Raw genomic sequence first — 71535 nt, forward strand, 5'->3', positions numbered from 1 at the left:
CAGAGCTATCCAAACCCGAGAAGAAATCTGACCTTGCAGGCAGGTTAAGTCACAAGGCAAAAGCCATTTCGCCAAACGGAGCCAGTGACAAGAAGGCCGCCGCGGTAATAGGTCGGCGACAGCGGTGGCAAGGCGCCGCAGGAGCAGGGGTGGGTTCGTCCCGACAAGCACGCGCTGCCAGTCCCGGCTGTTACATGTTGTTACCGTTTCTCACGTTTCCTCACGCCTTAAACGGCATTGGTGGGGGTAAATATCAGCACTATATCAGAGGCACATCAGAGCCCCAAATGGTTACGGTCGTCGGCGTTGCGTTGCCCTTCGGGTGTCCACGCTCTGCACCCGTACGTCAGCCGCGCAGCCTCCTCTCACGGCTCGCACAGCCTGCAGTGCTGCCCCTGGCGGTCGGCGACGGAAGCTGGCCGTCAGCGAATCGATTTGCGCGTGCGACTCGGCGCCTCGGAGGACGGGAAGGCGGGCGTGAGATCGGGGCGGGCGGCGGCGGGGAGCCCGAGCCGGAGTCGGACGTGCAGCGCCCGAGGCGGAGCCGGCGCGCGCCCGTGACGGCCGGGAGCCGGGAGCGGTCTCACTCGGGCGGACAGGGCGGGGCGGACCGACCGTGCCGGACGTCCGGGAGCAGTCTGTGCAGGGGTCCGCTTGGGAGCTGGTCCTGCAATCGCCCCGCGATCGTTCGACCAAGGCTCGGAGCGATACTAAGCCAGGCTGCTGCAGATCGGAGCCTCTTAAAGCTGCCTCGGGAACAAGTGAGTTTGGCTGCGCTCGTGACGTGTGCATGATTTTGCTGTCGCTTTTCGGTAAGCGTGTTGCCGTTTTCAGCAGCTCATGCTTCGGAATCACGTCTAAGTCTCGTCCCATTTCGCTTTGTTTGTGGAGTTGAACGCGATTACTTGGCCCGATCGCCGCGACTGCAAACGCTGCTGGTGTGGGTTGACGTGTGGGCTCACCTGTGTGTTGACGTGTGGATACACCTGTTTGTTTACATGTGGGTTCACCTGTTAGCGCCGTGGCTGCGGCACAGTGCAGCTAAGACGTCTTCGGCGCCGCAGATACAGGCGCAGATAATGTGATGCGGGATGTGGCACTGGCGACACCAGCTGCAAAGTTGGGGTGGCACTGCGGCCAGCAATCTCAGTCTCATCTATCTCATCAATCTCACCTCATCATCAGCAAGTCTAATCTCAACCGGTATATCCCAACCTTTTCTTAACTTCGCCGGGCGGGGAATGCCGGGGCTAGGAGAGCCACGCCAAGTTTTGGGTTAAGGAATGCAGATTTAAACTAACGATCTGGGAACCGGGAGACGTGGCAGAGCGCGATGCTTTACCGTGACCGAAGGCTTTTCCACCGGGCATCCATCCGTGAGCTAACACGCACCACGAGTAGTGAGACGTCATGACGTCACGTCATTCTCCCATCAGACGTCACGTCATTCTCCCCAGCAAAGCGCGCTCCTGTGATACTAGTACGTGGGATAGAAACCATTCTGTGTACGAATTCATAAAAATGTTTTGAAAGAAGGTCATTCAAATAGTCTCATAGTCGAAGCCGCAGAACGCACAGGGGGCTTTCTTCATCCCGACCGGCAAGGATCTGGTCAGCTGACGGTACACCTCGATCACCCAAAATACCTCCCGTTTTTCGGGTCTCTGTCTCTTCTGTTTTCTTCTGATCTAACTCTCCTGTGTTGTAGTCCTGCGTCCAAATCTCACGAAAGCTTCAGGGTTCCTGAGTCGTGACGAAATCCAGGTTCACCGCTCTGCCTTATGTCCTGAGAAGTCAAAACATTCCAAAAATGATGTCAGGTTACTTAAAATTCACCTCTTGCCGTGCCCGCTAGGGAAGTAATGTTCATCACGCATGAGATATCGATAGTGTTCGACCGATGGTCCCCTGGTCAGACACTTGTCCGGGCCTCCCCTGCACGCCGATCGGTCCCCGACTTTCCTGGAGGCCCACGACCAATGCCGGCACTCTTGGCTGCATCTTGCCCCTTTCACAACGTCGATGCCCCCAGGCGTCTCGAGATCTTCAAAGTTTTTTTGACCACCGAGGAGCTCTGCCAATTTGGAGACTCCTGAAAGACGTCTCCAAATGTTTCCTGCCCACTTGACCATACCTCTGCCCTACTGACCGGCTTAGATCCCGCTACCGTGTCGATGATGCCGATTCTCCCAACGCCTTTGGTAAAGAGCACGCGCTCTGCCTTTTCAGCACCTAGATGTAAAGGAGTCAACTGGCTGCTTAAACACGCGCCCGGGTGGCTGGATGAATACCCCTTGCTCGGATGAGGGTGGGGTTCAATTTGACCCCGCTGAGATCTCAGAAATTTAGAAAGCTAGAGACACCAAATTCGCAGGGTGTGTTGATCTGTATGCGTACTCACTCGTGTCACAATTTGAGGTTTCTAGGTCATGATCTTCGGGTTTAAAAGGTCAAACAAAGTTAACCCTTAGGCTCCTGTCCAAAGTGGTCTTAGAACTTAAGTACCTATTCTAAGCAAAGGGCCGTTGGTGCTTATTTAAGGTAAGTGACCTTGTTTGACCCTTTGCAGGTCACGGCAACCAAAATCATACGAGCTGCTTTGATTTTTGCATTTTAATAGAGGTCAAGGATTTCGCTAGGCAGCATGTTTCTAGACACAAAATGTTGAGCAAGGTCATTTTCTGTCAGTGACCTACGGTGGCCTTTAAGGCGTCAATGATGGATGTATGATGTGGTTCCTGTTATCAATAAACTCGAAATGAGCGCCACGAACTATCCCGTACTGGAAGTTCTGTAGTTAAAAACGGGTTGGTTTTCGCCTTTATTCCTGACCTCAGGCCAATGGAATTTGTAAATTTAATTGTTGCGTTATCTAAGAGACTACCTCAGAAACGTATGCTTCGTCTAACACTACGTTGCTGCATCAGATTGAACGATTCCCCCAAAAATGTATTTGCCGAACCCATGGCCTAAATTAGACCTGTCGTAGGTCTACCTTGCTTTTTTGTTTGTTGATTTTTGCATACTTTGCCAGCTGCATCTAAACTTTTTATACCAAAGATCCGCTATTACAATGTCTACAGTTATGCAAGAACTGGCACGGCTACACCACGTCGTTCCGAAACCATGTCGGGGAAGCCTTCGGGGAGGCGGTCAATTGGCCCCCGCCCACCCGGGCGCGAGATAAGAGTAGGGGACCAGGGCCCCTTGAAGATTCACGTGACAAGCGAAAACTAGTCAGGTGACACCTGGAGAAGAGTAGCATGACACCTGGAGAAGAGTCAGATGACACCTGTGGAAGAGTAAGATGGCACCTGGAGAAGAGTCAGATGACACCTGTGGAAGAGTAACATGACACCTGGAGAAGAGTCAGATGACACCTGTAGAAGAGTAAGATGGCACCTGGAGAAGAGTCAGATGACACCTGTAGAAGCGTAGGATGACATCTGGTTACCAGGCGGGTTTGTCCGCGGGGTCCAGTCAGTCAGCTGGAATTTCGGCGCAGCAGCAGGCTTGGCACAACGAACTATACTGGGGTGTAGGGTGTGGGTCTCAACTTCAGTGTTGGGTTGTTTACTGTGATGCAGGCAAGCCACTACGATCAGATTGCGTCAACATACAAAGATTTGACTGATGAAGGGCTGCATGGGGATATGTACTTAACATGGAAATAAGTCGGCATTAGCAGTGGATTACAGCTGCCTACTGGCACGAGCCTGGTGCTGAGGGCATCTCACGTTGACCCTGCTTGGCAGCCAGTTCCTGGTGGACAGCCAATGGTTGGCTTCAGCAAATTAGGACGAGCATTTGGGGGACAGCTCTTCTTTATAGCCGGAGATTCTGTTTACCCTGGGCTAACGACAACAAACAATACTTCTAGCAGCCACACCTTCGATAGGCGCACTCTGGCGCGATTTCCAGACGTGGAACTGAATGAGCGATGACGATTTCGATGCCTCCATAGACCTTTGATAACTTGACACCCTTTTTTAAGGACGCACCTCAGGATAGCAGCCTTTATAACTCCATCATGAGATTATTATTCACATGGCAAGTTCACCAGTGCTCTAGGGCTTCCAAACTGAGATTAACAGCTTGTGGCTGGAGACAGGCGGTTGGTGGTCCCTGTCGTGTTTCTTAGAGCAATGATAACGCAAATAAGCAACCAGACGCGACCTAGTCTTGGGGGATGCACAGGATATTGTGAAGCGTTGCAGCTTTTAGCAATGCACTCCCCGCTATTCGCGATGTGAGCGCATTTGAATTTACATTGCATTTCAGACTCACATTTGACCGTAGCTCACCAGGCCAGCCGCACTTAAGAGTATGTTGTAGTGTATGTTGTAGTGTATGTTGCAGTGTATGTTGTGTATGTGTGCAGTGTATGTTGGCGCCCGGGTGGCCAGTTGAATGTCATTCGCTCGGATTATAGATGCATAACATCCTCTAAAACTCCGCTGTTGCATCTGACTGAGTGACTAATTAGAAATTGTCTTTTCTGAGTCCATGGCCTGACTTTGATCTGTCGTAGGTCAGCGACCTTGAAAGTTACATCTAAATTCGTGATACCAAAATATTTGCTGTTTAATTGTCTACAACTATGCAGAATTTGGCGTGAATGCGCGGCACCGTTCGGAAATAAGTCCGTAAAAACCTTCAAGGTAGTGGGGCGGGGGTCAAGTTGACCCGCCACCCGTGCGCGTGTCAAGGCACTTTGGACACTGCCCCTGTACTTTGCCAGGTTTGAGAGCCCACTTCAGTACCTTTTTAAAACTATTCGATTACCTGAGATCAAGATGTGATTTCGCTTATTACGATACGTTCCGAAAGATTTCTTATCATCACCTTATGCAAATCGGATTCACCACATAAAAAACGTTAAAATTGGCTCTAAATTTGTTTTATGATAACATATGTACCCAGCTACTGACTAACTACGCACCGGTAACTTGGGCACAAAAGCCCAGCCAAGGCCAAGGCTTTTGTCTCTCAATATTAACTTGGCCCAAGGTGCCGCCAACGTTTTAGCCAAATATCTATGTATATATATATATATATATATATATATATATATATATATATATGTGTGTGTGTATAAACATGTGTATACATATAAATATAACATTTTAGGCATTTATTGAATATCACTATATGCATGTCAGATTTCCGAATGCCAATGCTTGTGGCGTCGATGTTAGTGGGCGGGATACGCAAAGAACAATTCTGAACGCCAAATGATAGTCTGAGCAGCCCGCCGGCAGGCCTCACCTGGTATGACCGCACAAGAGCCACTCAACACCGCTGTTACGTAAGCAGGAGAACCTTGGCTGACTTCCAGCCGCAACGGGCGTGATTGTCACGCTTGGTGCTCGCGCGGAGCCTCTGCAGATAAACGTCCCGCGGATGACAGTGCATTCGTCGACGATCTAAGTAGTCTGCTACCACCGGCGTGCTCTTGGTGTCGGCTTTTAAGTCAGCTCAGCGTGTGAGCAAAGGCAAATAGCGGTATGAGCGATGCGCCGCATCATCCATTAACCAAGCGGGGGAGCTTCGTCAGATAGCTGGTGACTTAAGACTATCTTGCTGGCGAACACTCGACGGGATCGATATGGCTTCTTCAACGGCGCCGCCCACTATACACCGTGCACTGTGCATGCACTCTGCATGCACTGTACATCTTATGAGTCGGTCGGGTTATGTCCAAGCGAAGTCCCACATGCTGAGCTCGATATCGATATTGTTTCTAGTCGCCGTCACCGCGGAGCCGTATCTCCCCCTTTACACTCTGGGGTAGCGGCGGGCACCGGATGGTGGCTTCGCCAGGACATTGTCATGCGAAGATACTCCTCTGCGTAATTATCAGCGATACGGCAGCAGTGTTTGTATGCGATTTCTCAAATTGAAATGAACTGCCAAATTGCATTAATATGTACGCAACTTCCTTGAAATGCCATATCTGTACGATGCTATTTCACATCGATGGCGTGCTTGTTTGTTTATGAAATATTTTGGGCGGTGCTTTTCGTACATAAGCATTGCATTGCTCTCAGTTACGAGGCTCAGATCCAAAGCAGCTTTTTTGAAGTTTTTTTCGCAGCTACATGATCGCTTAACATTCACAAAATGGGCTGAGATGTTGACTGCCATCACACATTATCCGTTTGTGGCTCAGGGGGGCGGTTGGTCGGCACGAGATATATTCCGGCGCTTGTATGTATCCTTTTATTGCATGGTCCATTCTCAGCAACGCATCTACCGCAGACCAGTCCACTCTCAGCAACGCATCTACCGCAGATCAGGCCCACTCTTAACAACGCATCTACCGCGGGCCAGACCCACTTTTAGCAGCGCATCTACCACAGACCAGCCAACTCTCAGCAACGCATCCACCGCAGACCAGCCCACTTTCAGCAACGCATCTACTGCAGACCAGGCCCACTCTCAGCAACACATCTACCGCAGACCAGCCCACTCTCAGCAACGCATCTACCGTGTGCCAAGCCCACTTTTAGCAGCGCATCTACCACATACCAAGCCATGTGAGGGGGCGTAATAGCCCAGTGGTAGCGCTCTGCCCCTACGTTCGGTTGGGGCCGGTTTCGTCCGGTCCGGGTTCGAATCCCGGTTGCGCCATGGCGCCAGAGCGTCATTTCAGTCGCTGGTGCTCCCCAAAAGCGTACGGGACGACTCACATCACGCTCTCTGAAAAGGACCAAACAATGCCTAAGAAAATGAAATACTATGCGAGTCTGCGGGACGTTATATCAAACTCATCGCGCCCTGCGTTTTAAAATTATCGTTAAAACTCACTTTATGAAAAGTCAATGTGGGGCTTAACGGCAATAGCGGTCTTGCTCTCAGCTGCCATTTCTCAAAGTGTAGCGTCGTTAGGGTGTCGGGGCAAGCCTACGGCGGGCCGCGTCGCTCGCGTCACTCTCGAGTACCACGTCCAATTAACAACCTTCCGTCTAACAATTAGCAACCTTCCAACTAACAACCTTCCAACTAACAACCTTCCAACTAACAACCTTCCGTCTAACAACCTTCCAACTAACAACCTTCCGTCCGCCCGTTCCTGCGAAACATGTGGGGGGGGGGGGAGGGGGGGGGGGCAACAGAGCTGCACTTCATTCAGGTGTGTGTGCACCTGAAGTGAGTGGGGCGAACCTACCGCAGCCACCGCTCCCGAGCCCAGCGTGTCATGCAGGGGCGCAGCCAGGGTCTTGTTAAGGGGGGGGGGGCTGTCACCAGCGGGCGGCCCTTTGCGCACTGTTGGCAAAGGGCCGCCTCCTGGTGAAAGGCCAAATTAAAAGTGAACGAATCACGTTAGAAATTATAGGATATGGCCCTCTTGGCTTTAAGGGGTACGATTTTCTTTCCTTTGCTTTTCGTTTTTGCCTTTTTTAAGCCAGAAGCCACCGGAAGATGCAATTCTGTTTGCATTTAGGAGTCAATAATCTGAAGGAGCCGGGCACTAAGTGAGTGCCTACAATATATAAACCGCTGCTGCTATTCATTTCACAAACGGTTATGAACTTCCTCTAACCAGGCAGCACTCGAGAGCTTTGCTGGAATTTTTCTGGTTTCTGCAGACATATTGAGTGCGTCATGAACGTTTGTTGTAGGCCAAAATTGTGCCAAAATTTTGCATCAGTATGGCCAACCCATGTTCATATGTTGATGTTCAACCTTCCCTCGGAGCTGAGTATCAAACATATGATATGAGACAGTGCATGTAAAAATGTAATATTTCAACCAGCTTGTTGGTACTGAATGGGAGCTTTTAGAATAATCATCCTCCCATTATCTACAAAAAGGACAGGGAACAACAGGGAACAATAGGGATATTCTGACATCTCACGTTTGATGCAAACAATTCGGTTGAAATATTATCCTTTTCACATTTACTCTGCCTGGGTCAAAAATGTTTTCAAAACTTTATGAGATAGGTGTGGTTGGCTACATGCGCGTTCACTAGTTTTCAGAACAAAACCCGACGTCAGGCGTTGCAGTCTCCGTCGGCGGCGGGTGGTCGGTCCTACGACTAACACCAGGCGGCGGCCAACGGGCGGATGAAAAAAGTCATTTCCGTTCACCCTATTGAACTCTAAACAGACCTCTTAGCTTTTCCAGGCAAGAGGTCACTTGGGTTAGGCAAGAGGTCACAGGAGGTCACTAGAGGGCGCATTATCGCTCCCGGCCAGAAGCTGAAGGACCATTCTATCCCAGCTCGCGGGCTGTGTACCGGCTACCATTCTGGTGACGCGGGAGCAGCGACCTGCTCATCCGGGGGCCCTCAGGGGGTGCATCGTACATTGGTCCCCTGTATGACGCGGGAGACTCTCTGACCCGGGAAGCTGGTCACGGATCGGCGCAGGGCTCCTCATTAACGCAGAATGATTCCTTACCACCGCCGGGCTTCCAATCATTGCCAAACAGACGCCACTTCGGCTCAAGGGGTCTCTGGCCGAAATTGGGTGGAGGACCGCCGCTTGCTGCTGGTATCCCTGACAAACACAACGCCCCTTCGTTCTCTCATTGTGGGCCATCATCGGAAGTTCTTGGATATTCTTTCACTGTCAGTGGATCCCGACCAATGTGAGAGGCCGCCCTCTGACATTCAGGGCCCCGTCCCTGTTCCTGTTGAGCAAATGCTCCGCAGGCAGACTTGGGCCCCCTTGCTGACACAGGACCCCTGTCAGGCAATGTGGGACCCTGGATGTCAAAGCGACCCCTCATTACTTCAAGGGCCCCGACTATTGCTAATCTTTGGCCCCGGCCTCATCCCTGCTTGGGAAATGGCACCCAGCGCTCTGATTGACACAGATCCAACTGTCCGTACTGGTGCCTGACCAATATAGGGGCCCATCGACTCAGGCTCCCCAACTGGTGCCAAGGGCCGTAGGACGGGCCATTTAGGGCTTGGTCCCGCGGGCCGGACTGCTTGATACGACCTCCGGCGCCCTTTGGGCCCTCAAATCGGGCCCCTTACTATCGGGCCTGGGGGCCTTTTCGAACTCCTCTTCGGGACCCCTAAAACGCTACCTTTGGCCGACTCGAGGCACGTTGCTAACACAGGACCCTGTTAGGCGCCCTGGGCCCCTGGCTAACGCAGGGGGGCCATCACTGACTCACGGCCCCGGCCAGCGTAACTTGCGGGCCCGGCCCTGAATGGGCAATGGGCCCTCAGGCCTGGACTGTTACGGAGCTGACTGGTTGGTACTAATGGTGTCTAAACGAAACAGGGGTCCTCATCGACTCGGGGGGCCCCCGATCAGCGCAAAGGGTCCTCTGAAAGGCATTTGAGGGCCCGATCCTGCGGGCCGGGGGCCCTTTATACGACCTCGGGCCCTCAAATCGTGACCTAAGGGGGAGGGGGGGAGAGAGACGTGTCGCCTTTCCCTCCCTCTGCCTATGCCACTAGCATCATGCGGTGAGCAGAGTTGTTTCCCAGAACTGCATACATCAATCTCGCGACACTGAGCTGTTGACCGCTTGCTTGCATTATCGGAGGCGGGTTTGGCACAACACGACTGGGCGGATGACGCACCCACAGCCCCCATTCAACATTCTCATCAATCCTCTGTCGCCGTCGTTAGGCGTCCGCGTGGGTCTGTTAGTGATGTCTTCCCTTGCGTTGGCATTCGCGGTGATCAGATGTTGAGGGGCCCAGCAATCATGGCTGCTGCTCTACGTCAACATATGTACGGTTTATTTTTGTTTATGTGAAACTCTGCTTCTGATGCGCCATTGTATCTTCCCGGATGGAGTAAACCATGGGTGCGGTGAGCATTGCTGTAGTGCAACCAAAGCCCGGAGAGCCGGCAAAAATACGTGACCGAGCCATATGTCGGATGGAATGCGCCTATCATCTACTTGTGTCCGCGTGGCGCCTATCATGTACTTGTGTCCGCGTGGCGCCTATCATGTACTTGTGTCCGCGTGAGGCCGCCGGAACCGCCCACTCCGTGCAAGGCGACCACTGGATGCTGTTGTCGTCACGATGTTTTACTCCGTGGCGGCGGCGCTGAGGTGGTGAGCGCCGTGCCGTTTTGTGTCCATCTCGATGCTGGCAAAGGAGCCCCTAATGCGTATGTGCTAAACCACAGGCGGTAGTCACAGGGGCACTGCTAAAGCCCGCCCCCTCGCCAAGTCGGCGGCCCTGGCAACGGCAGAACCCTGCCTTCGCACCGTCGGCCTTGTCTGAGCCGCGCACTTCATCGCATCACAGCGTACAAATGCCACTGTGGAAGTGGACTGAATGTGAATGCGAGGGAACAGATGTGTGTGCAGTGGAAGTCGGCGTTTTCCAGGCGCGTTCCAGGATTATTCCGCCGCGGCGCAGGCGGCTGCTGGTTTCCATGCCGCGCCTCTCGCTTTATTTCGCGCCGCGTACAGGGCCCGCCTGCCATACCTCTCGCGGAACTATTTCTGTGAGCGGTCCCTGAGGACTGTGAGACGATTTCTGTGAGGACGCGGGACGGCGTCCGGTCGAGCGGAGATGCTGAGGCGGCTTGCCGTCGAATGCGAGGTCAAAGACTGGTCAGGGAGATCAAAGATCGGTGTCCTCTGTGTTGTGCGTAGCGGACCAGGCATTTGCTGTGTATCTTGAGCATATCATCACGCGATGAGCGTTCTCTGAAGTCTATGGGAAGGACGATAGACCCGTCAGATCTGGAGATCTCACGGACCGGTGGTGACAAACCAAGTCTCAAATAGACTCGGAACGGAGTCCTTAGTTGGATTAGAAACTGAGAAACGCGTGCAGTAGTGCAGTCAGGGGAATACTAAGAGGAGCAATGGTACATGTCTTCCTTCTCTGGTATAAAATCTCATGTATCACTTTAAAAAATAATTATGAGAGGATAATGATCATAAAGGTGCGCCTGCAATCTGCGGCTGCATCAGTGGCAGACGTGTGGTCTCGAAAAGAAAGTAAATAGGAACGTTTGATGCCGATCAAGGCGTTAGACTGTATACAATGCGCACGAATGTACCAGAAATGCCTGTTTTGTACTTGAAACTGCCATTGTCACATCTGAAAGAAAGGCGTTCAATAAATGACAAACATATTCATGGATGCCAAACGGCATAGAAAGGGCATCTTAATGCTGAACCAGCTGATCCAACCAGAACCACAACAAAGGAGACATTCTCCATCAGAATTCGCGAACATTGCAATACCTGGCTCATCTTGGCGACTGCTCGTAGCCCGCCCCGGACGGTGTCAGCCACTCCGCAGATGCCAACACGACTGCGAGGGGGAGGGGAGATTCGGGGGGGGGGGGGGGCGGTGCAGGACGGAGGCTTCGGCAGCACGTGCCAATCGTTGGCACGTGCACGCGGGGACTGACGTGCCGTTCGAGCCCGCAACCTTCCGGTCTGCTGCTTCCTTGGCACGCATCCAAATGCTATTATAAGTCCTCTTTTTCTGTTTGATAACGAGCAAGGTCGCTGACTGGGCCCGTCTTAACGTCAAGTAGTCGGAAATGTGGCTTCGGCAGCCGGGCCCGGCCCAGCGTGTCACGCTCTCTGCTGAAGAGCTTTTATCTTTGAAGCTGCTAACGGTTTGACACCAGAGCCAGATCCTGGCGATCCGCGGTCACACAGGCGCGGCACAAACACCGCTGGGCATGGGAGAGAGCCTGCCGAAGTGTGACAAAAGTGTGGGTCAACGTGCGTGAGTGGGCATGCATATTGAAAGACGTACGACAAATTCGCCGTTTCGGGAGGACTCTAAGGATTGGCGCCAGATTTAGCAGTGGGGGAAACTGCGGACGTGAAGGCATTTGAATGATGTATGTGAATGATATAAGATTTGTAATCACTTAGCGAGTCCACGAACCCAGAAACGCTTGGCGAGCTTGGCACTTTCAAATTTATAATAACCAGTAATCGACTGGGAAAAGTACAATGCCGCCTTTTTTAAAGATTGGTTTTAACGATTTGTCGACCGCAATAGATCAACTTTGCAGACCCGACAAACCGGCTCGATTCGATTGACAATTTTGTGTGATTTGCTTGTTTTTGTTTTTCACAAGCTGGTTCGAGTTGTTTGTTTGAAAACGGGCTCGATTTGGACGGGTTCAAATTGAGTCAGTTTTCAAACAACGTGATTCATGAACTGGTGCGAGCGGTTCATCAGTAGTCCTGCCTGCCTGCCAACCTTCCATGCTTTATAAACGTACCAATTCATTCATAAAACCGAAATACCTGGATCCCCAAACGTATTTGGTCCCATTTGCACAAGTTTCCATGTCATCTAGGTGTGAACACCATCCGTCTTCGTTTGATGGTGTGAGGGTAACACTGTCCGCCATCATTTCGCTCCTCACAAACCTTGTAAGGCATACGTTTTGTATCATGCGTCGCTTTTGTTTTAGTTCTAGTATGTTGCGCTTCCATTTTCTCTTTTGCTATTCATATAGGTACACCTCTTTGTCCTTCAACTCAATATCCTGCTGCGCAAAGCAGATGGAAGATTAATAGTACAAAATCAACGCCACTGACTTTATTTTCATTGGGACAGGCGATGCCTGTCCGTGTCAAACAAGTGTTTATGTCGAGCAGTAAATACGCATCCGCGATAAGTCGCGATTTTCCCAAATGGTTGGGCGAATCCAGTGGAGAGCCGTATCAGGTCTGATAAAATCTTGATTTGTCATGTAAGTTTGCAGGATCCCGCACCGTGCAGAAACGTAACTGACTGAATCGGGCTCCACCACGGCCAAACTCTTGCAAGAAAACGCTTCATCATTTCCATTTAAAAGTGATTTCCAACACATCCATTGCATGCCGAAGGCCCAAACGCTTGATTAAGGTCTCCCTGCCGCGCTGCGCGGGAATTAATAAGTGCACTGCGCTTGTCTCCCCGTCTCCGTCCCAACCCCGGCGTGCGGTGCCCGTCGCAGGGAATACATCCCAGCCATCGCCGGTCGGCTGCCGCTCAGCTCTGACAAAGACCGCGCCAGGACCGCCGCTCTGACAAAGCACGAGCTCCCTGTCTCTCCACTGATTGGACAGGTGCCGACACTTGACCCCGCCGGTGGGAGCCCGCCCAGATAGCAAGTCGGCTCGGTCGCACCTCCTGACCCGCGCACATCGCGGTGGTCCACCTCACCCGCTGACGACTCTGGGCTGGTAATTCCGTCAGGCATTGCTGATTGAAAAAGTGACCCCCGATAATCGAGCAGGCTCTGACGACGAGGTGCACTCGTCGGGAGTCGACGTTGTCTTCAGTTCACCGGCGTACTCACTTCTGCGCATAGTTATCAGTATGTTCCATGTAGGCACCGCCGCCCGAAGCAGATATTAATTCTTGTGCCGCAAATTGGAGATCACATTGTTCCATTTGTATGAGTAAATAGGCATAGATATATATATATATATATATATATATATATATATATATAAATACATATAGAAAACTCACATATGAAATATATAACTCATATATAAACTCATATATGAAACTCACCTATGGAAAAATGGCCAGAGAAGCGATTCGATATGTTTTGCATCGCAGCTTCTTCAGGACTGCAGAAACTGCAAAGCGAGATACATTGATTCGTTTTGTCCCTTGCTCTGCAATACGAGCATGGGGCATTCGTTCCAATTCACATTGAACTAACTCGCGTTATTCAGCTATGTCAGAAACACCATTAGTTACAGCTGTCCAACTCGGTACGCACGACACGATACGGTAAGTATCAAACGCATGCGAGCATACAGAACTGTCATTATTATATCTTTTATCGGTTTTAATTCAACCCAGTCCGCCCGGCGCTGGCTCACCATAACACAATCATAGGCCACTTCACAACACCTTTTACAGATCTCCGCACGAATATAGCCCAGTAATCGTATCTGAATCACGTCACAACAGTGGCTTCATTTATCATAAGCCCGGTAGCCTTGGGCAGCAGATACTGACGTGTTAAGTCAAGCGGACGATTAGAACAGGTTCAGGGATTATAACAGGGACTATGACAGGGATTACAACAGGGATTATAACAGTGATTATGACGGTGTGCCGTTTCGCTCATGAAAGACCATGATAACATTTTTCTCGCCATGACCTAGTACAGCTGCTAAAATATTTGGGAACTTGAGAAATGACCAGGTCGTGCTGCTCGGCGACACCGGTGTGAGGAAATCTAAACAAGTCGTGGTGGCCCGCCGGTTTGAACAGATTAGGTCACATAGAAAAGACAGTAGTATTCGTCTTATTGCTCGGAAAAAACAGGTGAATGGAGATGTAGTTAGGAGATATAGGAGGTTGATATTTCGGCAACATGCCTTTATCGAAACAATAGCAAAAGTCGAAGCCGATTTTTTCGATAAAGGCATGTCGCCGAATCATCAACCTAACTATACCTCCATTCTCCTGGTTTTTCCGAGGAATATAGTTAAGACTACTGCCTTATCGATGTAAATAATGTTCCTCGCTAATGCACCGAACAACTTACGTGGATAAGATCATGGTGAGGTAGCCATGCTTGTGGTTACAAACACCGAAAACCAGCAACCAGCCAAGGCTCCGTACATTGCAGACGCAGGAAAAAGTCGCCAATCAATATGTGGATCAGGCAAGCGACATGATCCACGTCACGCCGGGGCCACGCCCCCGGGCACTATCTCCGGGTGGAACGGTCCATAGCCGCGTGGGAGCTCGAGCTCGCCCTTCGCCCCGTAACTCGACCGACTCCCATCCGTTCACCCACTGAGCTGCGGCTGCCGCAGGCGCCTGAGCCGGCCGTGGACCGCGAGCGCCTTCGGCCCTCTCCGACGGTGCGGTGCGGTGACGCCGGTGTTCGGACGGCGGCTGACGCACGGCATTCGTTAGTCAGCTGCGCCGCTGGCACGTCGCCATGCTCCGGGCCGGCATGTTTACGTGCAGCTCCGTCGTCTCGCTCCGCCTGCATCGGAGCGCGAGGAAACGTCCCCGGCTCGCCAGCGAGGCGGCGGCTTGGGCGCCTTCGCGCGCGGCCTCCGCCTCTCGACGTATGGCGGAGGGACATCGCGACTCTGGCAGAAACCTCATAACGGGACGGTAGATATCGAGTCAGTCAGAAGCTCCAGTCGGAATGGTACCTCCCACGGTAGTCGACGAATTGTCGGTCATGACTGCCTGCCGGCCATGACCAGCTGTTGACCTAACCCCCACAGGTCACGAACCCCGGACCCCCGCCATCGCAGCGCACGGTCAGGTGGCTGCCCCGGCCGCGGCAGAGACCCGCTCCGGTTTCCAGACGGAAATCTCGGCTGACAGCACCGGAACTGACGCCCTGACGACAGCCAACACGACCGACTCTAGCCGCGCAGCGGCGACGGAGCGTCTCCAGGCACGCTCTTCTGACACCTCGGTTGGAATCACGACGGTCCCGTTCTCGAAAGTGCTGGATGCAGCCAAGGATTGCAGCCTCCGCTTAGCGCATTCATAAATAATTACTGGCCGGCTGGCAAGGTCGCAAGACGTCTCCAAGGGCGGAGCGGCAGCTTTTGATTGCATCAGCTTCTTTGAAAAGGAAGGCAATGTCCTGTTCAAACTCACCCGAGACAGGACATACACTCATTTGCTCTTCGCTGTCGCCTGGGGTGTCCGGTAAACAGCGCATTTGCAAACACATCCGCGCACCATATCCATCCAAGCAATGACCTGAGCCGACAGGAGCTGCGTGACACCAGAACGCCGCCGTCCAAGGCGCCTTTGAAGCGGGAGGAGGGAGTGTATTCCGTGCCACTCAACAGCCGTGTATAAAGCGGGTCGATGCGAAGGCGGCAGCTGGCACGCATCGGGGTGGGGCAGTGCTCTGCAGTCTTCGCTGGTAGGCACAGGCTCAGCCGCAATGCGTCTGAGGGTGCTGGCAGCGGCGGCGCTGGTGCTGGTGCTGGTGTTGTTCCTGGTGCTGACTGACGGCTGCGCGTCGAGACGGAAAAGGGAGTGGCAGATCATGCGACGGGCTGGTCTAGCGAAGAAGCCGCTGCCGGTGCCGCGGTTGCATCCCATGACGAAGCCGGCTTTGGGGCCAGAGTGGGGTGCAGGGTGGCGGCCGGTGGCATTCTCCGCGGCCGAGCCAGAGCTAGAGGCCGTGACTGAGCCAGAGCTAGAGGCCGTGACTGCGCCAGAGCTAGAGGTCGTGGCTGAGCCAGAGCTAGAGGCCGTGACTGCGCCAGAGCTAGAGGTCGTGGCTGAGCCAGAGCTAGAGGCCGTGGCTGAGCCAGAGCTAGAGGTCGTGGCTGAGCCAGAGCTAGAGGTCGTGACTGAGCCGGGGCTAGAGGCCGTGGCTGAGCCAGAGCTAGTGGCCGTGACTGGGCCAGAGTATGAGCCCGTGACAGAAACAGAACTAGAGGCCAGGCCAGAGCAAATATCTGTGGCTCAGCTAGAGTCAGAGTTGAAAGTAGAGCCAAAATCAGCACCGGAGAAAAGGTTTGCAGTTGAGCCAGTGTTTGTTTGGGGGCCAGAGCCAGAGCCAATAAACGGGGGAGAGATGCAGTTTGTGGGGAAACCCGAGCCGGAGCCAATGGACGGGAGAGAACTGAAGGTTGTGCTCGTGTCAGAGCTGGAGCCAGCGGAAGAGGCAGAGGTAGAATATGTGGCTGACCATGAGCTGGAGCCTGAGGCCGAGTCAGACGATGTAGATGACCAAGACCTGGAGTCTGAGGCAGAGTCGGAAGCACAGTGGGAGACAGCGCACGGGACGGAGTCGGAGTTTGTAGCTGTGTCTGAGCTCGAAGATGAGGCGGAGTCAGAGCCAGAGTCAGAGTGTGTGGCCGAACCAGAGTCAGAGTGTGTGGCCAAACCAGAGCCAAATTCGGCACCTGAGTTGAAACCGACATATCAGACGGAACCAGAGCCAGAGCCTGCGACCGAGTCGCTGCCAGGACAAGAGAGATCGACGACTCCTGGCGCAGGTTCAGGGCAGCTAGGTTTCACTGATCCGGAGCCGGAGCCAGGGGCTGGAAGGACGACTGTAGCACCAGGGCCGGGCGAGGGCAAACAGCCAGTTACGGAGCCCGAGCCAAGACCAGATGTGAGCCAGGTGGTCGGTACTGAGCTGGGAGCAGAAAAAGACATAGAGAAGGAGACCGTTGCTCAGAAGGAAACGACTCTTAATTTAAGTGCGAAGCATACCAGTCCATCACCGCACCTGGAGCCTGAGACGGAACCTGCTTACAGCTCAGAACCCCCACTGCAGCCAGGATCGGAATCGGGCTCAGAGTCACCACTACAACTGGGATCAGAATCGGAGCCCGGGTACACCTCAGGATCTCCATCACAGCCGGGGTCTGAATCGGGCTCAGAGTCTTCACTACCTGCAGGATCAGAAGCGGAAACGAAGTACACCTCAGACTCCTCATTACAGCCGGGGTCAGAATCGGCCTCAGAGTCATCACTATGGGCAGGATCGGAGATGGAGCCGAAGTACACCTCGGAGTCCTCATTACAGCCGGGATCAGAATCTGACTCAGGGTTTTCAGTATCGGAAGGATCGAAAGTGGAGTCGGAGTACACCTCAGACTCCTCATTACAGCCGGGGTCTGAATCTGACTCAGAGTCTTCACTATCGGCAGGATCGGAAGTGCAGCCGAAGTACACCTCAAAGTCCTCATTACAGCCGGGATCAGAATCTGACTCAGAATCTTCAGTATCGGAAGGATCGAAAGTGGACCCGAAATACACCTCAGAGTCCTCATTACAGCCGGAGTCTGAATCGGGCTCAGAGTCTTCAGTACAGGCAGAATCGGAAGTGGAGCCGAAGTGCACCTCAGAGTCCACATTACAATCGGGGTCAGAAGCGGAGATCAGGTACACCTCAGAGTCCACTTTGCGGCTGGGATTAGAAACGGAGACTGGGTACAGCTCCTCGTCCACGCTACAGCCGGGATCAGAATCGGGCTCAGAGTCCTCACTGAAGCCAGGATCGAAAGCAGAGCCCGGATGCACTTCAGAGTCCTCATTGCAACCAGAATCGAAAGCAGAGCCAGGGTACAGCTCAGCGTCCACACCACAGCCGGGATCAGCATCGGGTTCAGAGTCCTCACTACAGCCAACAGAGGATGCGAAGTCCAGGTTTACCTCAGAGTCCTCATTACAGCCATCGTCTGAATATGGCTCAGAGTCGTCACTGTCGGCAGGATCGGAAGTGGAGCCGAAGTACACCTCAGAGTCCACATCACAGCCGGGACCTGAATCAGGCTCAGAGTCCCCACTACCACTAAAATCAGAAGCGAGGCCCATATACACCAAAGCGTCCACACCACAGCCGGGATCAGAATCGGACTCAGAGTCCTCACTACAGCCGGGGTCCGAATTGGGCTCAGAGTCTTCACTGTCGGCAGGATCGGAGGTGGAGGTGACGTACACCTCAAAGTCCTCATTACAGCCGGGGTCTGATTTGGGCTCAGAATCTTCACTACCGGCAGGATCGAAAATGGAGCCGAAGTACACCTCAGAGTCCTCATTACAGCCAGGGTCTGACTCGGGCTCCGAGTCATCACTATCGGCAGGATCGGAAATGGATGAAGGTACACCTCAGACACCGAAGTACACCTCAGAGTCCTCATTACAGCCATCGCCTGAAACGGGCTCAGAGTCTCCACTACCTGCAGGATCGGAAGTGGACCCGAAGTACACCTCAGAGTCCTTATTACAGCCGGGATCTGAATCGGGCTCAGAGTCCCCACTACCGCCAAAATCAGAAGCAAGGCCCGGATACACCGCAGCGTCCTCACCACAGCCGGGATCAGAATCGAATTCAGAGTTCTCACTACAGCAGGGATCAGGATCGAGCTCAGAGTCTTTACTACTTGCAGGATCAGAAGCGGAGCCGAAGTATACCTCAGAGCCCCCATTACAGCCAGGATCAGAATCGGGTTCAGAGTCCACACCACAGCCAGGATCCGAAGCGGACCCCGGATATACCTCAGAGCCCCCATTACAGCCAGGGTCTGAATCCGGCCCAGGGTCTTCATTATCGGCAGGATCGGAAGTGGAGCCGAAGTACACCTCAGAGCCCCCATTGCAGCCGGGGTCTGAATCGGTCTCAGAATCGTCACTACCTGCAGGATCGGAAGTGGAGCCGAAGTACACCTCAGAGTCCACATTACAGCCGGGACCCGAATCAAGCTCAGAGTCCCCACTACCACCAAAATCGGAAGCAAAGCCCAGATACACCGAAGCGTCCACACCAGAGCCGGGATCAGAATCGGGTTCAGAGTTTTCACTATCGGCTGGATCGGAAGTGGAGCCGAAGTACACCTCAGAGTCCCCATTACAGCCGGGTTCTGAATCCGGCTCAGAGTCTTCACTCCCGGCAGGATCGGAAGTGCAGCCGAAGTACACCTCAAAGTCCTCATTACAGCCGTGGTCAGAATCGGGCTCAGAGTCATCACTAACGGCAGGATCAGGAGTGGAGCCGAAATACACCCATAAGTCCTCATTACAGCCGGGGTCAAGTTCGGGCTCAGAGTCTTCACTACCGGCAGGATCGGAAGTGGAGCCAAAGTACACCTCGGAGTCCCCATTACAGCCGGGGTCTGAATCTGACTCAGAGTCATCACTATCGGCAGAACCGGAAATGGAGCCGAAGTACACCTCAGAGTCCTCACTACAGGCGGGGTCTGAATCTAACTCAGTGTCTTCACCATCGGCAGGATCGGAAGTGAAGCCGAAGTACAGCTCAAAGTCCTCATTACAGCCTGGGTCTGAATCAGGCTCGGAGTCATCACTATCGGCAGGATCGGAAATGGAGCCAAAGTACACCTCAGAGTCCTCATTAGAGCTGAGTTTTGAATCGGTCTCAGAGCCTTCACTATCGGCAGGATCGGAAAAGCAGCCGAAGTACACCTCAGAGTCCACATTACAAACGCGGTCAGAAGCGGAGATCAGGTACACCTCAGAGACCACATTACGCCTGAGATTAGAAACGGAGCCTGGGTACAGCTCCGCGTACACGCTACAGCCGGGATCAGAATCGGGCTCAGAGTCCTCACTGGAGCCAGGATCGGAAGCGGAGCCCGGATACACTTTAGAGTCCTCATTGCAGCCAGGATCGAAAGCAGAGCCAGGGTATAGCTCAGCGTCCACACTACAGCCGGGATCAGCATCAGGTTCAGAGTCCTCACTGCAGCCAACAGAGGAAGCGAAGCCCAGGTTTACCTCAGAGTCCTCATTAAAGCCGTCGTCTGAATATGGCTCAGAGTCGTCACTGTCGGCAGGATCGGAAGTGGAGCCGAAGTACACCTCAGAGTCCACATTACAGCCGGGACCTGAATCAAGCTCAGAGTCTCCACTGCCACCAAAATCAGAAGCGAGGCCCATATACACCGAAGCGTCCACACCAGAGCCGGGATCAGAATCGGGTTCAGAGTCTTCACCGTCGGCAGGATCGGAGGTGGAGCCGAAGTACTTCTCAGATTCCACATTACAGCCAGGGTCTGATTTGGGCTCAGAGTCTTCACTACCGGCAGGATCGGAAATGGAGCCGAAGTACATCTCCGAGTCCTCATTACAGCCGGGGTCTGAATCGGGCTCAGAGTCTTCAGTACCGGCAGGATCGGGAGTGGAGCCGAAGTACACCTCAGAGTCCACATTACAGCCAGGACGTGAATCGAGCTCAGAGTCCCCACTACCACCAAAATCAGAAGCAAGGCCCGGATATACCGCAGCGACCTCACCACAGCCGGGATCAGAATCGAACTCAGAGTCCGCACCACAGCCAGGATCCGAAGCGGACCTTGGGTACACCTCAGAGTCCCCATTACAGCTAGGATCTGAATCGGGCTCAGAGTCCTCACTGGAGCCAGGATCGGAAGCGGAGCCCGGATACACTTCAGAGTCCTCATTGCAGCCAGGATCGAAAGCAGAGCCAGGGTATAGCTCAGCGTCCACACTACAGCCGGGATCAGCATCGGGTTCAGAGTCCTCACTGCAGCCAACAGAGGAAGCGAAGCCGAGATATACCTCAGAGTCCTCATTACAGCCATGGTCTGAATATGGCTCAGAGTCGTCACTGTCGGCAGGATTGGAAGTGGGGCCGAAGTACACCTCAGAGTCCTCACTACAGCCGGGTTCAGGATCGGGCTCAGAGTCTTCACCATCGGCAGGATCAGAAATGAAGCCGAAGTACACTTCAGAGTCCTCATTACAGCCAGGATCAAAAGCAGAACCAGGGTACAGCTCAGCGTCCACACTACAGCCGGGATCAGCATCAGGTCCACAGTCCTTACTACAGACAACAGACGAAGCGAAACCCAGGTTTACCTCAGAGTCCTCATTACAGCCATCGCCTGAATCGGGCTCAGAGTCGTCACTGTTGGCAGGATCGGAAGTGGAGCCGAAGTACACCTCAGAATCCACATTACAGCCGGAACCTGAATCAGGCTCAGAGTCTTCACTACCTGTAGGATCGGAAGCGGAGCCGAAGTACACCTCAGAGCCCTCATTACAGCCGGTATCAGAATCAAGCTCAGAGTCCCCACTTCCACCAAAATCAGAAGCGAGGCTCAGATATCCCGAAGCGTCCACACCAGAGCCAGGATCAAAATCGGACTCAGAGCCTTCACTACAGCCGGGGTCTGAGTCGGGCTCAGACTCTTCACTGTCGGCAGGATCGGAAATGGAGCCGAAGTACACCTCAGAGTCCTCATTACAGCCGGGATCGGAATCAGAGCCTGAGAACGATTCAGAGACCCCACTTCAGCCGGGGACGTATGCAGAGCCGACTTACAGCCGGAAGTCGGCGCCGCAGCCGAGCCCAGATCCGGAGCTCCGTCGTCTGCAGACGACTGCCAGCACCCTGCTCTGGTGGCTGGCGTCTGTGGAGGGACGTGACCTTGTGTGGGCGCGACCTGACCTCAGCCGGTGCCAGTGCGCGGCGGCAGCCGGCCGGCGGCGTGGCGTGCTCTTCAGCAGCGGTGGCGCCGGCTGTCGACTGTTCTCTCAAGCCGTCAACGCCTCCGGCTTGGTCGAGGCGAGCGTGCCTGGCGCGAACATCGGCGGCCTCGCCGGCGGTCGCTGAGGACGTCCAGCTGTGTTGTCTTTGGTCCATCTACTCTCGAGGCAGATGGCGGGCCTGTAAGAGCGTTGGTGCCTTGTCAGTTGCACTGCACATCCCGCTGGAAAGCGCACTGTGCAGAGGCTTTACGTGTATGACTCATGCGTGGATGTGGAGCCCACAAGCATCACTCGGTTGTGGGGGGTACAGATGTGATTCGCGAATCCCACTTATCATCAAAAGCGGTGGGCAGGGGCGGCGCCTCCGAGGGGGACGTGGGGGACGCGTCCCCCATATCGTTCCATATGATGAGACATTCCCCCTATCCAGCCAACCTTCGCGCATGACAAAATATGTTCCTGGTGCAGATTTTTACCAAGGAGTCCCTATCCCCAATGTATGTCATAATACAGATCCTCCACGTTGGTATGATTACATTGTTCCAAATGCTAATTTGATACTTTGAGGACTCCGAAACACCTCTCGGGAATTTCCCTTTCCCAGCCAGCATTTTGTCGTGACCCCGGGCCAGAGAAGGACATACTGGGTGGTCAGTAACAATATGCCCAGCACTGCCTCGAGATGCGCCTTGCAACATTTTTTTTGGGACGGGCCGCGGCCTGGCCACAGTCTGCCCGCAGCCTAGCTGTGCATCAGCCGGACACATGTTGATAAAATATCAGGCCATCGGCATGGCCTGAGCAGGCGCTGGGCCCCACCTGGGACCCTGCCGTCCTGGCTCCCTGGGACCCTGCCTGGCTCCCTGGGGCCTTGCCTGGCTCCCTGGGACCTTGCCTGGCGCCTCCACTCGTTACCGTGGTGCAGGCAGGGCACATGGGAACTTCGCCTAGCACTGACAATTGACGAAAACACCAGTCATTCAACGCGTGTTTCTCACCAAGTTTTCATTCGAGTGCTGATATTATTGTTTTGCGACGTCGTCCCCGCTCCTATCAAAAATTTGTGGCACTGCTGCTGACGACAGTTAAGAAGGTAATTGGCCAGTGCAGGGGCTTTTCTGTTACAGCTTTTTTAAAACGTGGATTTGCATTCATGAGTAAATATTTTGAGACCTTGGTCAGCGGTCGGTTGTCGTTACCTCTACTAACACGCTATCTCGTGCCATCGCAAATTGCTGGACTTTGTTTTAGCTGTAGACCAAACCATTTGATTTGATTTGCTCCCTGGATTATCGCCCACACCAGGAAGGCTTGTTACGCGAGGCCAGACCCACCCTCTGATCGTGAAACTTTGTGGCAACGGTGGGACTTTTCGGCGAACGCCACGTGCTGCAATGCTTGGCACGGTCCGTCCTGCCGTCTGACATCACCTGACCTTTAGCGCACGGTCGCTGCTACCAGCATGCCATCCTGTTGTCAGGGGCAAATAACAAGCGCCTGAAGCGACTTGAAACATCATTTTCTATTCGTTGGCTATTCCAGTACCACGCCTGCGAGATTGCATGTTCCAGCTGACTCGTTAAAAGCCCGGAACAAGAAACCGACCGCATGCTTAGCAGCATCCGTGGTCTAGAGAAGGATGCTGAACTCGAAGTCTAGCAGCGCCGGATGCCGGTCTGAGAACGGGCTCGCCGGTAGGCCCCGGTGACGTCAGAGGTCAGCTGGCAGCTGGCCAGAGCTGGTCACGCTGGCCTGGGTGGCCCTGCTGTGGTGTGGTGTTGCACGCTAAACCCTTTGTAATCCTGTGAGGCACAAAGGCCTGGCGCAAAACTTTCCCATCAAGTGGATCCACACAGTTTTGGCGCTGTTTATGTCAATGCAACCAACTTTGCTTACAGAACGCTCTAAATTCAAAGACTGCCAGTCGAAATTATAAAGCTGTTGTCATTGGTAAGTACGCAATTATGACAGCTGGTAGTTACGTTGTGATCGTCGACTCCAGCTGGGTTCTACCGCCTTGTTACCCGTACGCTTATATCGGCAATACACCGCACTCCTTTCCGTTTGGCTTCGATGATTTGAAACAGCTCGCTCACGCGGGCGCGCCTATTTCTGGAGCGCGGAGTGGATCGATCTGGTTCAGCCCGCCGCGTCCGACGCTGGAGCCCGTCCTGTCCGCCAGATGGCGGCCGGCCGCCGGAGGGGGCGCCACGCTCGCCACTTCCGTCACCAGGGGGCGTCACAACAGCTGGAGCCCGGCCAGAGCGCGGGCCGGCAGGTGCCCCCCAGAAGGCGGTGCTGTGCGCGGAGCCTCGTGCAGACGGCCGCAGTCAGTCCTGGACCGGTGTGGAGATGGTGCCCATCACCTCATCGCGGCCAGGGTACGAGAACCATCCGCCATGCTCGCGCTGTCGGCGGCTGTCAGGCGGGAGGGGAGCGATGATGACCGCGCAGTTTGGCAGATCACCGTTCCGTGGCAGTGGCGACGTTGCAGATTTGGTCTCGAGTGTTTGTGCTTGTGGATTAAGTCGGTACAAACGCCTGGTGGCTTTGAAATCGCAACAATGTATGCTTATGAAGTATTCTCTACGCTAGATGACTAAATCATGCCGTAAGTAAAAGTGGGAAACAAAACATTGCTGTCGCCAATGTTTTGACCATAGAAATTTGTCTCGTTCCGAGCATTCGAGGAAAACATACTGCCCTCCCTCATCACCACCATTTTTACATTTCGCATAGTATCGTATGCCGGCAATCATAAGATCGGGTGGTGTAACGTCATGGTATTCACATTTGTATTTGACCATCCAACACATCCGTGACACATCGTGGATATGCTTGGACCGGTTGCCATGGATATGACCAATAATGATGAAAGTGGGATTGTAATAGGGAAGGGGAGGGGATTAGGATCAGGAGCACAACTAGAGGGTTGGTAGGTGGGCGACACAGGGTTGACAGAGGGCCGCTGATGGTAACCCCCTCCCCCCAAAAAATCTCCGGATCTGGTCCACTTGATTTCGAGGGGGCATAGTTCTCTCCGTTTTTGCTTGAATGCCATTAATTGACCTAGAAACTAGAAGTTGCCGAAACATGCAATTCTGTTTTTTTTACGTAATAGCCCGAAGGGAGCGGGCGTCACACGCTTCCATGGCATACACCCCCAGCAATGTTCGTTTGACAATGGTTCAGCGGGCCATCTTTATAAACCGACCAAACTCAGAGGCTTTGCCACTTATTTTGCTGGGTTCTTCAAAGATATTCAGGGCGGATCGACGTGGCCAAATTATGTCAAGACACGAACGGAAATTGAAAAAGGACCTTACTCTATGGTAGCTCATTCAGTTCTTGGGTCGTGATGTTTACAATGCTATCGCCATTCGCAGCCGAACAGTTTAAACTAGCCGCTGTTCGCGCTGGGCTGACACTATATACGACACCCGACATCGTTAAATTGGGGTTATTTGATTAGCTGAACGTGATCTCGAAAAGGCCGGGATCCACAGGCCAAATGGCCTTTAAATTTATGATTGCCATTGGGTAATGTAGGTGTTTGATCTGTTGTAGTTGAGAGCTTACTGGCGGAACTGATAAGTAAGCCCAATCTTTTGGAGTACACGGTTCAAATACGATCTCCGAACTCATTGGGCTTTGCCGGATGTCCGACAACGAGTGTCCCAGCAAGCATGCAGCCTGCCTGCCTCTGCGGACTGGTGGTGCTTGTGCGGCTCCACACGGCCCTGATTTGGCTTCCCAGCGTGCACACTTGATTGGTTTCCCAACTCACCCAAAAGAAAAGCCGCGCACGACGACAATCCGCCATACCCACCACCACCACCGCCCGCCCGGCCGTAAACCCACTCACATTCTGCAACGGCCCTGGCGGAAAAAGGCGCGCTTTAAGCCCAGCTGCGCACAAGCTAGCTTTGCCTGGGGCAGTGCCGTCATCTTAATCATGTATATACAAGTGACTGGGGTCCGGACGAAGCCCAGAGGAGGCAGCGCTGCTAAAGAAATCCGCCGAGCCGGGCCCCCGATAAAATGTTGCTGGGGATGTTTAAGAGAGAGAGAGAGAGAGAGAGGGGGGGGGGAGTGGTAGCCATTTAGATCCTCTTTCCAGTTAACGCCCACAGAGCCAATGTTTAACGTTCGGAGAGTTGTGGGTCTCAAGACCCTGTCCCTATCTGTGGTTTCCGCGCCCCCTTTGTCTTACGGTGGTGCAGCGCAGGTAACATGAGGAATTTGCACGACATCAGTCATTTCGAGAATGTCAGCTATTAAAACACCATGCTCTCTCACCTATTTCTTTTGTATGCAGTTATGATGGTTTTAGATCTCAGCAGCCCCCCCCCCCCTTCCCCCCCTACCAAAGTTGGTGTCCTATCCCTGCCTGCAATTCAGCCCTTGGAGCCCTTCGGGCCTCTCAGCCTGCTAAAATCGCCCTCAATCGCGCGGTCCCGAGAGGCCCTTCGTGCCCCCCTTCGTGCCCCCCTTCCGGACCCCTCGGAACACTGCCCCTGGCCGACTTGGAATCCTTTGCCAACAAAGGGTTCCTTGTTAGGCACTGTGGGCCTCTGGTCGACAGGCCTCGGTCTGGTCTGCTGGGGCTACTTATTAGCTCAAGTGCCCCAGCCAATGTAAATAGCGGGCCGCGGCCTTGCCCTTGCCTTGGAAATGGACGTCAGACTCAAACTAACAAAGAGCCGGATGTTCGGTACTGATGCTGCCTGATCGGCGTAGCGGTCTTCTTTAACTCAGGGAGCCCCAATCTGGCGCATTGCGGTCTTCTTCGACTCAGGGAGCCCCAATCTGGCGCATAGCAGCTTCCGACGACAATGCGCGGTCCGGTCAGCCGTTTGGGCCCCGAAATTGGGCCCTTAATCGTCTGTCCCGAGGGCCCGCAGGGACCCTCGTCATCTAAAGGGAGGGGGGCGGGGGACGGGGGCACCCACCCCCGCGCCTCTGTCTGCCCGCGCCACTCAATGGGGTGTAAGACTGTTGGGCTAGGGTAAGGCACGGGGTCTGGGGAAAGAATGATATAATTATTAATAATTGATTACATAAAGAATGATGTAATCTTTAGTATGTTCTGCCGGATAAGGCACCACGCTCAACAGGGTCATCCCTGGCTGAGGTGAGGATAGCCAGTTAAGCAGATCAAAAGCAAAATACGACGTGGACAGTGAAGGCGTAGCATGATAACAGCATGAGGACATACACCATAACGAGGACAGGATGAGCCAGTACCATGAAGCACATACTGTTATGTCTCACCAAGCTGTGGCAATGCTTAAAATAACCGAGCTTGTACAGAATTTTGTCGCTGGATTTCGCTCAATGATATTTCATTTCGGTGGAAGGGTCAGAGATCTTTATGATTAAAATCGGCTTTGTTTCCTTTGATTTTAAACAGGGTTTGTGTGACCAAATTTATGATGGTTTATTTGCCAGTCTGAGCAGGTCTCAACCAAAGGTAAAATATTCTTCAAAATGCGCAGTGGCTTGCTCTCGCCCCGCCCTGCTGCTGTATGTGCTAAATGTCTGAATGCAGTTCAGGCCTCAGCTGGTGCATTTGGTCCGGCTTGCCTTTGGATACTGTCAAACGCACTCTATTTTCTTCTTATTTTTCTTATTTCTTCAAGGGAGAGGAGAGGCCGTCGCCTGAGAGCAACATGTCGGGGCCTTTTTCATACGTTGCAGTCGCATGGTTACTTCCTAGAACATATACTGCGTGGATCCATCACCAGCATTAGATCATAACCTCACGACTGTGAACATCCGGACATGCCCACAGTCCTCTGCGCTTGAGATGTCGGACACCGAAGTACACACCACGATTTGTTGGAATGCTTCGAAATCAACACTACAACAACCATCAAACAACGCGCCGCTATAAGAGCCGGGAAGTCGTGACCTTCACATCGTGTTGGATAGAGTTCAGTAAGCGAACTTGCCCCCCCCCCCCCTCGGACCCGGACTTGCACCTAGGTGTTTCTAACTTGACAGGAGCCTCCAATCCTGAGCCTTACACAAGGCTCATACGAAATCCAAGAAACGAAAGGAAAACAAGCGGATTTTGAAGAAAGCACTTCAACTTGCTCCAAGAACTAACTGAAAATAGTGCAAATGTAACGATGAAAACAGCATTTCAGTGTCTGGGCTCATCAATCCGAAGCAAAGCTTGCCAGCTAGTTTTCCGGCACTGCATCCCTGGCCGCTCTGCAGCGGAGACGAATATGCACTGACTTCGCATTCTTTTTTTCAGGCTCTGGCCAATGATGGACGTGGACGCCATTTTGTCTGAGATCAACGGCTGGGGGCCGCTACCAGAAGCTGATGTACTTCGTGCTCTGCCTGCCTTCCATCGTGGCCGGTGCCGCGGTCATCAGCCTCTCCTGGGTCGCTTACGACTTGCCTCACAGGTGGGTGACGTCACTTCCCTTGTCCCGATCGGCTTATTTGCCGCAGGTATGACGTCATCAGATAGGGACTGAGTGGACTGATAATTTTCTGAGAATGTGGATGGCTCTTTAAGGTGCGTTTCTAAACCATGGATTTGACGTCAAATTCAACATTTTTCCGGGGATGCATGAGATCTAGATAAGATTGAGATTGAACATAGATTAGAGAGAGAGGAGAGAGAGAGAGAGAGAGAGAGAGAGAGAGAGAGAGGAGAGAGAGAGAGAGAGAGATAGAGAGAGCGAGAGAGAGAGAGAGAGAGAGAGAGAGAGAGAGAGAGAGAGAGAGAGAGAGAGAGAGAGAGAGAGAGAGAGAGAGAGAGGAGAGAGGGAGGTAGGGAGGGAGAGAGGGAGAGAGAGAGAGAGAGAGAGAGAAAGAAGAGAGAGAGAGCATGAGAAGAGAGAGTTATTATATATATTATATTTAGATATATATATATTATATATATATATTCGACGCTCTTGTGATCATTGTAACGCCACATCTTTTGAACCGGCTGCGGGAGCAGGCTATAGGCTGTAGACTCCGGGGAAGGAGGGCCGTAGTCTTCCCACTCATTACAGCATAAGGTCTGTGTTGGATGGACATAACTGATTTTAGAGAGTAGGCTTGCGTCCTACCCTGTGGGCATCCATGCTCTAGGCCGCGGCACGCCCCAGGTGGGGCAGATGGGAGTGTTTGGATACCCCCGCAGTTTGCTGGCAGCAGTCAGCGGTAGGTAAATACAGATACAGACACAGGTTTGTTTATTAGGCACCTCCGTTCGATGGGTTACATGGTGTCCACGTCAATACATGATAGCAGAGTACAATGCCCACCACGCGTTCACAATGCATGATAGTCGGCACAGAATAGTTTAAACGCGCACAAGAAAACCGGCAACAATTTTCCCCATGTAATACAAAGCAAAGATGACAAAGGGAAAATGCAAAGTTGGTTCATATCACCTGAACTCTCGCTCACCGAACAACGCGGAGCGAGTCTGCTGACTCACTTGCGATGACAGGCTATTATATATAAGCGGCTGTGGCCCGCAAGAAAAAGCCCCGACGGGCGACCTCTGTCTGCACTCTGAGCAGCTGCAGCTGGCCGTCCTTCGAAGCACGGGTGCGGCGGGCGGACGCGTCAGAGCGACGGAGCAGCCGCTTGCGCAACAAGCCGGATGAGCCGGGGTCAATGATGAGCTGTCGCATGGTGATGACATCACGATCGGTGAGCATTGCCTCAAATTCAGACCACCCTAGCTCTTGCAGTGATGGGGTCACAAGGTCGCGCCGGTAAAGAACAGTCACAAGACGGATGCCAAAGTTGAGCGCCCCCTGAACCTGCGGTCGTTGCACCGACGTACAATTTCCCCACACGGCATACAACGATGTGTGTGAGGAAAGATGAGAGTTTCCATCAACAGACGCCTGGTACACATCGGTAGCTTGTGGCGGATTCCGGTCAGTACCACCAAGCCCCAGTTGCACCGCTGAACAACAGGGGAAAGTTGCATTCCATGTCAGGTGTGAATCGATGGTGATATCAGGGACCCTGACTTTGACACTCTGTGACCCTGGGTCCTTGACGCTCTGTGAGGGTGAAATTTCAGCACCGTCGAAATGGACCGATAAATTGGCATCGAAGTCTTGGCACTGAGACTGTTAGATGACAGGTTCAGTCTTAGCTAGATTAATGCTCGGTCGTTTCTGAGTGACCCTCTGCAGTGTCACACGGGGGAAACATTCGACACGAGTTTTTTTTAGAGCCTGGAATCTTGTTGAACGAGCGGCATCAAGGAATGGGGTGTTGTCTGCGTACCTTATAATCTTCCCATCTGGGAAATGCTGTGGAAAGTCATTGGCGAAGACTAAGAACAACACTAGCCCTCGGATAAATCCTTGGACCACTCCGTGCATCACATCCAGCGCACACAACCCACCCCGCACAGTCTGAGTACGCCCCCTAAATACATCCCTGCAGCCACGCTGAGAACCAATCCGGACAGACACCATACTAACCGGGCTTGTCCAGAAGACGGCCATGCCCAACACTGTCCAAGGCCTTGGAGGTGTCAGCTGTGACAAGTGACGTCACCATGCGTCTGTCAATGGTGTCAGTAGCGAAAGTGTCGGCTTTCAGCAGTGCCGCCTCCTCAGACAAACCCGGCCGGAACCCGTCCCGCCGCGGGCACGGCAGATGGTGATATGCCAGGTGAAGTATGACTCAAGGCCTTCTGTTTCAGAAGATAACTGCAACGTACGATCCCCATCTCATCCGGTCGATAGCATTATTTCCGTTCTGCAGGTGCCTGGTGTCGGGCTGTGAGGACGCCACTAACGCCACCTACAACGCGCCGTTCCTCAACTTCACCACGCCGCGGCAGTCGGACCCCGCCAATGCCGACTATCCGTGGAGCGAGTGCAACACGTTCCAGCACTCGCCGCCCGGCCTATGTGACGCGTCCGCCTTCGATAGCTCCCACAAGACGGCCTGCAGCCAGTACGTCTACGACAAGAGCGTCATGCATACCAGCGCCGTGTCAGAGGTTAGTATGTACCTCGTGGCGACCCCGCACTCACCGGCTATTCCGCCAGCACACGCCGGTGATGGCATTGCTGCTGTTCTGTGTAGTCATTTGTACCGTCCAAAATACCAGAAAAAGTGTTATAAGGTAATTATCATGCAAAAGAGACGTGCTGTCTATGATATTTTCACACACACGCACACGCACACACACACAAACACACACACACACACAGACACAATATATATATATATATATATATATATATATATATATATATATATATATATATATGTGTGTGTGTGTGTATATATATATATATATATATATATATATATATATATATATATATAAACTAGTGGTATTTGACAATATAACCGAGCACCGATGCCAACAAACCAACAATTTTGCATTTCCAAGACGTAACGCCCGGTTGGCCAGTTGGGCGCGCCTCTCCAGGTGTCTATCGGCCAGCGCAGCTCCACACCTGGCGGCTGTGATGCTCTATGATCCGTTTATGTACCGCTCCATGTGCCGCTCCATGTGACGCTCCATGAGACGCTTCATGTGATGCTTCGTGTGACGCCCCATGTGATGCTCCATGTGGCGCCCCATGTGACACCCCATGTGCTACTCCATGTGACGCTCCATGTGACGCTCCATGTGACGCTCCATGTGCCGCTCCATGTGCCGCTCCATGTGCCGCTCCACGTGTCGCTCCATGTGACGCTCCATGTGACACCCCTTATGCCTCCGCTTTTAGTTCTCGCTGACCTGCGGGCGGGAATGGCTGTCGCCGCTGGCCAACAGCCTCTACATGGGCGGCATGCTGGTGGGCTCCCTCGGCTTCGGCTACATCTCAGACAGGTACGGCACTGCCTCCGTGGTCGTGGGTGCCTCCGCGATGGACTGCCCCCGTGACCGTGTGTGCCTCCGCTATGGACTGCCTCCGTGACCGTGTGTGCCTCCGTGACCGTGTGTGCTTCCGCTATGGACTGCCTCCGTGACCGTGTGTGCCTCCGCTATGGACTGCCTCCGTGACCGTGTGTGCCTCCGTGATGGACTGCCTCCGTGACCGTGTGTGCCTCCGTGACCGTGTATGCCTCCGTGATGGACTGCCTCCGTGACCGTGTGTGCCCCGGGCAGATGGGGCGCCGGGATTTTTTTGGTGCGATTTTTTCGAAGTTTTAATTTTTAACTTTTGTATTGCTTTGTGGAGCTGCTCGTGGATTGGACTGGTTCGTGCCGCTTGTATTGTAGTGACGATTTTGTTGATGATGTGTTTTCCCTGTCGATTTTTGAACCACCTGTGATATGCCGTTTACCCAAATGTTGATACCGGTAGCTTCACAGGACAAAATGTGCTGCGCATGCGCACCCGGTTAGTGCGCTGACCTCTCGTCCACCTTTCAAGACAGCTGTAATTATTTAGCGGCACTTTTTCTATCCTTTTTGTCAAAGGCAGTAGCCATCTGCATTACGAGATAGCCAAGGACGAGTGTCTTTTTGCCGCTATAGGACGTCGTCATTATTTTCTGACCGGTCGCATTGGATGATACTGATGAATGACAGCAATACGGTGCGGTAACCCATTGATGATGACCCGCCCACGTCACTGATGGTGACCCACCCGCGTCACTGATGATGATCCGCCCACGTCACTGATGATGATTCCCCCAGTTCACGGATGATCAGCCCACTTACTATTGGTGATCCGCCCACGTCACTGATGATGACCTTCCCACGTCACTCATGGGACGCCGATGAGCGGTGCTGCTGGTGACGTCACGCGTGCTGCCGATGACGTCAGGTGTGCTTCTGATGACGTCACGTGTGCTGCTGATGACGTCACGCGGCCCGGACGGCAGGTTCGGCCGTAAAGTGGCCCTGATGCTGTCACTGTCGGAGTTCGGCCTGGCTAGCCTGGTGACCGCCTTCGCACCCAACTTCGGCACATTCGCCGCCATGCGCTTCCTCACCGGCGTCGGCGGCATGGGCACCTTCATGATCACGTTTGTCATGGGTGAGTGCATGTGGGAGACTCTGCTCTCTAGCCGACGGCGGTGTCATAGGCGTTGAGTTAAATCATTCCCTGTGACAATGGCCACGACGTGTCCATGTGTGACCATTCATCAAGGTGAACGACCTCTCCAATGTTATTGCATTGATCAATAACAATAGCCCATTCTCCTCAGTCCGTTCTGTTCCGCTGTTTACGACGGGTCCGGCTACGGTTGCTGTGTAGTGCTGAATGCGCTCGGTTCTGGGCATGTTGGTCCGATGATCGAATCCCGGCCGTTCCATTGCCGCATTCCAGGTGGCACCGCCTGAGAAAAAATCTTGTTTCCAAATGGTTTGGTCTCGGGAGCCCGCAGGGCGTAACCACCTGATGATTATCGTACCGGATAAGTTTATGAGTGTGCCGACGCTTTGCTGTGTTGTCTTTTAAGTAATGTTTTGTGTCATGGAGGCTGGGATAAGAAGCCTCTCAACTGCTGTCGGATGTAGGTTATGATTTAACCACATCAGTAACAAAAACACGACTAGACCATGACGAATTTAACACCACATGACTGGGAGTTTTTGTCAAGGGATCTCTGAAGTACGCGATGCTCAAAGTTACAGCTGTCATTTCCGAGAAATAACGAGACACAAGACCACACTTTGCCATGTGGGTTTTTATTCAGTGAACACGCGGTACGTGTCGATTTTTGCATGGGTCTCGATTCAACTCACGAGTATTTTGCTTGAGTGAACTTCTGGGATCAACACCCACACTATGCAGGGATAGTAGCGTGAGGCCTGACCCATCACCATTGTCAACATTTGTTTGATTAGCATATTGTCGTCGTTGATAGTTTTGCATGCAATATATTGTAGAGGAGGCACTGGAACTATATAGCACCTTAATTTTTCCGAGTCGTTTTTGTCAGCATCTTACTTAAAATTCACATCAGCTTCATGGAACATCGCAATCGATAAACCTCTCACGACACTATACAAACGATATCCTTATCACACGGCTGCTGAGGTCATGCGGCGGTGAGGGCCCAAAGAGGTGTCGATCATCTATCTGAGGCATGACCTGACATCCGCCACTCCCTCCGGGATCCGTTGGAGACGGCCGGGCCGCTCGGCTCGGGTGGCCGGCGCCGGGTCCACCCCGGCTGAACCGGACCGTTGTCACCGGAGCCGCGTGGAGCGGGCTGTAAGTGCCGGCTCAGCGACAGGCGCCGGCGCCGGCGGCCGTCCTGACCCCGTCCGACTGAGCCCGGCACCCGCCCTGGGGACGTCACCCTGACCCCGTCCAACTGAGCCCGGCTCTCCGCCCGGGAGACGTAACCCTGACCCCGTCCAACTGAGCCCGGCTCTCCGCCCGGGAGACGTCACCCTGACCCTGTCCAACTGAGCTCGGCTCTCCACCCGGGAGACGTAACCCTGACCCGTCCAACTGAGCTCGGCTCTCCGCCCGGGAGACGTCACCCCTGACCCCGTCCAACTGAGCCCGGCTCTCCGCCCGGGAGACGTCACCCTGACCCCGTCCAACTGAGCCCGGCTCTCCGCCCGGGAGACGTCACCCTGACCCCGTCCAACTGAGCTCGGCTCTCCACCCGGGAGACGTAACCCTGACCCCCGTCCAACTGAGCTCGGCTCTCCGCTCGGGAGACGTCACCCTGACCCCGTCCGACTGAGCTCGGCTCTCCGCCCGGGAGACGTCACCCTGACCCCATCCAACTGAGCCCGGCTCTCCGCCCGGGAGACGTCACCCTGACCCCGTCCAACTGAGCCCGGCTCTCCGCCCGGGAGACGTCACCCTGACCCTGTCCAACTGAGCTCGGCTCTCCACCCGGGAGACGTAACCCTGACCCCGTCCAACTGAGCTCGGCTCTCCGCCCGGGAGACGTCACCCTGACCCGTCCAACTGAGCTCGGCTCTCCGCCTCGGAGACGTCACCCTGGCTTGCGCTGCACTCCACCGGCCTTCTTGAGTCGATATTGAAAATTGCAGTCGGAAAGAGATGCCATCTTCGGGCGATTTTGGCGTTAGGTTTTGAATTGTTGCGTAATATTGCTATCAAACTCACAAAGAATCGAGTTATCCGCTCATTTCGGTGCCCCTCTGGGCTTTGGCGGAGACTGTCTTGTGTTCATGGCACATGTGCTGAGGTGGATTCGACGCACTGTCGTCGGCCGCCTCGCTGATGTGCAGGGCCGTGGCGCTTGACTAAAGCCGTCCAGCCTGGCGAACGCACAACATTGTAATAGACATGGTCAACGGTCAGGATTTATGAGAATCTCGTCATGAAGACGTCACACGCTTCCTTGATAAATTGGCTTTCCGTAGATCTCGCAATGGCCGACTGTGTTAGCTGCAACGCTTAATGTTTACATTGCGCGACGCTGACCTCCATTGAGTCAAGAGACCTGCCTTCTACCTGGTTGATGGCAAAAATCCACGAAATTGCCATAAACAACCAGCGATTAAGTGGCCTGTGGTTGATCTGTACATGCAGTATTTGCGTATGAGACATAACTGGTACGACGCACGTAGAATAAACCTAAATGGCGAAAGCCTGGACTTAGAAGCTGGTCATCTTTGCACTTTGCATCTGCTGTGAATCCGTTCTGAATCCGTTCTGAGTCAAGACGGAACGTTCAGAGGTCGGTCCGAGGTTGACCCGTGGGGTCAGGATAGCGAGAAGGCTCGTGTCTGTCTCAGCCAGCCTCACAGGCCTGTTGACCCGTGAGCTCAGGACAGCGAGACGGCTCGTATCCGCCTCAGCCAGCCTCACAGGCCTGTTGACCCGTGAGCTCGGGACAGCGGGATGGCTCATATCTGCCTCAGCCAGCCTCACCGACCCGTCTCCTCACGCTCGGTTACACCGTGCTCTTCGGCGCGCGCACCGGCGGTACTCTCCAGCTTACGGCGGGACCTCGGCCCCAGCATGTGAACATGGTCGGGCTCGCGTGCCAGCTGCGCTGGTGGTCGAAAGGCGTGAGTTGCCACCATGCCGCTTCACTCAGCCTCGATCACATCCCGCTTTGTGACGGGGCGTAAGATCGCCGATTGACCAACAACGAGCGGCGGTGCCGATGCTGGTGGTGCTGGTGGTGATGCTGGTGGTGATGCTGGTGGTGATGCTGGTGGTGATGCTGGTGGTGCTGGTGGTGCTGGCTACGTACCATCTGTAGTGGGGAAAAACCAGAACGGAACATCAATGAGTGCCGCACGACGAAATGTCTCTTCCGGCGGAATCGTCCGTGCCCAGAGGAGCTGAAGCTCAGTATTAAGTCCGTGGCGTACATTCATCATTTTGCACAGGGGAGAGATCTAGCTAGACCACCGAAAAAAACGTCTGCACACCTCAGCCGCTCTTCCAGGTTGCACTCTCAGCGATGTGGTTATGGCGGTGGCGTCATCTCCAGCCATGCTAGTTTGGATGTTCCAGTGCATAATTTCCTTATGTTTAGTTGCATTTTTCAGATTGTACATAATTGTATTTTCGCATTTGGGTATTCTTGTACTTTTGGAAGCACTGGAAATGTAAGGTTTATATAACAAGCGCGTTGCAGAAGGGCGCACCGTGTGCATTAAAACATGGGCATTGTTAATGCGATTCATGCAGCATGCTGTGATAATCGCCTTCCGGGAGCGAAGCACTCGTGTGATCCGCTGTGGAGATGACATTCAGGGAACTGGAACGATGCGTTCGTGTGATCCCTAGCTGTGGAGATGACATTCAGGGAACTGGAGCGATGCGTTCGTGTGATCCCTAGCTGTGGAGATGACCTTCAGGGAACTGGAGCGATGCGTTCGTGTGATCCCTAGCTGTGGAGATGACCTTCAGGGAACTGGAGCGATGCGTTCGTGTGATCCCTAGCTGTGGAGATGACCCTCAGGGAACTGGAGCGATGCGTTCGTGTGATCCCTAGCTGTGGAGATGACATTCAGGGAACTGGAGCGATGCGTTCGTGTGATCCCTAGCTGTGGAGATGACCTTCAGGGAACTGGAGCGATGCGTTCGTGTAATCCCCAGCTGTGGAGATGGTCTCCAACAACGTGCGAACGTTCTGCGGCTTCGTCATTGAGTTCTTCTTCGCGTTCGGCGAGTGCATGGTGGGGCTGTTCGCCCTCTTCGTCAAGGACTGGTGGGCGCTGCAGCTGGTCATCGCCGTCCCCATCTTCGTCTTCCTCTCCTACTGGCTGTAAGTTCTCCACCCGATTGCAGCTGGGGGGGGGGGGGGGGGGGGGCTGTGCGACGCACGTGCTGTATCTCAGAGTGCGCCGCTCAGCCAGCTGGTAATCGCAATCTTTCCACGTGTGTAATCGTGAACGATGCAAATCGTGCCAAAATAGGTAAACAACCTGATACTTAAGGACCTTTTACCGTCACCGTAATAAATTAACCGAATAAAGCTTGCAAAAACTATCCACGTGAGCTGATGAGCTCAGGTGGAGAAAAGGTGCTCTGACAGGATACCGCACAAGCTATTGCAAACGATCCCCTGACCTGATCCTCGCACAGGTTTGTGCCGGAGTCGCCACGCTGGCTGGCCGCAGAGGGAAGGCAGAAAGAGGCGGAGGAGATCCTGCGCAAGGTGGCCAAATTCAACGGCACAGACTTTCCTGAGCACTTGACGAAAATTCCTGGAAGGGTAAGTATGGGTTAAGTCAATACATGACATGTCAGGATGATGCCTGCGTGCTTGCGTACTTTGCTTCGACCAACCTTGCGTACTTTACCAACGTTGCGTGCTTGCGTGCTTTACTTTGACACTTGCGTTGCTTTATAAGGCGAAGGTGCAGTTAACTCTACATCACAGTTCATCTGCTATGTCATATGGATTTCTGGGCACCTCTTGTTCGTTCTCTTGCTCTAGGGATGTTAATGTGCTTAAGACGTGGCTCTGGGTTGGAAACAGTCCATAAACAGCAAGCTGCGTGTCTCAGGCCCTGTAAGAACCCTCCTCCTTTGCCCTGCACCCATCCGTATCCTGCTTTCCTTCTCTCCCCCCCCCTTACTCCCCACCCCCACCCCCTCCCCCTCTTCCGTCTCTTCAAGCATCTCAGACCGGATTCCCAGTGGATAACTCATCGCCAGTGTCTTCGTGATCAACCTCTTGGGCCGGATCGCTATATATTTTACCGCCCGTATTTGTCCATTTTCTAATGTATCCATACCGACAAGTCTTGTGAATAACGCGTGGCTTCTTTGCTTTTTTCCCACGTGACTGCACATGTTGTGCTGTTGGATCGATCCTCTTTTTCCTTCGAGTTTGTCGAATTTTTGTTCTTTAGAAGCCTATTAAAGAAATAGGCACAGTCCCGCAGATAATGTTTTGTGTTAAGGTGTCACCTTTGCCGTATAATATCACATACCAGATGTTATTTGAACCCATGCTTCATCTGTGCTAGTACGAATGTGTCAGGTTTGTGCGTCTTTAACAATGGTGCAGCTCGACCAATTTCAAATTACTTGCCGCCCTATGGCGGTCAAAGTTGCGCGCAAGCTGTGCACTGAGCTTAGAGACGGTGTAAGCACCCAGCGACACGGTTGATACTCATTACCTCACAGACCAACATTCATTACGTTGCGAATATTCGCTGTTCCGCGCCTTCCTGGTATAGCATAAGACCCAAGCCTCGCAGGGGTGGGAACCTTGGGTCACAACGGTAAGTAACGCACAAGTTCATGACGAAAAGCACCAGTCGACTCGCTCCCACGCCTGTGATTTACGGGCCTGGAGATGCGTTCTGTGTCTCTCCGGTGTCCCTGTGACATTGAACAGTGCGATGACCTGGGAGCGCGTGCTGTGTCCGCCCGGCGCCCGGCGCGTCGTGCGCGTGCGCGCCGCCTGCGCCGGCGGCGCGGGCGCCGTCAGTGCTGTTGATGGCGCGGTGCGCGCTGATGAACGCATGCTGGCGCGGTGTGCTGTTGATGAAGCGGCGGTCAGCGGTGTGGTGGCGGGCCGTGCCCTCAGGGCTCCGTGGCCGCCGACTCTGCCGCCTCCAATGCCCGGCCGGCTGCCACCGTGCTTGACCTGCTCAGGTCGCCCGCCCTCCGATGGAGGACGCTCATCGTGCTGTACCAATGGTAACACTGGGGACCCGCCCGCTGGGCCGCGCTGTCACGGGCTAGGCTGCGGTGTGGTGCTCTGCAGACCCGTGCTGTTGGCTTCCGGCCCTGGGGCGCCGCGGCGGCGCGGCCGAGCGCTGCGCCTCGGCAGCGGTGGGCTGCTAACTCGTCCCGTAGACGCGGGCCGTCGTCATTGGGGCTTTACGACGCACCCAGCTGCTGGGGCTATATGGCGTCGGCTGCCTCTCACCCTGGCAGGAAGGGCCCTACACGCGCGTCATGCTTGGACGAAGTCAGGAGGCGTTAGTGGACTGCGTCCAAAAGGCCGCGTCACTCCTAAAGCCGTGACGTGGCAGATCAAGGAGAGTCACGTTTTAGACGCTTGCGGTTTCACGGGGCATAATTTACCGGGGTTATTGCTCGGAAGACTTGCGCTATGACGCTTTATGCCGCCAATGAAGGCCTTCGCCGGATTAAAAAATTGCCCCACGAAATTCGCAATATGGCTTGTTAGAAATGACTGGTCCGTAGCTTGTCACGGTTTGGGCGCGTGGAAATATCCCATGCTTTTATCCGCCACTCACACTTGAATTTTACAGCTCCAAACAACACGCACACACAACACGCATATAATGCTTCCTTTCGTTGTGTGCGCACAGCGCTCAACTAAGTTGCTGGGACAGTCGTGCAGTGAACTCAACAACCATTCGACTTACTTGTCCATTGACCAATAACCAATGCGGAAGCCTGCTTCTGTTGCCGTCATTTTGTGTTTCTCGATTCACGCAATTTCTCCTGGTTCTCTCAGACATCAGTGGGCAAATTGGGACTTCTCCTTTGCCCTGAAGAACCGCATACGACCCGGTGCTTTTCTCCCGACTGCCGGCGTCTGGAAGGGCCCCGATATAGGCACGAGCATCTCTCGCAAGTGGCTCGCTAGTACGCCAGTGGCCCAGGGCATGCTGGGGCTTTGAGCGGCATGGCACGCCCAATGCTGCCAAAAAATCACGTCGTTTTCCCAAGTGGGACAATACGACGCAAGCAGATTTACATTGCCCGCTCATCAACGATTCATCAAACGACGAGCGGCATCAAATAAATGTTCTTGATCGCGTATTTTGCTGACGGCGCGCTCTGTCATGATTCTGTGTTTTCGTGACCGCTAGAGCAAACAATCACTGCATTCTACACCATTTCAGGCCCGCCCGGTCGGGATCCTCCTTGGATCCGCCCTGCACTCCACCGACTCGCTAACACGCACTGGCCCGGCAGGTTCGTCACCGCCATGGTGTATTTCGGCCTGGCCATGAACGCCACCAACCTGGGCGGCAACGTCTACGTCAACTTCGTGCTGGTACAGATCGTGGACTGGCCGTCGCTCTTCTTCTGCATCCTGTTGCTAGACCCGTGGGGCCGCAAGCTCTGCACCAGCGTCTCTTTCTTCCTGAGCGGCGCTGGCAGCATTGCCAGCGGACTGGTGGCCGGCGGCGAAGGTCAGCTTCATGCTAAGTTTGATAGGTGGCTCTAGTGGCGCTATGTTTTGGGTACGCACTTCGCTCTACCTTCTTGTGTCCTGAGTATGCGGGCGGGCTTAAGATCATTTGCTTTCATTTTAAATACCCTCCCCAAAGTCTGAGCGTCTTTCCTTCGTGGGCGTGCACACCATTCACTTTTTGGGCACGTTATCGTCAGGCGCTGTTTTTTAAACTTAAGTCCCCGCATTTTGATACAATTAATTCTGGCATCAACGGCTACGCTAAGCAAGGCTTGTTGCTTGAGCCCTGACCCCACCATCCGATTGTGAAAGTTCAGGTCAACGGCATACTTCTATGGCTGTAGTTCAACGTGCCGTAATCTTTACCACGGTTCAGCCAATCCCGAAATCAGGAGCTTTAGGTCTCTCTTCACGTGCAGCGATGTTCACGCATCATGGGTCTCGGGCATCACAGCGCTCGTGCACTGCATAGGTAGCGCAGCAGCAGTTACAGCTGGCGCTGCAGTCCCTTGACGAACGCTGCGGACGGGACCAGCGACGCCCACCAGCACCAGTCCCATCGCAACTGCACCACCTTCCTCCGCAGCACCAGCACCGTTCGCTACCTAAACTGCCACCGTGTCTATAGCGCACCGCTCTACGCGCCCACGCGTCCCCCTCCCCAGGAATGGAGACGCTCACAGTGGGCCTGGCCCTGGTCGGCAAGTTCGGCGCGGCTGCGACGTTCGCCATCGTGTTCGTGTACGGCGCCGAGCTGTTCCCGACTGACGTGCGGAACAGCGCCATCGGCATGTCTTCTGCTTCCGGTCGGATCGGATCAATCCTGGCGCCGTTCATCGCCAGTCTGGTACGGACCGGAAGCCTGGGCTCGAGCCTTCGCTGCACGGGCGGAGTTTGTGTCACTTTGGGATATGACCTTGATCCGCCAGTGTGGTACGGACCGGAAGCCTGGGCTCGGGCCCTCGCCGCGCGGGCAGCGTTTCGTGTCGATTTGGGATAAAACCTTGATCCGCCCTTGACCTCTCGCCCGTTGTGGCTCGTGACGCTTCGCCCGCTTCCAGCTTGCAAAACGATACGTGGGTAGAGTAGGTGGGGCTTTACGGTTTGCGTTGCTTCAATGCAGTTCGCTGACTTGCTTGGCTGTCAGCCAGTCAGAGTTAACGCCGTGTGCGAGGTTGCACCAGACTACCAGCAGAGGTCATGCAAGGTCGCGCCAGGCTACCGTCAGAAGTCATACGAGGTCAGCTTATCGAAAGAGACGGTCAGCCAAAATGCTTTGTTACGCCCATATGCGAGTAGACTCAATGGTCTTGCTTGGTGAGTCTTACTAATCTTACGCGCTTGGCTAGTCTTAGCTGGACTATAATCAAGCTTTCAGCTCACGCCCCGTACCGTTTCACCCCATCCGGACAGTTCGCCGTCTGAAAGCTAATGTTTTTTCAACCACTGATCACAGGCTATTGCAGTTTTAACATCAAGTGGTAAATTTAATTAAAACTTGTGTGTTCTGAATTTTAACACCTGCATGTAAGCTGTCTCATCAAGCAAAATTTTCCTGCAAAATTGCAGTGTTACAGGATTGGTGTCAGATATCGGCAATCAGAGCAGGTCGTGACGCAAAACTAACTACAATTGCGCAGCGAAGGCGAATATAATGGCTGCAACGTACCAACAGATCTCAAGAAAACGGTCTTATCCACAGGCGCGTCAGGAATTGGTTGGAAAACGACCAATGTCACCATTTCGTTAACCACTCTTCAATACAAGACTCTGTGACTGGACCGGAGAGGAATTTGACTATGAAAATATACAAATTATACAGGCCGTAGCCCTACTTATTGTGACCAATTTTTACCCAAGCAATTCCTCGCACCTTGGTCACAGTTGTGATCGTTGATTGAAATTGCCAAGCATAACCATACTTACAGCCGGCCATTAAGTAATCTCCATACATGAAGTTCATGCAATGTTAGTTTTAAATCAGCATACGAGTGTTACAGCAGCGGACTTACATCGCCAACTCTCATCAAAGAAATACTTTTCGAGGCAGCGGTCAGACCCTTGGCGATCGGTTGCGGACGGTGTTCGGCTTCATCAGCTGGCCTTTGGCATCATCTACATGATACCAACTGGCAACTGTCGCGTCTGTTATCGCTTATCGCTACGATTGGAGAGGGAGCTGCCCTACCTCTGGAAGATCTAGCGTAGGCACCATGCCGATACATGGAAACGAGGCAAAACGCTTGTTGCCCAGCGCGCTTCCCGAGAGGCTTGACCTTCCTGCGTCACGACTCCTATCAAAAGCGGAAGCGTATGCTGACCGCGTACTGTTTGTACATGCGTGCTGGCAGTGGCAGGCGCGGCTTGGCAGTCTGCGATCCTGCACGTGACGGCTGCGGCGTCCTCGCACTCAGGGCACAGAGAGTCAGGTGCTGCCCATGTCCATCTTCGGCGTGCTCTCCCTCATCGCCGGCCTGGTGACGCTGCTGCTGCCGGAGACGTACGGCCAGAACCTGCCCGACAGCATAGAGGAGGCCGAGAGCTTCGGAAGGTGAGCAGCGTCCGACGCAGCCTGCCGACGACATTCAGTATACCGGGGGCTTCGGTAGGTGAGCACAGCGGCGTAGGAGGGCATTCGGCAGGTGAATACAGCGGTATAGGAGAGGTTCGGTAGGTGAGTACAGCGGCATAGGAGAGCTTTGGTAGGTGAGTACAGGGACGTAGGAGGGCGTCGGCAGGTGAGTACAGCGACGTAGGGGGGGGGGGGCATTCGGTAGGTGAGAACAGCGACGTAAGGGGATGTTCGGTAGGTGAGTACAACGGCGTAGGAGAGCGTTGGCAGGTGAGCTGCTCTGGCTGCTATGGCGAACGACTGGAGGGCTCCGCTACCGGTCACAGCTGTTCTCGTGTTATGTGAGAGCACGACCTGCTGCTGTGTGGGGCGGAGTGGCTGGAGGTGTTGTCAGACCGCTAAAGGTTCATTACTTAAAATGATTCGCTTGGTCAGTCTTATTTTCAACTCCTTCGCGTACTGAACATGGCTGTACAATTTAACGGAACCTTTATAGCCTCGTTTGCTTTGTCAGACTGCGAAAAGCTACAAAGACGCTTGTTTGGTATGGCCTCTTTCTGTTGTCAACGGCTGCTTCGCCACGTGCCAACCTGTGTTTCGCGCCGACAGGCATTGCCCGGTCAGTCCATTCACGTCCACATATGACGTCACTGGTCTTCGGCTGTTTCAGGGACCAGACCATCTGCTTTGTGCCCTGTTTGATTAGCCGGCGTAAGGCACAAGGCTCCGCGTCGGCTCAGTGAGCGGCCATCTCGGCCGCCTCCCCGCTCCCGAGCCCCGGCGACACCAGAGGAGCGGTCAGTCGCGGCCGCCTTCCCGCTCCCGAGCCCCGGCGACACCGCGGGAGCGTCCAGTTCCGGCCCGCCTCCCCGCGCCGGGGCCCCGGCGACACCACGGGAGCGTACAGTCCCGGCCTCCCCGCGTCCGGGCCCCGGCGACACCACGGGAGGGGCTAACCCAGCCGCCTCCCCGCGCCTCGACCCAGGCGGCATCATGTGATGAGGCGGTGCCCGGCGCTCTTTGAGTCAGCCGGGCGACTCGCTGCGACGAGTCACCGGGGCGGATGACTGGTTTTAGTTGGAAGGGTGGACTTCCCTGCAACCTGCGGGTGAGCCTCCCCTCGTACTGAAGTTGAGCTCGCCTGTACAACGAGCCCGCGCAAAACTTGAGACACCCAATCAACACAGAACATGAAAAGCGGATACCACGCGCAGGGACTATCGCGCTATTTCTCCCTCACTTCCCTGACATGTTAAATCCTCATCAAATTCCGAAATCACGTGGACCAACTTTGGGGAGAACCCAGTGTTACGGGCACGCAAGGATAAACAGTCTGTGGCTGCACTTCTCCACTTCCCCCTCCATGACTTTTCACATGACATCCGCGCCGCGGCGGCACACTTGCCCTCGGGTGATGGCTGCACCGCATGTCCGCGTGGGCTGTTTCGGAGGGAGCCGCGTGGAGTTCGAGGGCACTGACCGTGCGTTACGACGTGTCGATACTGTCCATTACTGACATCACTGAGACTGTCCATTACTGGGTCGATCAATCAAAGTCCGTCGTGTGATCCTGATTGAAATGCGGTGATGGCTGTATATACTTCGGCAGTTTCCCGTAAAGCGCAACAATAAATTACCCATCGATTTGCGGAGACGCTGAAAAGTTCGGAAGTTCTACCCCAGTTCTGCCATTGTTCGCTTCAAATCAAAGACAGACATTGTATATATTGCTGTGTACTCTGTATTGTACATCGCACATTGTATTATACCTGATAAGATAGAAGTGTTCATGCCACTGATTTTGTCTAATCCTTTAACGCGCGTTGAGCAGTCGGTATAAAACTAGGGACATGCATGTTCGACTGTCTTAGGTGGCTACCCCGACTTCGCTCCCCGGTCGTTGTCCAGCATTGCCCCCTCCTCCTCTCAGTCGCATACTCGTCCATATTGGACTGTAGTGATTGCGACCGGTGGCTGAGCGGCCGAACCGAAACACGGTGGAAAGCGTGCCTGGAGCGCGGTGAAACACTGGTGGAAAGCGTGCCTGGAGCGCGGTGAAACACGGTGGAAATCGTGCCTGGAGCGCTGTGAAACACGGTGGAAAGCATGCCTGGAGAGCGGTGAAACACGGTGGAAAGTGTGCCTGGAACGCGTTGAAAAGCGGTGGAAAGCGTGCTTGGAACGCTTGCGAGCGTATGCCCCCCCCCCCCCGCCGGCCGTATTGCGTGGAAAAACTCCAGAAGCAGGCGCTCAAGATGTGGCTCCAGTCGTTCCCTCCAACAAGGGTCTTCCAGCACACTTCCATGACGTTTTACCGGCCACCAGTTCCGAATTCAGGGCTACCGGCCACTTCCGAATTCAGGGCTACCGGCCACCAGTTCCGAATTCAGGACCACCGACCACCAGGTCCTCCATTCACTGCACCCATCCCATATCACGCATAGAAAGGTCGCAGCATCTACTCATAGCAACATTTGATAGACAAATATAGCTGAATTTCGACACATGCGGGTACGCAGCGAGGTAGTGATTAATGCACGCCTTGGAGCTGTCCGAAGTGTGCGGACCTGACATTTTTAGGAGACAGTTATGACGCTCATCCACAGCGGCGTGCCTAGCTCAGTGCTGTTCTATCCTGCTCCTATGTGCGCCCCCGCTCAGTAGTAACAGGGTATGTTGCCGTAGTTTCATTCAGCATGATTGCTTATGCAGGTTGACCCCGAAATTCGATTTGGTGCGAGGCTTGATCGATTTGATTTGATGCATATGTGACGAAATGCGGCGCATGCTTAATAGGAACTGAGAGTTCTGACCTGAGCTATTTGGTCACACATTTACCTAAGACATGGTGATTTAAATGCTTGGCAACATGATTGACAGATGAATAAGCAATATACCCGACCTCTGCAGGTGCTCCCGCGTATTTCCGCCGGATTAGTTGCAACGTTGATTGCGATGAACATTGCTCATTGTACCGCATGTCTATCGGAGATCATCAGCTGCACCATATTATGTTGTGTCTGTGAATGAATGAATGTGGAACATTTCATAAATACAAGATGACCGTCGATGGAATGACATTCGATTTTTCGTCGTCACGTTCATCTGAGAGACCTGCAGAAACAGGGCGTAGGTCTGTCATAATCTTCGGGTGACGTCAAGGTCTGCAAATATCTGCACTGGACGATATGACGCTGAAGCGGGCCCCAGATGGTATGACGTCATGCGGCCGGCCGGCGCCGCCGCACTACGGCGTGCAATGCGACGGTCAAACACCTGAGGCTCATAAGAGGCGGAGAATGCTCCTAACCTGTGCAGACTGTCAACGTAACGATGCCACATTTGTATAAATAAATGTGAAACTCTGTCACTGAGCCTCTGATACCCGAGAACTACCGGTGGTAGACTACGAAACCTAGTATATTCTGAATCAACGTAGCGAGAGGAGAGCTTATGTAACACTTCGGTCGAGATCAAAGCACTGTGCGTAGCGCGGCACGAGCAAGAACGTCTCATCAGCGACGGTTGGTTCCCGCCATTTGAGACTTATCGGAGCAGCGAAGAGCGTCCAGCGCGCCGCGTTCTGCCGCGCGCTAAGTCAGCCAAGTCCAATTGTCTTCCAGTAGAAATGGTCGACAGTCTCTTGGTCCAAGGTATTCCTGACTTGAAAGAACGGTGCCAAGGTGAACCTGGCCAAGCGAACGGGTCATCATAGCGCCGAAACACTTCACTGCTGAAAATATGGACTCGAAGCTTCTGAGAAACTGCAGCGAGGAGAGAGACAGGGACTTGGAAGGAATGGACACTGCCACAAACCCGGAGGAGGCTGCGAACTACATATAGGAGCTTCTCAGGAGCCTGGAGCCAACAGAACTGCCATCACAAAGTTGTGTTCCAGTAAGTCGCACTCGCCATGGTCCCAAAAATCTTCATCCGAAGCTCCGCAATGGCAGCCATGATGACAGGAAATGCCAAGGGACCAAGGGTCTTCGTCACAAGAATCCCGCTCATCCCAGCTGGCATGCCCTTCGATTTCAAGCTGATCCAACTTCAAATCTAACGGAGCCACACCTTGACTATGACCGAGAGTCAATTTAGGACCGTGGAGGCTCAGGGTCCCATCGTGACTGCGCCAATGTCCTCCAGCAGGTAGCGTTACGTGGGTAGCACCAGAACCGTTACTCTCGTCGGCTCGTTACTCCATAGTGAGCCGCCAACCTGTTCATCCTGGAGGGTACGGCGAAGAATGTGGTGCACAGGAAAGGGAAAACGCTGCGACCGTAATATTCATTGGTACAAGAATTCAGTTGCAGCAGGATCACAACGCGGTATCCAGCCTGCAGTTGCCCAAATCGTTTGACCGACTTCACTGCAGACTCGGTGTGTCCATTGCTCTGTGGCTGATGGGGGGCTAGATAATACGAGGGATAACTCCGCGTCTGGACAGGAAATCTCCTGTTCTTTTGTTCTGAGCTGAGGACAACCGTCGGCTCGGAGCACAGTCACCACACCGGTACCAGCGAACGAGTCACGAAGCACGCCGATCAGCTGGTGAGATGCCATCTGTCTCCGACATGGAGCGATGATGGGCCAGTTGAAAGGGCCAGATGATGGGCCAGAAAAAAGAAACAGCTCAACGCTATTCGTCCATTTTTACGTAAAAGATAGAGGGTAAGGAAGACACCGTGTTGTATTTGTGTCTTCCAGTCAATGCCGCCTCAAGCCACTGTTTTTTTTCGATTAAAATATCACTCGCGTTATCAAGACAAGCGTTTGCATATGCCTTTTTATTGTTAAAAGCCCGTCGTATTTTCGCAATAACTAAAACCTTACGTGCTAGCTAGAATAGTCATGCCACATCATCAACCAGACGACCTCACGCGACGACACAAAGCGACATATTACAGAAGTGGCAGGCCATGCGCCGCAACCGCGCCAACCCGCTGTCCCGCCGTAAGGACCAATCAGTCCGCCCGGTGAAATGACGTCAGCAGTTTTTCCGGAGGCTGATTCGTTGTCAAGAATGCTGGGCAGTGCCCCGTGGAGAGGCTAACCGGCTGTCTCTGGCTGTCACGCTCAGGCGTATAACTTCCGACGTTTTCGGCGGACCAACCACGGAATATGGCAGAGCGTCTGGTCCCTGCAACAATAATGGGCGTCTGACGTCATCAAATACCCGACCCATCACCAGCGTCTGTCGGATGCGGGTCGGACTGCATTATACAGCGACGAGCGTCAGTCCTTGAGTTCTGCGCAGAAAACACCGCGTGTACAATGCATGAGGCATGTGGGCGGTTGGCAACAGAGCTGAAGCATTAGTTATAAACAATGACGCCAGATGTCAGGGGTGGTCTGCGTGGTATCCGTGGTTCTGCTCGCACTCACCTTCCGAAGTTCTCTGATTCCTCGATGGTGTCCGGCAATTTCTGTCCGAAAGTTTCGGGAAGGTAGAGAGTAACAGCTGCCCCGATCAAGCACAACACGCCGAAAATTGACATGGGTAGGACCTGGCTTTTTGAACCTTGTGCCTGAAACAGCAGTCACGGTGCTGTGGCGATGGTCCCGGTGCGGCGAAATTGGGAAGGTAAACAGGCATCGCACGAAAGGGAGGCAGCCGAGCAATGCATGAAATCAATGATGCTGGACAGGGAAACTTCCTGTCAACATAAAGACGTCGGCTTCATATTTGGCATGCTTTTGACTCCCGAACAATGTTACTGATGAAGGGCAGGTCACTTAGGTCAGAGTCCAGGACTGCTAAGGGGAGAGTTCCACATTTAGATAGAGTTTTCAATTGAAATAGCCATCTTCAAGACCTTCCGGTGCTGTTCGCAGTCTTCCTTTCTGAAGATTAAAGCCCTTCTGGTCTCTGAGCTACACGCTCGCGAAAATGGGGCGAGGCATAACTGGGAGAGTATTTCAAAGTCACCTAGGCATTCATGACGTCATGATAGCGTGATTGAAATTCTGCCATTCCACAAGGCATACGGCTATCGAGGCCAAAACATATCGTCGTCGAGGCGTTCATATCAGGCGTTCGTGAGCGTGTTTTCCGGTTATAATTTTTCCGTGAGAGTGATTTGCTCCAATTTCTTCAAATGTGAAGCATCCCATCTAAGTCGGCCGAAGGAATCGGCCGGAATCCAGCTTGACGTGAGCATTGGATCAACATTCAGCGACAAAGGTCGGTCCGTGACGCAGCTCGATGGCATCCTCGTCTCCGCAGACGTGACACAGCTATTGCATGGCTCCTGAACCGCAGAGGCAACAGCGGTGCTAGGTTTTAAGACGGATTGAGACCATTGACTGAGTTTGGGGATGGCGTGAATATCATGATTCTTGCATCTTTTAGCACCTCCTAGCGGTGGCATTTAAGTACGGGGGTTTGAACCTGCACTAAGTTTTGTTTGGAATTATTAATTCAGAGGGCATTGTGTTACTATCTGATTACCAAAATGCGTCCTATTTTTGTCACAGATGTACACTTCAATGTTTCAGCAATGTTCGGTGGCGCAAAAGTTAATGTCAGCCAGCTAATTTGTTCGGGCGTAGCTTCCGAAGAATGCACCGCCACGTCATACAATGTCTCCCAAAACCTGTCATTGCTTGAATGCGAATGGAAATTACGAGTGAGTACCGATTCGAATAGAAATGCTGATTTAATTGGGTCAACAGACAAGAGCGGGATACGCTCTGACGTCAAAAACCAAGGATTTGGAATCAAATTCGTGTGACCAAAGCTTGGAATGGCCTTGATTCCATTTTCAGTCCGAATCAAAACAGGGGCGGGCTGTAGCGGGTGCACGTTGGCTTAGTTGCAAGAAAAAAGGGGCGTTACAAATGCTATTTCATCATGTCACTTTCATTGGAAGAACGTGAAAGGGGACAGCACGCTGTAACAGACACAACATATAGCGATGTCATGAAGGAACATATGCTATGAACCTTAAAAATATGATATGAACGACGGATTATAACAAATAACACATGTAACAGACAAGTAAAAGATAGTATCAAAAAATACTACAAATGCTATGAAAGACGACATGTTCTATGAGACAAAAAGCATGTTATAAGAAACGAAATGTCTTATGAAAACAGAAAAAGATATGAATAATGTTATAGTAAGTAATCTGATGTAATAACCATGCAAAGAAAGAGTGGCTATTTTCGCCAATTACCGCATGATAACATTGGTGCACGCCCGACCGCACATGCGTAACGTACCAGACTGGCAATGAACGGCGCAAGGATGGAGCCGATTCGGCCGGCAGCCGACGAGATGCCGATGCCGCTGTTGCGAAGGTCCGTCGGGAACAACTCCGCGCCGTACACGAACACGATCGCGAACGTCGCCGACGCGCCGAATTTGCCGACCATCGCCAGGGCCACCGTGAGCGTCTGCATGTCTGAAGCGGGTAGTACGAGAACTCGGAGGCTTGAGGACACTGGTTTTTGCGTTACCTTCTTGAGCGTCTCAACAGGCAGAAGATGCGGGCGGCTTTGGTGCATTCAATATTGCGCGTCACGTGCTTATTGTCCCAGAACGGGATCCCAAAGGTGTTCTATAATTCAGAACTCTTTCGAACGGGATGGCATCTTTTTGTATGCTGGTCTCACATGCGATCTGGCGTTTGGCAAAGGCCGATTTTTTAAGGCTCTTTGCTGTGTGACAGTACAAGTCCAATTCCTGTGAGCAGGTTCTATTACGCGTGGGTCGTTGGAATACTGCCACAGCACCTTCAATCAGACTTATTCAGTGAAGATCTTATATTTTACCCGCCCACATAAGGACAATGTCACCGGCAAACGAGTATATCCTTGCGGGAATTGGGGACCCGCACATCAAAGTCATGCGCGCGTCCTTGCCGCACGCTCTCTCTGGCCGCTGTCCTGCTGCCGCTCTCGCCCACCTTCGAGGCCGGACACCACTCCACTCGCGATGCTGCCAAGTCCGCCGAGCACGAACGACAGGCTGAGTATCAGCTTGCGGCCCCACGGGTCCAGTAGCAGGATGCAGCAGAAGGCGGCCGGCACCTCGATGATCTGCACTAGGATGAAGTTGACGTAGACACTGCTGCCCAGTCGTGTGGCGTTCAGGCCCAGCCCGTAATAGACCATCGCGCACACGAACCTGGTGAAGATGGTGTGTCAGGATCAGCCGCAGCGAGGCAAGCTGCGCGAACGTGCCACAGGTGATGCGGCAGGACTAGTCACAACTGTAGTCACAACCCGATCTGTAGGAAACAAGACAGCACAGGGCCTGCCGCTGAGACATGCGCGGTGCCCTAGAATTGCCGGCTTTGGGTTAAAGCAACACCCTATGAGAAGGAATTTTTCACTCCTTTTCCCATATTTCATGTGAATTTTTCACTCCTGGGACACCTATGGCCATGTCCTGCCTCACCTACACCTGAATCATGTCTATGTATGCACAGAGCAAGAGCGCCAGGTATCTCCAAGCCCAAGCACCCCAGTGACCCCAGCCGCTTGCACGCATTAAGTTTGGTTTGTTTACAGTGTGTCACAATCTGCAGCTGTGCGCCAAATGCAAGGTTTTCACGCATCCCCTATTTTTTTTGTCTCACACGCCACACCACGAGAGCAGAGCCTGGTGCAAACGCCAGCGAGGCCTGGTAGATAATTTTACTCCACGCACTTTTTTTCCCGAAGAAAACTTGACCACTAAATGCATCACTCCCAAAATGCATGAGTGAAAAGTTCAAGAAATGTCTTTTAAATTATGCTTACAAGATAAATATCACCATTTGAGCACTCATATTGCCAGATTTTAAGTCAAATCAGCTGACTACAAAATTTTGCGAGAAAAGTACTAGTCTTTATATTTATTTAGCTAATTTTGTTCTTGTAATATTGTTCTTGTTATTGTTCTAATATTGTTCTTGTTCTTTATTTTGTAATTTTGTGACTCGGATAACTCTGTCTGCCAGCAGACCATGCAAAAGGTACTGATTTTTGTTTTGAGGGGAGCAGGAAGAAGCCGGTAAGTCTCCTGCGGACCAAGTAATTGCTTACCTTACCTGCTGTCAACACATGATTGGTAACCAGAGTCAGCCATTTTCTGCTTTAATGCATCGAGTTTTGCCATAAGACAAATTATCATGCCACAAGGCATGCAATGGGCTTATTTTGTTCCATATTCTTGGTTATTTGCCCCAAATTTCTTGAAGTTGCCCCTCATGGCTGTGTTAACTAGATGTTTTCTATAGTTGTCATGGTTTGCTGACTGGCAAATGACTGTACTGTATATATGTATGATATTTTTAACATAGGGATACTCTAAGCTGCATAGCAACTGTAATATGAGTTAAATATTGTTATGTAACAGATGGTGAGACCACCCCATTTAAAAGATGAAGCCAACATCTCAAACTTTGTCATCAAATATGAATGAACAAGCCCAAATGGATGCATTTGCTGCACTTGAATAGGCAAGCAGCAATACTGGCATGGTCATATAAAAGTTATGTTATTTTTGGAGAAGAAAGATTGTTTTGTGGAGCATCCCCATCATTGCCCTTGACAGAGGCTAACCATGACAGTCAAAATAATTTGTTCAAAGTGATTTAAAGTGTTTTGATTTGTGTGTTGTCAACTTTGTCTGATGTTAACAAGCATGCACAAATGAAATGAATAAAAATGCAAGTTGAAACCAGCCAAAAACTAGCTTTAGATATCATGTTTTTATCACAAGTGCTGCTGTCAACAGACATGTGAGTTGAGATGATGTGCATCATATGGGCTACTCTAAGTTAGGTTAAGTTGGTCAAGTGCATGCCAAGTGGCAATAGGAATTGTGCAAGAATCAGTAACTCACAACTGCTGCTGTGATACAAACAGGTTATACAGGATGAGATGATGTAAGGCCTCTTTAGGTTAGGCATAGGCTACTTTCATGGAAATAAGCCTTGGTGTTTTGTAGGAAGCAGTGACAAAATGTTTGTTTTCCCTGACCCCACCATAACAGAAGCCAGAAGAATGTATATTGTGTTTGACTTGGTAATGGGCTGATGTGTAGGAGTCCAATGTTTTTTGTTTGAGTGTTTTATGCTTGTTGAATTTTCTGTTGTTTACTTGTTATTAAATTTCCTTGCTTTGTTTTGTTTTGAAAGTGCTGTGGAAGGGATTTGAAAAGTGCGGCATCAAATTATTGGTGTTAGTAATTTGTTTTGCTCATAGTACTGCCATGAAATTACTATACTTTAACACACGCCCAGTTGGCCGCCTAGATACCCTTCACTCGGGTGTGGGGGGGGGTCGATATGAACCCCCTCTGAGATCTCGGGAACTAAGAAAGTTAGATACACCAAATTTACAGGGTGTCTTGACCCATATGTGATGTCACTTAGGTTAAGGTTTCAGCTTCCTAGGTCATGACCTTCAGGTTGAATAAGGTCAAACAAGGTCAAATTCCAGGCTGGTATCCAAAGCACCCCCAGAACCTAGGCAACTGTCTCTAAGCAAAAGGTCACAAGCCCATTTGAGGTCATTGATCTTGTTTAACCCTTTGAAGGTCATGGTGGCCAAAGTGATATAATACTGCTCTGTGTTTTCCTTTGACTAAGTGACAAAGATTACGCTAGGCAGCATGTTTCTAGAACAAAAGGTTCGACCCAGGTCTTCATAGGTCAATGGCCTGTTCTGACCTCTAAGAAGTCAATTGAAAGTGTATAATGCGTTTCCTGGTGTCAATAAATTCAAATGAGCACCAGCAATTATCCCATACAACAACCCTTAGATTAATAAATCAGGTTGGTTTTTACCTTGGTCTAACCATCATACCTGACCTAAGGTCAACGTAATTTGCGCATTTAATATTTGTGGTGCCTAAGAAAGCATCTCAGATATGTATGTCTTCGTCAAACACTCCGCTGTTGTATCAGATTGAACGATTCCCTAGAAATTGCCTTCGCTGAAACCATGGGCTGAATTTGATCTGTCACAGGTCGGCGACCTTACAAAGTACATTTAAAATTTGTATGTCAAACGATCCGCTATGCGATTTTCTACAGCTATGCAAAATATGGTGCGGCTGCGCCACGCCGTTCAAAAACCATTCGGGAAAAGCCCTTCGGGTGGGGTCAGTTTGCCCCCCCCCTCCCGCCCGGGCGCGTGCTAATGTAATCTGTTTCACTTTAATTGCCTAATATGCTAAAAAACGAAATAGTTTCGTCAGGTTTCTGATATCACGTCCATGCCAACTTGAAATAAATGTCTTTGTTTGCTGAAGCATCAGTCACGAGCTCATAAGTTCCGTCTTTTTGCGATTTTTGCGATGGAATATTTCACTCCCACCCTAGTTCAAAAGCGATTCTAGCTCCCTGGACATGCGGTGCCAGCCGGTATAAAAGTTGGAACAATGAAAGGCTGTGTAGCCAACTGGGAAGGGTGTGCAGCAAAATGAAGATAAACGATGACATTCTCAGCTACTGGCGTCGATGCAAGATTATTTGATCAAGATCGTGCAAGATCGGCAAGTGCGTCAAGACGTCATTCAAGTTTTCAATTAGACCGACAGAAAACGTACCACATTGAGGCATTTATCCCACAAAAAGCGTAACCAAAGCATTTTCTAACGGCGCGTATTCACGAACTTTCTCCTGCGAGTGTCTGTTAAATCCCAACGCATGCTGAGTCTCATCTCTTTCACAAGAAAACTTCAGATCAAGAAAAAAACTAGTAAGATAAAGAAAAAACTAGTAAGGTAAAGGTGCAAATTGCTGCTGGCATAGCAGTGCAAACGCTCTTAAACTTGAGATATTGGTGTGAGGTGCGACGAGTGCCCCCCGGCTGAATGTGTGTTACCATTGATACAGTATGATGCTCGTCTTCCAGCGCAGGGTCGGTGACCTGAACAGGTCAAGCACGGACATTGACGGAGGCTGCACCGCAGGCGTCTCGACAGAGCCGGCGCTCTGGAAAAATGGCGGTCAATTTTACAGTGCCACCCTGTCACATTTGTTTGCTTCCAGTGTCTTAAAAGTGAGTTCTTTGCTTCAGCTGTATGCCACGTACAAGCATCGCGATGTACAAAATATGAATTGATCGTAATATGAATATTCAACGATAAATACAACTATATCAAAAACATAAAGAGCTCAGTTGATGGAAACCAAGCGAGTTGTCGCTAGTGAGGTGTAACACACCCTTGGCGGGCATCTGCTGCTTAGATTACCGGATTGTCCTGACAGTCTGACAGCGTTTCATGCGCGCTGTGTCAAAATGGCTTCTCTTGACGCTTGCATTTTTGCTGACTTTCCTAAACCGGCGCAACTGATGGACAGGGCGCGTCCGTGGACCCGACATCCTAGACCTCCAGCTGCTGATTCGAAGCGCAGGAGTGCGGGCGTATGGACGGGTCCAGCAAGAAATGTTGGGCACGTTTCGAGCACTGCGCTTAGAACAAGACACGCAGGCCCAAAGAGGAAAGCTCGCGCGCTTTCACCACCTTCAGGAGGTTAATAACCCGTGAGCATCGGGAGCAATGACCCGTGACCCGTCCGCCGACGCACTGGCGTAGGTCACTGACCCACCGAGTCGGTGGACTTGACCAGATGTTCGGGGAACTCGGTGCCGTTGTACTTGGCTGCGGTTCGGAGCACCGCCTCGGCCTCCTTGCAACGGCCCTCGGCCGCCAGCCAGCGAGCCGACTCGGGCACGAATCTGCCGCAGAGGAGGAGGGCTGGTACGCGTGCCGCCGTGGCCTCGCGACCGACGGATGAACACTGCCCACTGACGCCTCGTGAAGTTGCCGTGAACTGCCATCGACTTAAAGGAGTGTTCCAGCAAATGACAGCAAGTAAGCGAATAACAGCAAATGGAGTGAGCACGCTACATGCGCCAGCCACGAAGCGGGCTCCTGTCTTCAGATGGCCCGCTCCACCCCAGCGCCCCCTGAAAACGGTACGCCGCAGTGAAGCGACGCCCGGTGCACACCCCGGAGAAGGGTCCCTGCGCGGGCTGAGCCTTGGCGTTTGGGCACCCAAGTGCATGTAGTCCTGTCCCACTGTTTTCCATTCTCCGTTATCCTATAGTCCGTAAATGATAGCTGCTGGTCGAAAAGGCTCTAATGATCTAAACAAATAACCAACATGTTCGAAATTCGCGATGCGTGTATAACATGTCTTTATAACCAATTGAACTCAGGTGGTGCCAGAAAACATGCTGGTGCATGCAAGGCACGAATCATTCGTCGATTATATTCATTTTGGCCTTGAGAACCTCATGCCCAATGGGGTGGAAGTATTTGTGTGACGTTTCTATGGCGTTGTGAATGCCTGGGTGAGATTGGATTAGTCTGCACAAGTAAGCGGACGTCTAGCTCAGAAGCCAGAGGGTCTGAGTCTTGGAAAGGGCGGGCCGCGAACTGCACTAAATGATCCCCGAAGTGGCTATCTCAGTGCAAAACCGCATGCAAATGTGAACTTAAACGCTGGTTGTTACCTAACTGTACAATAGAGATGGCACGGTATTATGTGCAGGTGTGACGCAACAAGTTCAGGCACTTGATGCGGCGCCTTTTCAAAATGTATCCCAACAAAGTCGTTTTCCTGCAATTTGTTAATTTTGTGTAGATTGATGCAGGAAAGCGACTTATTTTTTAAGCTAAAATTTGCCTGCTTCTCTAACTTGACAATTTTTTTTTCACTTAAGACAAGTGGCTAAACATGGATTGTCCGCCGAACGATTGCTCTCGCTCAACGCCGCTAACTTACAGCCAGTAGGAGAGGAAAATGAAGACGGGTAGCGCGATGAACAGCTGCAGATCACGCCAGTCCTTGATGTACATGGCGAGCACGCCCACAATGCTCTCGCCGAGGGGGAAGAAGAAGTGGATGGCGAAGCCGCAGAATGTCCTCACGTCGTTGGAAACAGTCTCGACGGCTGTGGAGGGGGTTAAAATATCACGGTGAAGTGCCCATGCCAGAGGCGGAGTTTCTTATTCAGATGCTGGGCTCTAGCACCCCTCCCCCCCATGCCCATGCCAGAGTTTCCTGTTCAGATGTGAGTTCTAACACCCCTCCCTCTCCCCCTTCCAACTTAGGCACCAGCCTTCCCCATGCCGGTGTCTAACATGAGAAAGACCGCAAGCCCCTGTTAGCTGTCATGGGGCAAGGTAAACATAATTTAGCATGTGAGCACTGCACAGTTTTCACTTCTAACCTGCGAGAGGTCACCGCTACGGCTGTTGCATACCCAGCATACTCAAATATGCGACAGGATTTGACCTCATCTAGAGCGGAATCCTTGGTACACAACGGCAACTCTCGCGAGTATTGGTTGGTTTAGAACAGAAATGGTTTGATCAGCGAAAACAAGATGAGTGGATAGATTGAGAGAACGCACCGGTACGGGTTAATATTTGCGGCAATTACAAGCGACGCAAATAAAACATCTTTAAGTCACCCTTCCAAATGCCACGAGCGCAGAAAACAAGCTCACCGAGTAAAAAGGTGGTCATGAACGTGCCCATGCCACCGACGCCCGTGAGGAAGCGTAGGGGTGCGAAGACGCCGAAGCTCTTGACGAACACTGTGGCTGCGCTGGCCACGCCGAGCACCAGGAACGACAGCAGCATAGCCGTCTTGCGACCGAACCTGCAACAGCCCATGAAATCACGCCACTGCGATGGGTCGAGCTAAAGAGCGCGCTCTCCCTCCCCCGTTCGCTCCTCATTAGCATGCAGCCGTACAGTAAGAACACGCGTCAAAAAGTGAGTGTTTGGTCTGCCATATTGAACAGTAGAGTGAGAAACAGGACACCTTGGAAATGGACGAAAGTGTTTCCAATGGTGCTGGAACGGGGAAGCAGGGAGGCATATGCCTGACACCAATTTTCTGAAAATTTAGCATCGGCCCAATGGGCGCTGACAGCAAAGGAGCAGCTGAAAATGGCTATCACCCCCTCCCCAACTTGAAAAAAACTCCCCGTGCCCTTGAATGCGCTTACATTATTTTGTCAAGCTGCTACACTGTGTTTGCATAGCGTACGCGATAAACCATTGGTTTGTTACATCAGCGTGCACATAGCGCTTAAGCCGGAATGGAGTTTCCGGAAGATGCTTTTGTAATTTCCGTCCTCGCCGAGTAGGCGCTTGCTTGCCCATTCATCACCAATGTCTTGCATTGTGTACGCTCACGTATTGCCAGAGGCCTATAGCTACACAATAAACAATAGACTGTCGCAATGCGTTTTCACTGCGAGACCACTGTTGACTTTGCACGCTCATGGCAAGTGGCTATTGTTCATGTCATGGTCATCGCCATGCTGTGTAAGGCTGCGGTGGCTACTCAAAGGATGACTGGATCTTCCAGTCGTGACCATTCGACGCACGTGATGAATGCCTGCCAGTTCGAGTGCTACACGCTGTCCCCACACTGCACGGACTGCGGTGGGCAAGCATCGCCTCATTGACAAAGTGTTGCGGATTCGGGACCCGCTGCAGGAACTGGCCTTGTCTGCGCTCAAACTGCGCTGTAAACTGCAGCGTAACAGTGATGCCGTGTCCAGCGTGTGCCGTGCTGGCACCTCGGTTGGTGCAGCGTCACGCAGCGTGACGAGGCAACGTCGTCCAGCTCTCACCGATCAGAGATGTGTCCCATGACCAGCTCTCACCGATCAGAGATGTGTCCTATGACCAGCTCTCACCGATCAGAGATGTGTCCCATGACCAGCTCTCACCGATCAGAGATGTGTCCCATGACCAGCTCTCACCGATCAGAGTTTTGTCCTATGACCAGCTCTCACAGATCAGAGATGTGTCCTATTGCCAGCTCTCACCGATCAGAGATGTGTCCTATGACCAGCGAGCCGACGAACATGCCGACCATGTAGAGGCTGTTGGCCAGAGTGGGCAGCCAGTCCCGCCCGCAGCTCAGCTGGAACTGAGACGCTAGCACAGTCAGTAGCCATCAGCAGCCATCAACAGCCGTCAGCAGCCATCAGCAGCTATCAGCAACCATCAGCAGCCGGCCTCTGGTCGGCGACCAATCTCTTCACAGCTCCCGTCCTATCCCATGCCCTGTTACGACTTGGGATGACAACGGTTGGAGCAGGTGAAAGGGCCTGGAAGGCCCCCTCGTGGCTGTTTTTTATCGCAAGACTTCGCTACCGCCCCATTTCTTTCACAGATAGATGCCAGGCACAGACAGAACCACGCAGACACGAACCACATAGTCCGCAGGCCTTTTCTTGCCTTCAATATGAGATGGCGACCCAAAGCCTACTTTTCGTCTGATTTGGGGGAAGTTCACATACAGGATTGAGGCTATGGGGCAATGCAGGAGGATCGTCAACCGGCCCAGTGTCAAACTGCCGAATCCCTCCGTCATCATTTTGCCCCTTGTTTACATACCAAGCACACAAAAGCCTGCCCGAGTCAAAAGTTTCACACCAAAATCTGCACAGCATCTGGCAGACGTGGGTACAGGCACTGAGCTTGACCACTTTACTTCCTATGCCATTGCTGGAGTTATCATCTATAAAGCCCTCTTGGTGTGCATTAGTTATTGTGCATATGCACGTTCTTGTGCACATGTCACAGCGAGACAGGTGTTCCGGGCTGGACTGGCATTCAAGGCTGAAGAGTGTATGCCACGTGCTGACCTCTGACACAACGGTGCTATGCATCACGCTCTTGTCGTAGACGTACTGGCTGCAGGTCGTCTGGTGGGAGCTATCGAAGGCGGATGCCTCACATAGGTCGGGCGGCGAGTGCTGGAACGTGTCGCACTCGCTCCACGGATAGTCGGCGTTGGCAGGGTCCGACTGCCTCGGCGTTGTGAAGTTGAGGAACGGGGCGTTGTAGGTGGCGCTAGTGGCATTCTCACAGCCCGACACCAGGCACCTGTAGAACGGAAATCACGTTAGTTTGTGGGCGGGAGTAGAGATGGGCAATGACATTGCGCTAAATCAAAGACAATATGAACCCATCCAAGGTTACTCAAATCCCACTTTTTCTAATTGCATTTTATAAACCAGTGTTAGGTACGCTGTCGACTCGCTTGAATGATCCTTTTTCACCCGAGTTATTAATTTGTTTTAAACTCGTTAAGCACCTGTTCAGGAGTTAATTACAAAGCTAAGGTTAAGTAAAGGTGAGTAACTTTCCCTTTTGTGGTATAACACGGCTCAATTTTAAGATGCGTTATTTCGTAGAATCGTTTTATGCATGAAAGAGACCACCTTTCACCTATAAGGCATGTCGTATGCGGTCCAGGAGAGGCTGACGACGGCGGCGCCGGCCACGATGGAAGGCAGGCAGAGCATGAAGTACATCAGCTTCTGGTAGCGGCCCCAGCCGTCGATTTCATGGTAAATGGCATCCACCTCCATCGTCAGTCGTCAAGCTGTAATGGTAGCAATCTTTTGACCAAACATCACAGATGATACCGTACTAGTGTCGTCTTGTCTTTCATGGCTTAGGAACCCAGCACAGCTTTCCCATCATAGCGCATATTTTGTCTATAACTAATGCAAACTTTCTTTAAAAAACACCGCCCGCATGCCACTCGCTCAAACTACCATGTCAGTTGTCACCGTTTGTAGGTGGGACGGGTAGCCGAGATCATAAGTCATACTCAAATGTTATGAAAACGCCTCGCTGCTCGTGGACTCTCGTCCCTGCTTATTTTAACAGGGCCGCACTGGTTAAGCAATGTATCATTTTGTACTATAATACAGTTACTGCCATTCTCGCAGCTGACCATGGGACGACGCGTTTGGCTGTTGTTGAAACTGCAAAACATGTTTGTATGACTTAAATCAAATGGCCACAGAGACCAGGCCACCATTTGCGACGGTTTCGAAAACAAACGCTCGTTAATTCCGCCACACCTTTGAAACGACCACCGGACGTTGGACGTTGCTGTTGAGGGTATGTTAAATTTGTATCGTTTGCAATTCCGCCTGTAACCTCTGGCCATTGTTCAATGAACGTGGGTGTCTTAGTGCGTGTCGTGGGTTCAGTGGCATGGAGGTTTTGCTCATAGAGCATCGCTCACTGAAACTTATCGAATGTTTCGAAGACACTCATCCCAGACATACCACCACGCTTAGAGTTGTGAAGTTCTGAACAATATATACGTCACTTGGATTGCACATTCCTTTTGCACAGGCTTTCGGCTCCGGCAGGATCATGATGGAATGTTGAGGGCCGCATCGATGTCTGCCTTAGCGGTACTTAGGTTCATCAGTCGCTCAGGGTAAAGGGCATTATGGCCTCTGATGGCCTTGGCTGGCGCTTAGCGTACCCCCTGATATGGGAGCGCCAGAACTACCTTTGCCCCTTACATAACAAAATGATGATGTGCATTGAACAGCATTGAATGCAGCCTGGTTTCCCCCGATGTGAGAGGTTACTCAAGCAATATACGTGATCACAGCCGCGGCAGGTATACACCAGCTCAGCACAGGCTGGGCTACCTGCATGAGCTTGTTTTTTACAGTCAAAGGGGCTCCAAATTGACAGGAAGCAATCCGTAACTAGCCGGAGAACACAATTAACCAGTTAATCCGGCTCGACCTGAGGTATTTTGTCGCGCGTGATTACCTGGGGAAGGAGGGGAAGGGGAAGGATTAAAGGCCTGTTATCTTGATCTGTTATCTTGGGATCTAATCGTCGCGTCTTTGATAGAAGTGTGGTCAATATCACCCAAGAATTGTTGAGCCGATCCTTGTCACTTTCCTGGCACGGCTCGTAAGCTGCTACCTAAACTCAGAAGGGATTTACTTCCGCCCCTTCAGACGGGCGTGGGTTAAACATGCAGAGCAGAAGTACAATATATCATGTCTCTAAAAGTGTGTGCGCCCCCTTCCCCAAAATATTTGCCAGCATGCTTTAAACACGATGAGGCACATACCCAATGCCACCACTAAAGAAATCGGACGCGGTACAAAATGTATGAGCATAAAACCATGGTATCTGATCTCGCCAGGTCAAAGGCTAGTGGCTTAACTTTTGAAGTACTGCTCATCCTCCGAAACGTGTATTTCAAGCCGACGGATAAGTGAACAAGGCGCGAACATTGAGCGACCTGTGACACTGGCCGCAGAGCCTGTCGGGGCTTACAGCTGAGACGTTATCATGTGTCACGAAGTGCTTCATCTCAAGCCGATGGATAAAGAAACAAGGCACGAACATTGAGAGACCTGGGACAGTGACCCCAGGGCCTGTCGGAGCTTACAGCTGAGCCGTTATCATGTGTCACGGAGCGCTTCATCTCCTCCAAAATACATCAAAATCAAAACGGATCAGACCGAAAACTGTCCGTTTTAGGCTGATTCAGCCTTCACTTCAGCAACACTTGAGTGACCATATGTGACGAAGTTTAATCAATCGCATGAGCTATAGCACGAACCCTACGCTAAAGAAGCAGTTCACATGCATGCATAAACATGACGTTTTAGCCGCACATTCTTGGGACCCGTGTAACGGTGTTTCCGGCCGCTGCGGCAGTGACATTGCGCAGATGCGTCGGTATCTATGCCCGGACCCCCGAGACCTCTCCAAACCGAGGACGGACTCAAGGACGCATGTCAAAGGACGAGAACATAGTGACGATACGCCGGCTCAAGGCATTAGGGCACTCAGGGGGCTACGCGCGATGGCTACCCCCTAATGCGTGTGGAATTCCGCTGTTCGCGAGTTAGCTGTGTGGTGCGGGAGAACTGAGACGGCGTTTTTTTTTTGTCGCCGACCGAACTCCTACGGGCAAAACTGTCTCCAGCAACGTAACGCGATATCATACGAAAAAAATGACAACGACGTGCATGCCTAATAGCGCAATTAGGTTCTGGCTTCATCGTCTATGGCATGGTCTTGATGGTGTTGTATGGCATAGCCTCTCTTGTCGCTCCAAGACTGGCTCGACATGTGGTCTGATGGATGCCTTTTGCCGCACACCATCAGTTGGTAAACAGGTTTAATAAGCGCCCGGATGGCCGGTTGAATGCCTTTCGCTCGGGTGAGGGTCAATCTGATCTCCTTCGAGGTACCAGGAACTGAGAAAGTTAGAGGCACCAAATTCGCAGGGCTTGTTGTCCTGTACGTGAACCTCTGTACGTCACTTTTGGCAAAATTTTAAGTTCCTAGGTTATGACCTTTGGTTCAAATAACATAAAACAAGGTCAAACTATAGATTGGCATCCAAAGTGCCTCAGAACCTTGATACCTGATCTAAGCAAAATACTACTGGTGCCCATTGAAGGTCAGTGACCTTGTTTGACCGTTTGGGGGTCGTGGTAACCGAAATCGTATAAGGTTCCTTTGAGTTTTGCATTTGAAGAAGAGTTAAAGGCTATGCTAGGCAGTATGTTCCTAAAAACAAAATGTTAAACTTGGTCATTTTAGGTTGGTAACCTATCCTCATCTTTAAGAAGTCTATGGAAAATGTATAATGTGGTTCCTGTTATCATTGAACTAAAAATAGATGCAAGAAACTACTCCACAGAGCAAGCTTTAGAGCAATAAACACGGTTGTCTTTGACCTAGGCCTGACCCTTATACCCAACCCCAGGTCAATGGAGTCTGTTCTCCAATTGTTTTGTTGCCTAAGAAATTATCTTAGACATGTATGGTTTCGTCCACCACTTCATTGATGCATTAGATTGAAGGCTTCCCTAGAAATCGTCTTCGCTGAACCCATGACCTGAATTTGACCTGCTGTAGGTCAGCGACCTTACAAGATGCGTCAAATTGTTGATACAAAGCGATCTGTTATTCAGTTTTCTACAGGTCTGCAAAATTTTGCGCGGCTACGCCGTGTCGTCTGGAAACCACTCCGGAAAAATCTTCGGGGGTCATATTGACCCCCAACCGAGCGCGCGTTAAACGAAGTCATGGTGCTGTCTTGAAAGAAGGAGAAGGATATTGGGCTCCGTGTTGGGCTCAGATGGAGGCAATGGTGACTGCGAAAATGCTTGGTTATTGCCAACCCTAGCCGCCGCGTAGTGTTTTATTCACGGAAGCTCACTATGTCGCTCGTGGATTGGAGCACGCCTGGGGCGTGATGCTTTGGCACACATATCCCTCCTGAGCAACATTGCAATATGTTTCCGCGCTGGAGACAAGCGGAAGTCAGTTAACGCAAAATAAAAGTAACCTAAATTGAAATGGTTATCTAATGATAGAATAATTTCTAGATAAAATAATCAGAAGGGTCAGTAGTACCGTTTTGAACAACTCAATTCCGTCAACGCTATTTATAAATATTTTTATCGTCTTTAAGAGTATTTTACGTTTCAACGGGATCCATACCCAAAGCCTATGAGATCACACCGGATTTCACTTGTCCATCCAGTATCCCAGCCTTGGCATAATCATGCATTTCATTGTAGTAATGCTTTGATGTTGACCGGCGCGTCGACATTGAGACCATACTGCGCCCGCGGTCATGTATCTCAGCCGGACTAAACAACACAGGGCAGGTCTTTGCAGGTTCCCAGGAAACCTCCTCACATGACGTCATTAGTCCATTTGCACATACTGGCGAGGAACCACTTATTGCAACGCACGTCAACTGAGTCACGTAAAATTTAAATATTTCTTGACAGCGTCTAGGTGATAAGATGGCTCTCTAGCGGCGAAGCGAGCTCTGCGCAGCAAAACAGACCACGAATGTCCAGAGGGGCAAGCAAAACACGCGCTCGGGTGGGGCTCAAATTCCCTCCCTCCCCCGAAGGTTCTTTCAAAAAAGTTTCCGAACGGTGCGATGAAATTTAATGACAGTTAAGTGGCGGATCGTTTGATACCACAAGCTGAGGTGCACTTTGCAAGGTCGTGGACCCAGGGTAGGTCAAATTCAGGCCATAGAGTCAGCTATGTCAATTTCTCGAGAGTCGTTCAATCTGATGCAACAGCGGAGTGTCAGACGAAGCCATACATATTTGAGATGCCTTCATAGGCACCATAACAGTTGAATGAACAAATTACATTGACCTGGGGTCAAATATGAAGGTCAGGCCAAGGTCAAAACCAAGCTGTTTTATTACTTTTGGGCTGCTGTATTGGGTAGTTTCTGGTGCACATATCGAATTTGTTGATAACAGGCCCCGCCTTATTCATCCTCCACGGGCTTCTTTAAGGACGTAATAGGTCACTGACCTAAACTGGCCCAGGTCAGCATTTGGTTTTTGGGAGCACACTGCTTAGTGTAGTCTTTGTCTTTTATCTAAATGCAAAACTCAAAGCAGTCTTGTATGATTTCTGTCACCATCACTTTCAAAAGGTTATTTAAGGTGACTGACCCTAAACGAGCATGTGACCTTTGCTTGGAACAGGTGTGTGGGTTCTGGAGGCACTTTGGAAATCAACCAGGAATTTGACTTTGTTTGACCTCATTAATCCTAAAGATCATAGCCTAGGAACCTCAAATTCAGAGACAAGTGAGTTCAGATACAGGCCAATTGGCCAATGAAGTCAACCATGTCAAAGAATGCAGCCTTGATATCGATAAAATTGCAATACGCATGCCGGTTACAAAGCCGTGAGGAATTGTGAGCTTTCGCACACCTCATTTTAGTTGTTACACGATTGAGACGCGCCCTCTCGGCAAGATGAACTGTCATATCTAGATACTTTTCAATGGATTTTACTGTCTAGCATGGGACACTGAGAGTCGGCAGTTAAAAACAGGAAATCGGCAAACGGGTGGGCTATGGGAATACACTGATTTGTCGCCGGCCTGTCACCGAGTCAAACGGCCGATCAAGAATCTTAGGATACTTTTGTCACTGAGTGGGGATAAAACATAAAAGAGACGCGATGGTGCCGTGGGGTATTGTGACAAGTCTTAATACGCGCTCGGGTGACAGCCCATTTGCCCCCTCCCCCCCCCGGGGGGTTTTCGGAATGGTTTCCAAACGGCGCGGCGTAGCCGTTTTAAAATTTGTACAACTGTAGGCCATTGAACAGACGATAGTTTTGTATCAAAAATTTAGGTGCACCTTGTAAGATTGCTGACCTAAGGCGCGTTAAGTTCAGGCCATGGATTCAGCGAAGACAATTTCTAAAGAATCGTTTAATCTGATGCAACAACGGAGTGTTAGGCGAGGCCACCTAGAGTCAGGTATAACAGTCAGACCAAGGACGAAATCAACCTGCTTTATTACTCTCCATCCTGCTTTATGGGCTAGTTTCTGGGGTTGGTTTCGAATTTTTTAATAACAGACGCCGCATCACATTTTTTCCATGGAACTAATTAAGGTCAGAGTAGGTGACTGACCTAAAATGACCCAGGTCAACATTTTGTTGTTAGGAACATATTGCCTATTGTAGTCCTTGACGCTTATTCAAAGGCAAAAAGCAATCTTGCATGATTTTAATCACCATGGCCTGCGAAAGGTCAGCTAAGATTACTGTCCTCAAATGAGTACCAGTGTCTTTTTGCTTGGAACAAGAATCTTTGTCCTGGGAACACTTGAGGCACCAACCTGGAGCGCGACCTTGTTCGATCTGATTTGACCCAAAGGTCATGACTTGGGAACCTCAAATTTGGACACAAGTGAATTCACATACAGGCCAACACACTCTGTTAATTTAGTATCTCTAGCTCTCTTAGTTTCTGAAATCTCAGAGGGGTCAATTTGACCCCTACACGAGCGAAGGGTATTCAGCCGGCCACCCGGGCGCGTCTTGACTAAAATGCCTGCTAGTGTGGTGTTACGAAATGTATTCCTATAAACGCCTCACATTACGTTGTGCAGTGTGCGCTGTAATTTTTGTCATGACCGATATCGCAATTTTCAATTAAGCATATCTTAAGAGCCAACCGTCGCATGAAAATATGAAAAGAATTAAGAAGTAGATAAATAATTAAATGAATAATCAAAATGAAGATGGAATCGACACGCGTCATCACCCATGTGAGGAGCCCGTGCAGGCTAGCGCCACCAAGTGTAAACGAATAGCTAAGAACAGACATTGACCAGCCAAGCCTTCGTAAGCGTTGACGTTCGTAAACGTTGGCGCCTCCAAATGCGTAGCCATGAAGACTCCGCTGCATTGATGGCATGCATTGATGCGCATTGCTGTTGCAAACCTCTGGCGAATGTCGCTGTCCGCTAAGAAAGAAATCTCCGATGAGGCGTTAATATCGGTATTCGCCGTAAGTTGTCGGCTAGGTTTCCATTTAGACGCGATTTTAACTGGTAACTGGTCGCTTTAAAAATGTGCACCGATGGATATTTCATTTCAGATTTTCCCCCCAATAAGCATGGCAGCCTGGCCCTGCAACGCCATGAAGCGTGACACAGTTTGTCCTGCATGTAGGCAAAGGTGCTTGACCTGTGTTCTCGAAGTCACTGGAACCTTACTCGCCGATTGTCAGCGCGACTTGTTGTTGGTATGCCGACGAAAGCAACAGCTTGAAGTTCATACCACCACTTTCACTGAGAATTTCCCCAAGGCCTCATTACTTTCGAAACATGACACCATTTTCCAAGCTACGATTTGAAAATATAACACCATTTACCACCACCATTTACCACCACCACCAACACCCTATTTAGAGATGGTTATGATATGAAGGCGTTTTGAATGACAAAAACATACCTGCCTTAGGAAAACATACCTGCCTAATTTGGGCAAGCTATTTGTTGCACCACTATTTTCTTCTATTCTCCCACGTCCTGCATTTTGAAGCATGATTATCCAACTTATTTTTCAACGGTTTCCAACATTTTACAAACATGAGACTTGCTGAAAACGATTTCCATTTCGTTTGTTGTTTTTCTTTTCTTTTGCGCACGGTTTGCACCATGTCACTCCCTGAAAGGCTCTTGTGTAACTGTCGCTAAGTTAACTGTGACAGTATGGTCTCCGTCAGCTTCTAAATGTGCCCCCCCCCCCCCCCCACTGTCACATGACGTGCAGCCTGCAGCCCTTGAACCTCTGCCACCAGTCCCCTGTTGCATCAGCGGCACACATCAAACGCTCACTGTATGCACGCCTCTCACCGACCTAAGTGCGTCGGCTTCGTCGTCAATCGATTTGATTTATCTGGTAGCTCTCCACAACTAATCCGCCGCGATTTGGCCGCCTCCGAGCCAGATAGGAGTGCCCCACAGTGCGGCCACAGCGGCCCGTGCAGAGCGCTGTCTCCGTACCTGATGTCGCGAGAAGCGCTGGGGCCGGCTGCACCTCATAACACCACCATGGACAATAAACAGGGTGTCAGCGGCCCAAGCAATCAGCTACATTGATTCAAAACAGAATCATGAGTGTTTATGTGACTGTTTTTGATGTCAAAACGTTCACTGCCACCACCCGGTTGTGAACACATGTGATTTATTATGATAAGTTGGATGAATCCATACACATAGTTGACAACGAGTGATGGTTAAGTGCAGTTCGTTTATACTTTATATGCATATATATATATATATATATATATATATATATATATGCATATGCATATGCATATACATATATGCATCATGAATGAGTATATGTAAATTAGTTATGTATCATGAGCCTGTCCCATTAGGCGTGCTCATAACAACAGTTTAAACTCATCGGGCACAACAGAACACAGCGATAACAAGCTAGACAGGTGCTAGGATGCATCTGTGTAAGACCTATTGATCCGTTTTCTGTCTGGTGGCAGCTAATGAAGTGGAAATAATGCAGTGAAGAGAGAGCCTCGACAGTTTTTTCCGACTCGAAAATCATCTACTCAGCCACGAAATGTTGACGCACAAAGTTTTGTGTGCAATGACAATTTCCGAAAATTATTGGCAGAAATAAGGGCCTGAGCATGGCGGGCCTGAGCACAATCACATCTTCGTCGTCATTCAAGGGACATTATTGCGAGTAAATATGGTGGGTCATTATGCCATGACGTCATTTTATCAGATAAACATCCATCATCAAGAAAGTTTAATCAGTTTTTGGTCATCTTTTAATCATTGCCTAGATATGATACTACAGTGTAGAAAGTTCGTACTACATCAATTGGGTTTGCCTCTGCGTGAACACGCTCGGTTCCGTGGCAGCATTGTTGGGTTGGAGCAGTGCTGCGTTACATAGCGGCGCGATAGTGGAAGTGGTTTTGGAGCGTGTTTATAATGCAAGGGCATACGGGTTATGATCATAAAGCTGAAGACAAGGGATACCTAAGTCTCCTCTTTGAATCGTAATGTTTGATTTATACCACTTGTTCCAGTCCGCGTCACACAGACCTTTAATGACGAAGTGGTGCATCCACAGATTGACACAATAATAGTGCATTTTTGAGCATCGTGAATCGGAACATGTTTTTGGGACACTGGGACACTGGTGCGCGAGAACTGGTATCAGTCTCGACTTTATCGTGGCTGTGTTTTGAAATATGCTACCGCCGACTTGTAAGGTAAAGCTGGCGTTTTAAAGCCCGCATTCAACATACGCGCCACTTCATGTCAACATGTTTGCGCTGCCGCGGCCTGCCTGGCCGGAAAGGTACAACATAGCCTTAGATTTGTCGCTCTAATATTGATGGCACCTTGCGCACGTTTGTTAAATTATCAGTCCGTGCTTGGGTCATCTCGGTCCTTCTCGAGGGAGGCCCTCTGAGCCCTCGCCAGTGCTCGGTATTTTGCCACCTTGGACAGCGCGGTGCACAGAGCGTCGAAGAACGGCAACATCTTCGCCGTGCAAGCCACGGTAACGAGCCCACAGATTCGTGACACGAAATGGCAAGAGCTGGAGGCTTGCAAGTCAGGCATGCAGAGTTTGAAACTGAGCTACCCGACTTTGATTTGATGATGTTCTGAACGGCTCTGGATAAATGTCCGGAAAGCCGTGGGGGTCTGCGCCGACCGCCTGTTCCCTGCGTTGGTGAGGATTAAGGCCGTTATTATCATTTTGTTGCATCCTGGAGACATAACGGCTCATATTGGCGCCAGAACAGCCGAGCCTTGAAGCAAAGGGCACCAGGCATGCTAGAAGTGTGCAGGCATGTCACACCGACGCATTTCCTTGCTTCATCTAAAGGCTTTAAAAATTATCACGGGAAGAGTACTGTCAACCACTCGCCTCGAGCTCTTCACGGACCTGCAAGCTCTTGTAGTCTTTGCATGATTCAAACCAATATCGGAATGAGTCAGATGAAATAACAGTGTGTAGAACAGTTTTTGCGGTTTGATTTGGAATCTGAGCAATACTGTAACATACTGTAACATAAAATAAATAATGCTTTACTGCTGTAAAATAAATAATAAATACTACAAATATACTATAGAATAAAATAAATAATGATAAATAATTTTATAATAATAATAAATTGTATATACTATAAAATAAAATAAATTACAGAGGGGCGTAGTTTCTGAAAATGAACTAGGGGGCTTAACCTCGAAAATTATGAGACCTACTTCAACAATTCGTCAACAAACGCGTTTCTCCGCGCATTTGGTCCACTTCTCTCAAGCCTAAGAGAGCTGAAGCCCCCCCCCCCCGCCCCCCTTCATCTGAACGGGGACCTAAACCGCTACTGAATAGTGAGTTAAGAAGTCCGTTTCATGACAAAATGTTCAAGTCACCGACTAATGAAAGACTTCGGGTTCGAAACTATATTGAAGACTTGGCGGTGGAGGCTGCAGAAGACAAATGAAGTCCACGTTACGCTTCCCAGCCATGGGCTCGTTAGCCGAAAGCTGCATCGTTGTAAGTCATATTGAGCGCTACAATTTATGAGCTCGGTAGCTTGATTTCGGGCTCGCACAAACATTGGAGCGAACTAAAGCAATCAATCGGGCCCTTCGTATTTTGCACGTTGTGTAGAAGAGTTAATCAAAAGTTGCGGTAAAGAAAATCAACATGCCGACGGGGGAGGGGTCAAGGCCATCAGCCGCCGCGGACGTGCGGTGCAAAGGTCAAGTGAACATGTCATGAACATGTCATCAGATAATCTTTAAGGAGAAAGTAAAATAGTGCATTACATTCATTTTTCCAGTTATGCTTAGTGTGAAAAAGGTGCTAACACCGCTTCCTGCAATTATGCGCCCAGGATAAGCAAGTGATGGAGTAATACCCTTCCCTGACTTCTCAGTTTGCCAAAGCCGCTCACCTTCTTCCCACTGCGTCGCAGAACACTATGATGGCGGAACGATCGAGGAGCAGTGAGTCTTCTGGCTGGGCCCGTTGAAAGCAGGCAGTCTCATCCGGTCACTGCGCTTGCACAAGATGCTCACTTCCCGCTTCTGTGGCCTGGTGCTGCTACTGCTGCTGCCACTGCTGCTGCCACTGCTGACGTATCCGGCTGCTGCTGCCGCTTACGCCGCTGCTGCTGCGGTCGACAGCCCGGCACGCTGAGAGCACACAGGCCCGCAGCAGTGGGTGCGCGCAGCTCCGCTGTCCGCCGCCGATGGCACGAGCTCCGTGCGACACCACCGGCCGTCGCAGCTGCGCCCGGCGTCGCGGAGGCCGCCAGAGGCAGCACTGGTCACCACTCGGCCCGAGCGGCCAGCCGACCACGCCTCGTAGGAGCCCGGACCTAGGAGGTCGTCGAGAAACGGTCGCTTGGTT

At 51.7% G+C, this 71535-nt stretch overlaps 2 protein-coding genes across 2 annotated transcripts; one reads left to right on the forward strand and one right to left on the reverse strand.

The window, feature by feature from the left end:
* The first annotated feature begins 536 nt into the window (after positions 1–536).
* Positions 537–43956, forward strand: LOC119113935 (organic cation transporter protein). Its single transcript, XM_037238170.1, has 12 exons — positions 537–761; positions 28164–28320; positions 30647–30887; positions 31630–31733; positions 32735–32889; positions 36904–37072; positions 37393–37522; positions 38849–38961; positions 40216–40436; positions 41104–41285; positions 42853–42989; positions 43681–43956. The coding sequence occupies exons 2-12, from the start codon at positions 28235–28237 to the stop codon at positions 43751–43753; spliced, it is 1611 nt and encodes a 536-aa protein (XP_037094065.1). The 5' UTR covers positions 537–761; positions 28164–28234; the 3' UTR covers positions 43754–43956.
* A 3799-nt stretch (positions 43957–47755) lies between these two features.
* Positions 47756–71401, reverse strand: LOC119113671 (organic cation transporter protein). Its single transcript, XM_037237954.1, has 12 exons — positions 71078–71401; positions 60223–60379; positions 59637–59877; positions 58812–58915; positions 57474–57628; positions 56747–56915; positions 55565–55694; positions 54837–54946; positions 50924–51144; positions 50238–50419; positions 48396–48538; positions 47756–48150 (listed from the first exon to the last, which is right to left on the reverse strand). Exons 2-12 carry the CDS (start codon positions 60363–60365, stop codon positions 48087–48089), a joined length of 1662 nt encoding a protein of 553 aa, XP_037093849.1. The 5' UTR covers positions 60366–60379; positions 71078–71401; the 3' UTR covers positions 47756–48086.
* Between the last annotated feature and the right edge of the window lie 134 nt (positions 71402–71535).

This window comes from Pollicipes pollicipes, unplaced genomic scaffold (assembly GCF_011947565.3).
Source record: "Pollicipes pollicipes isolate AB1234 unplaced genomic scaffold, Ppol_2.1 Scaffold_7262;HRSCAF=8765_pilon_pilon_pilon, whole genome shotgun sequence".
Taxonomy (NCBI): domain Eukaryota; kingdom Metazoa; phylum Arthropoda; class Thecostraca; order Pollicipedomorpha; family Pollicipedidae; genus Pollicipes; species Pollicipes pollicipes.

Coding starts and splice junctions, on each gene's coding strand:
- LOC119113671 (XM_037237954.1), bottom strand. CDS start 60,365: ATGGAGGTGGATGCCATTTACCATGAAATCGACGGCTGGGGCCGCTAC. Junction 55,695..56,746: donor ATTTTCCTCTCCTACTGGCT/GTAAGTTAGCGG, acceptor CCTCTGCGGCAG/ATTCGTGCCCGAGTCGGCTC. Junction 51,145..54,836: donor AGCATCATACTGTATCAATG/GTAACACACATT, acceptor CATCTTCACCAG/GTTCGTGTGCGCGATGGTCT.
- LOC119113935 (XM_037238170.1), top strand. CDS start 28,235: ATGTACTTCGTGCTCTGCCTGCCTTCCATCGTGGCCGGTGCCGCGGTC. Junction 32,890..36,903: donor CATGATCACGTTTGTCATGG/GTGAGTGCATGT, acceptor TGTAATCCCCAG/CTGTGGAGATGGTCTCCAAC. Junction 38,962..40,215: donor CTCATCGTGCTGTACCAATG/GTAACACTGGGG, acceptor CTGGCCCGGCAG/GTTCGTCACCGCCATGGTGT.